The 60,948-nt window shown below is 43.3% G+C and overlaps 1 protein-coding gene and 1 pseudogene across 2 annotated transcripts; one reads left to right on the forward strand and one right to left on the reverse strand.

Annotated features, from left to right (window-relative positions):
- Positions 1-17,863: 17,863 nt before the first annotated feature.
- On the reverse strand, positions 17,864-49,009 carry CHRNA1 (cholinergic receptor nicotinic alpha 1 subunit). Its single transcript, XM_079135031.1, has 11 exons — positions 48,943-49,009; positions 47,614-47,670; positions 36,931-37,055; positions 31,462-31,607; positions 31,304-31,348; positions 29,818-29,927; positions 27,146-27,341; positions 26,422-26,659; positions 20,750-20,973; positions 18,910-19,149; positions 17,864-18,590 (listed from the first exon to the last, which is right to left on the reverse strand). Exons 2-11 carry the CDS (start codon positions 47,646-47,648, stop codon positions 18,459-18,461), a joined length of 1,491 nt encoding a protein of 496 aa, XP_078991157.1. The 5' UTR covers positions 47,649-47,670; positions 48,943-49,009; the 3' UTR covers positions 17,864-18,458.
- On the forward strand, positions 22,476-23,264 carry LOC306658276 (small ubiquitin-related modifier 2-like; annotated as a pseudogene). Its single transcript has one exon. The product of its transcript is annotated as a small ubiquitin-related modifier 2-like (transcript).
- Positions 49,010-60,948: the final 11,939 nt, after the last annotated feature.

Consider the following 60,948-nt stretch of genomic DNA (forward strand, 5'->3'; position numbering starts at 1 on the left):
CACATTAGCTGGGCATGAAGGCATATACCTGTAACTCCACCAACTCAGGAGCTGAGGCCACAGGATCATCAGTTCAAGGCGAGGCTCAGCAACTTAGTGAGACCCCATCTCAAAATAAAATAAAAAGTCTGGGGATGCAGATCAGTAGTAGAGCATCCCTGGATTCAATCCCCAGTACTGGGGGGCTGGGGAGTGGGAGACAAACATATTAAAGATGTTTATTTGCTTTCAACAATTCAAGGACAAAATGTCCCTTGTCATGCTTCTTCCTCCTGTTAATTTCCTTTTCTCATTTTTAAGGGCTTGTTACTTGCTCCACCAGCTGAGGGAGAGCATGAGGAGATAAGTTCTGTACTGTCATTTGAGATGCTCAGTCACGTGTGGTCTGTGGAGAAACAGGAGAAGCTCAGGAAAACAGTTAAGTCTACACACAGTTCCTAGAAACAGGAGGGACTACCCATGCAGCACCAGGGCCACCAGCGTGGATCAAGGGGCACACAGGGCCAGAGCAAGGGGACAGCCTAGGTCAGAGCCTTTATTAGAGATTCTGCAGGAGAGGAAAGGCATGGCAAGGTAGACAGTTATTAGGACTGGCTTGCCTGAATAATTTCAAAGTTCTAAGCTAAGAGGTGGTCTGTTTGCCCTGGGATGACTGAAGCAGAGGGAGCTGCATTCTGAGTGAATGGCCAGATAGAGGGTTAGCTCTAGTTTGGTTAGTTTACACATCAAAGGCCTGGGCTGGGGGCACAATTCAGTGGTACAGCACTTGCCTAGCATGCCCTAGTCCCTGAGTTGGAACCTGCTATCTCTAGGAATTGACTGGCCACAGAGAAGGAGTCTTTCCCCAGCCAGAAAGATGCTAAAACAATAATAATGATGCTAATAAACAAAAAATAAGAAATGTGAACAATGTAGAGATTGAAAGAAGTATGAATAGGAGATTGTCCTCAGAAAGTGACTAAGAAGGAAGGAAGCATGAACTTGGACCTCACACCATCTCCACAATCAAAATGGGGAGGAGAAGAAACATTTGGCTTCCATTGTGTCCCTCCTCTCACCTTCTGGACAAAGAAACTGAGACCCACTCGTGGTGGCTTGCACCTATATTCACAGCTACTCAAGAGACTGAGGTAGGAGGATCACTTGAGTCCAGGAATTTGGGGCCAACCTGGGCAATGCACAACCCCCTCCCTCACCAGAAGAAAAAAAAAAAAAAAAAACTGAGCCACGAAGTTTGTGGACAGCCCATTTAAAACTGGTTTTGTAAAGGGTGGAGTGTATTGTACTGGCTTGTGTAAATGAAGAACCCAGAGGCAAAGGTCAAATGGACTGGATGCACAACCCCTATGACATTAGCAGGATCTGGCTGCCCCACTTTCTGGTGCCATTTTCCCACCCTGCTTTTTCTGAATGGGCTCCACTGTCAGGTAGCGTCTCTCTTTGTGATGACCCCAGCATCTCAGGCTTATATTATCTGGTTAGAAATCTCAAAGGAAAGACCACATGTCCATTCCAGCACCCACCTTGTGCCAGGAGGATGGAGTAAGCCAATTGGCCTGTTCTGAAAACATTCAGCAACGTGGATAGAAGAAGGTGGGGGTAGACAGAGTCCTAAAGGAAACTAGAGATGCTGTTTTCACAAGAAGGCAACGCGTTTGCCTGCCAGCATGTAGATAAGCACTCCCCTGCAACAAGCAAAGCCTGGTGCTTCTCTCACACAGAGCGTCCTCCTGTGGCAGAGCCATGGCAAGGCAGAAAGTCTGAATTTATCCAAGTCACTCAGGCAGGTCACTCATGCCGTGGTCGCCAAAGTGGTCTGCTTCCCAAGGTGATGCTCAAAAGATAAAACATCATTTGCTACAGATGATATTGTTTCTAAGTTTAAAATATAATGAGGCCAGGTGTGATGGTGCTTGCCTGTACTCCCAGGAGGCTGAACTGGGAGGATCACAAGTTCAAGTCCAACCTCTGCAATTTAGCAAGATCCTGCCTCAAAATAAAATATAAAAAGGTTTTGGGATGTAGCTCAGTGATAGAGTGCCCCTGGGTTCAATTCCCAGTACCACAAATAAACAAACTTTGCTAACATTTAACATATTGGCACAGGAGCTCTCCTTATTGAGTTGGCCCAATGCATGCCACATGTGGTACAAGAAATTCCATGGGAGAGGAGGGGGCATGGGAAATATGGAAGCACTGATGTTGTTGCACATGTTTATTCTCTGCTTGCTTTGATATATGACTTGTATATATGATCTTTCAGTCTGTCTTCAATTTTTAATTATTTTTTGAAGATATCTTCAGTAGAATGCTTGCCTAGCTTGGGCAAGGCCCTGTGTTCAATTCCTGGCAAGAGGGAAAGAGGAAGGGGGAGGGAGGGGAGAATGGAGAGGAAGAGAGAAGAGAAAGAGGGGATTTCTTTAAACACTCGAATGAAAGGACCTGTATGAAGATGCTTACTGTAACATTATTTGTGTGGTCCCCACCCTTGGGAGAGTGGAGAGGTAAAGAGTAAGAGAGGCAAATGTGAGTGTGACATGGTGGGAGAAGCAATGGATTCAAAATCCACAGAGCAACTTGGTGAATCTTCAAATCTAAGGCTAATGAAAGAGAGAGAGGCGGGGGGCGGGGGAGAGAGAAACTAATTGTGATACATAATCTAATAGCATTTATACAAAGTAAATCTACTTAATGCAAAATAATAACACTCATTTTGCCAGAACTCATACCAAAAGATTTACCACTAGATAGATCATTCTAGGTAATCACTAGAAAGACTACCTATATTGGAAGGGGGGATAAAAGTCAACAAACACCTGCCTGCTACACACTGCACAGGGTTTATAAAAGAGAGAGACAGGAAGCCATGAAGACAATGTGTTATGGGCCCCAGAGGGTAATGAGCTCAATCCTCTGAAATGAGCTGTTAAAACTTCCATGTTTAACCCTGGGCATGGTGGCACATGACTATAATCCCAGTGTGTTACCTATTCAGTAGTTTAGAAAAGAGTAAGTTCCCTTCATCTGTCCCTTTAATGTACAGTGAGTGATGCCTTAACAATGAAAAAGAAATGACTTTTGAAAATAAATCTGTGCTATGGAGAAGGTATTTAAAAACAAACAGACAAACAGATGTTTAGAAAGGCTTCCATCATCCTGTGGTCTTGTTTCTAAAAAACAAATAGGTTTGCACACCTGTAATACAAGTGGCTCAGGAGACTGAGGCAGGAGGATCGTGAAGTTCAAAGCCAGCCTCAGCAACAGCGTCATGCTAAGCAACTCAGTGAGACCCTGTCTCTAAATAAAATATAAAATAGGGCTGGGGATGTGGCTCAGTGGTTGAGTGCCCCTGAGTTCAATCCCCAGTACACCCTCTTCCACCAAAAACAAACAACGCACACACACACATACACACACGCAAACCCTCAGGAATTTTGGATCTATTTAAAAATCTTCCAAAGTATTTTGGAATAGCAGGAGCATGTCTGAACCGTTTGTTGAGAATATAAAATGCTTAAACGTTGGACGGAATGAAGGGGCGCAACGGACGCCCCTGACCTGCGGTACCCAGCGCAAGCTGGCCGTCCACACCTAGCGACTTGCTTAAGGTAAGCGTGGAGATGAGGGGCTTTGCGCAGCCACCTGCTGGCAGGGGGACTAGAGATCTTGTAGCAGAATTAGAAAAAGGCAAACAAGGAGGAACCCAAGTGGCTTTGTGGCTTCATGTCCAGCACTCTTGCCCTTCACCTGGGCGCCTGGATCCAGCCCCCATGCTCATGTTTCCTCCCGTAGTGCCCACAGGCCCCAGCACCCTTGGCATTGCCCTTGCCCTCAGTCTGCAGCCTGCCCTTTGAGTTTCCTTACCCTCAGGTAGGCTGTCTCCCCCTGGGCAGTTCCTGGGGGTGAGAGGGTTACCCCTTCCCAGCATTTCCTATTCCTGTGGGGCACACCCCAAAGTATTAAGAGTAGCTTTGTAATTTATACATGCGCGCACACACACACACGTATATACACGTGTCTGTGTGTGCTCGTGCGCGTGTGTGTGCATGGTGCAGGCAGGGGTATAGCTTAGTGGTAGAGTGCTTGCCTAGCATGTGAGGCTCTGGGGTCAATCCCCAGCAATTAGATAAATAGATCATAGATATAAATGGGATTGGAAAACAAGAGCAATTTCCTAAGCATGCTCAGTACTGCTCTTCCCAGCTGGAGCTAGGAACCTCTGTGAAGCCTCTTCTACTATGTCAGCTACGTGTTCAAAAACAAATGGTAAACTTAGAATTGGATCTTCAAATCCCTTTACAACAAAGTTTAACCATTGATTTAAAAAATATATTGAAGCGGGAGCTGGGTGTGTAGCTCAGAGGTAAAGTGCTTGCCTTGGTGCCCAGGGCCTTAGGTTCAATCCCCAGCACCAAACAACAAAAAGCAGCCAGTAGCCCCAGCAGCTCAGTGGGAGGCCTCAGCAATTTGGTGAGACCCTGTCTCAAAATGAAAAATAAAAAGAGGCAAAACCAAAAACAACAACAAAAAAGCAGTAAAAAGATCAGTGGTTTAGGACAGTGTGCGAGATAGTATAATGGCTTATGATACTGTAATGGTAAATGTATGTCATTATAAAATTGCCCAAACTCACAGAATGTACAACAATAAAAGTGAACCTTAAACTAGGACTTTAGTTAATAATAACAATAGTAACAATATCAATAGTGGCTCATCAATGGTAACAATGTACCACACTAAAATGAGGTGTTATTAAAGGGGAATCTGGAGTGAGGGTAATGAGGGGGCATGTGGAACTTTGTACTTTCTGTTCAATTTTTCTGTAAACCTACAACTGCCTCCCAAAATAAAGTGTATTTTTTAAAAATGAAGCATATTCAATCATAGTCCTCTTAGGAAAGATATTTTCATTGCATTTTTTAATGTGAGAGCAAATATTTTTGGTACTGTTAATCAATAAAATATTTTTGAAATATTGTTTATCCTTAACTAACTTCTTTGAATTTGTATTTTCATGCATATTTAGCCATGTATAAAATAGATTATTACAGTAACATCAATATAATTTATACATTAATCATTATCAATCTGTAGAGATGCAACCTTAAACATTGTTTATTTGTTTGTTGGGTACCAGGAATTGAACTCAGAGGCACTCGACCACTGAGCTACTTTCCTTTTTTTGTGTGTGTGTGTGATGCTGGGGATTGAACCCAGGACCTTGTGCTTTGGAGGCAAGCACTCTACCAACTGAACTATATCCCCAGCCCCAGTCCTATTTTGTGTTTTATTTAGAGACAGGGTCTCAATGAGTTGCTTAGCGCCTCGCTATTGCTGAGGCTGGCTTTGAACTTCACAATCCTCCTGCCTTAGCCTCTGGGATTCCAGGTGTGTGCCCAGCTAAACATTGTTATTCGTACCATGCACAAATTGTTTGGCACTCTTTGGACTGACAGTTGCCTAGGGAGAAAGTAGACTTGATTGATACAGTGATTGCATGCAGTGGAGGTAGCGCTGAGCTCTGTGCCTGGTGGCACTGGAGATGGATCCCAGAGGTTGCCCTCCTGGGACGCTGGTCAGGTGGCATCCAGTGAAGGAGTCCAGTGGAGCAGCAGTCATGATTGTGGGCTGAGGAGCTTGTTTTCTGCAGAGAGCATATAAAACAGGACATTTCGTGACCTGATTAAGTGACAGGCAGGCCAGGGAAGCAAGTGGGGAGTTGCTGGACCATTCAGATCCTCTTGCTGGAGGAGAAAGAGAGACTGGCAAAGTCACCTTAGATGACTAAGAGATAAGCTCTTAGAGAGTGGGGTAAGGAAGGAAGGCACTGAAGAGATAAAACAACTGGCTTTGTGGATTTGGGTTGAGTCCCTGAGAGTTCAAGACAGGCCTTAGACTAGATGCACCTGACAGCACTGTGGCCGGTTATCAGAAACTGGGAGATGCACTCTGGGCTCAGGCCTCCAGGGATTCTAACCACCACAATGGACTTTGCAAAGGGAGATAGCTGAGCTCGGAGTCAGTTCAAGTCCCTGCGGATGATGATGGGTTGGTTAAGGACTCCCTTGTCTCTGTCTGAACAACCAGCTTGGGAAGAAGTCTCTTGCTGGAATCACTTGCCCATGTTTAGGGAGGGGAGGTCGGACAGGTTTTTGTAGGATGAACACCAGATGGATTCTAGGTCTTGCTTTACCCTGTTGAAAATTCTCTCCCCCTTGGGACCCATGTACAAAATGAACTGGCCAAGCCCCCTTCCTGCTTTTCAGGCATGTGGTAAATGCAGCCAGCACTGCCACTTGCTGGCTTTGTAACATTGAACTAGTTCTTTAGAGTCTCTGATCCTCAGTTTCCTCACGTGTAAAATGGGGGCAATAATTGTATCCTACCTCATTGAGTTGATAATGTCAATAATTGTATCCTATCTCATTTAGTATCAACTAAATGTCAATTTATTTAATTTACAGATTATCCATGTGATGCTCTCAATACAGGGCTTGATTTACAGTTAGTACTCAATAAATACTTGCTAAAATTATTGCTGCTAAGATGCTGAACCATTTGGGAAAGCTTAATTGAGGACAATTAGGAGGCAATACTGTATAAAGCCTGCTACTCAAGAGGTGGCCCCAACCAGCAGCATTGGCACCATGTGGGACCTTGTTAGAAAAGCAGACCTTAACCCTAACCAGGACCCACTGAGCCTGTACCTATAGTTTAACAGCATTCCCCAGGTGACTGTATGCACATTAAAGTTCAAAAAACACTGACACTACATCATGGTGACTACAGTTAATAATATGTTGTAGACAGTAGTGAAAGTTGCTAACAGAATATATATTGAGCATTCTCAACACACACACACAAACATGCACACATACACACAGATAAAAACACATGGTAACATTAAATAGTTGGATTTAGCCATTCCACAATATACACATCATGTTACAAACATACATATAAATCTATCTGATTTTTTTTACTTGTCAATTAAACATAAATGTTTTTAAAAACTGATAAATAAGTACTGACAAATCTAATATTTATTAATTGTGTCACTTTGGGCAAGTTACTTGCCATGTTGGCTTATTTTGCCACTGTAACAGCTTACCCAGAGGCTGTGGTCACAGTGGTTAAATGACTTAATAATGCAAAATGCAGCTTGACTTGGTGGCTCATGCTTATAATCTAAGTGACTTGGGAGGCTGAGGCAGGAGGATCTCAAGTTCAAAGCCAGCCTCAGCACCTTAGTGAGGCCCTAAGCAACTTAGTGAGATCCTATCTCGAATAAAAATGAAAAGGACTGGGGATGTGGCTCAGTGGCTAAGCACCCCTGGGTTCAATTCCTAGTACCAGGGGAAAAAAAAACAGTGCCTAAAATGGTAAGTGCTCTTCAGTGTTGGCTGCCCGGGCCCTCCAGCCCCATTCTTGGAGTAGCGAGGGTCCCTCCCAGAACCTTGCACCCTGGGCATGGCTCAACACCTGGAGCATGGGGCACTGGTGCAACCGGACAGTTGCCTGACTGTTCCAAGTCCCAGTTTCCCTCTGGTTCCATTGGAACAATGCCTGGCTCCTGGGGATGCTGGAGCGCCGAGAGGTGTGCAGCGAGGGCCTTGCTGAGTTGGTGCTCCAAAGCACACTTCAACTTTATCCGTGGGCGTAGGTTGACTAGCAGCTACGCTGTGAGCTTGAGTGTGTCCCTGTGACACAGGGGCCTCACACCTCTTGCTGTTTGACCAACAGACACAGGAATTCCCTGGGGCTAGAACTTGGGTACTAGAGAGGACAGGACCCAAACCCCTTATTGGCAAAGGAAGAAGAGATGGGCTGGTCCTGGTCCCAGGATTGCACCTAGATTCCCCACAAGACCCTAAGCCCCATGAGGTCAGGGCCTCTCTAGCTCGCCACAAGTTTATGTTGAGTCTAGCATTTCGCCTGGCACAGGACGGCTGTATATTCTAGGTGCACCGTGTGAAGAAGTAGAGACGACTGTTATGGGGCGCAACTTAAGAATGGACTGATCACCATTGAGAAGTCCAAATTTGAGAGTCTTTATTAAGCCGGCTGGCTGACTGTCTCATACAATGCCCCAAAAAATGGCTATTGGGAGAATAGCCCCGATCATAGGGTTGTAGGGGTTCTTATACCAAAAATCACATTAATCATAAGTGTCTGTTGCTATGATTCAAAATTACAAACTAACATCATGAGATCATCAACAGAGGGAGAAGTGGGTCAAAATGACCCTTACCTAGGTACAAACTAAACAGTGGTTACTAACATTCACACAATTACTGTTTACATGGTACATTGGTTAAGAGCAATAGAGATCAAAAGAGAGCAATTTTTCATTACATAAGAATTGTCATTTTGTATTACTAAACATGTCGCTAAGTAACTGAGGATGGGCACAGAGGCGGGGTGTTCCCATAAGAGAAGCTTATTTCCTACATAACATGGAGTCTCAGAACAAAATGGAGCCTGTTTAGTCATTTCCCTCATAGTCTGGCCTTTAACATTCTCATGGAGCCAGATCTGTCAGCCCATCACAAGACTGTAGCTACTAACCTGATTCCCAAAGGGAACCTGATTCCCTCTCCAGCCTTTGTTCCCTGGCCTCTCCTTCTCCTTCTCTGCTTCCCTGTAGGCTCCCCTCCACACCTTCCTCCCCAGGGTGCTGGAAATGGAACTCAGGCTCTCACATGTGCTTGATAAGTGCTCTCTCACTCATCCGCACCCCAGCCCTTCCCTGGACTTTATACCTCTAAACTGTGCTGTTAGGATTAAAGGAAAGACAACTACGCTACTTCTGTCTTACCGTTGCCACCTAACACCTATTGTCATGGCTCCTCCTGGTGCCCCTGGTGTCACCACGGGAAGCCCATATAAAGCATGAACAGTCTCCCCAAATTCCAGTCTCGCCAGAACCCAGGTAGACTATCCATGAGGCTAGCAGAGAACCTCCCCTCTATTTCAGCTAAGTTGGTGTGCATGGAGAGAGGCATCCCATTGCTTGGAGAAGAATCTTGTGCATTGAATCTTGTGCCACGGCAGAAGTTGGCTGTCAGCTCTGCTGCCTCGCTCCTCACGATGGCAGTGGCTTCAGCAAGAAGGGCCTGGAGTGGGGCAGACCTAGGTCTGAACACTGTACTCTCTTGCTTCCCTTTTAACATTAGCCTAACTATTTCTTTCTCCTAAACACTGATTTCCTTGTTTACAAAATGAGGATAATAGAAACTTCTTTGTGTAGGGTTGTCATGGGAATTGAAATGAAGCATGTTTCAGAGGTGTCCAAGTGAGACACTTGAGAGAGTGAACAAGGGTGTTATGAGTAATGCCACAAGGACCACAGGTGTGACCGCTTTTGGCCCTGCAGACTGGTACCCTAATTAAAGGGCCTGTGCTGTTTACTCAGTGACTCCTTGTACTATTTTGACATTTGCTTAAGACTGTGATTTAGCAAATAAAGATGGTTTGAAATATCACATGCAATGTACTTATATTAAAAAATTATTCAGTTTATCTGAAAATCAAATTTTACTGGATATACTGTACACTGGCAACACTCTTTCCTCTGAAAGACCCAAAAAGCTAGGTTACAAAGGTAAAATCCTTTTACAACTAATATCACCAAAGGGATTGTCAAGAAACAAAGTGTTTATTTTTAGTCCCCAGTAGTCATTAAGGTTGTTTTCAAACTGGAAGTAGGAGAAGGAGAGGAAGAAGATCCCATGAGGTGAATGTTATGCTTTAGTTGCAGCGTCCCCCAAAAACTCACATGTGAGACGATGCAAGAAGGTTTGGAGGAGAAATGATTGGGCTATAGCCTTAACCTGATCAGTGAATTGATCCCTGATGAGATTGACTGAGTGGAAACTGGAGGCAGGTGGGGTGTGGCTGGAGGAAGTGATTCAGTGAGGGTGTGGCTATGGGTACATATTTTGTATCTGGAGAATGGAGTCTCTGCTTCCAAATCATCATGTGAGCTCCTTCCCTCTACCACACTCTTCCGCCATGATGTTCTGTCTCACCTGATCCCCAAGGAATGGAGCTGGCCTTCTATGGACTAAGACCTCTAAAACCATGAGCCCTCAAACTTTTCCTTGTTTACAGTTGTTCTGGTTGGGTCTTTAAGTCACAACAGTGAAAAAGCTGACTAAAACAGTGAGGAAAGCTGGGGGGAAGACCTGCCCCTGGGGACCAAGAGATCTGCTGAGAACAAAGACACCATAGACCCTGCAGGGCTGGAGGTTTACCTGAGGTTAAGGACAGTGATGCCTTTTGGGGAACGATGGCATGGGAAGCTGGGAGGCAGTCAATGAGTTACATGTTTAATTCCTTGAGAGTGGAGGAGTTACTGGTCACTGATGTTAAGGAACAGGTGCCATCTCCCTTAAACCTGACATTGGCAATGAGTTATTCACCTGCCAGGTTCAGAGACTGGCTGGGCAGAAGCCTTAGCAGAAGAGACAGCCTAGCAGGCCTTGTTCTCCACCTGCTCCTTTTTACAGTTCAAAGGTGATTTATGCTTTCTCTTTCCTGTTGGCATGACAAAAGATTGTAGGAGGAAGCTGAAGCTTGGCCATCTACACTCAGGTCTTCAAGAACATCCCAAGTGTGTGCAGGCAGGAGTATGAATAGGGAGGCCCCATGAGCTGGCTCCAAGGGTCAGAGGATGCTGCTGTGGGGCCAGGGGCTCGGTGGAGCTTCTCTTTGGAAGGAAGTAGTGTTTTCAAGGCATTTTAAGGTGTGAAGTGAGGGATGCAAGCAATTTGGGGTCCTTTGGCTCTTCTCAATGGATCTGTCCCCCCTTATTACCCACAGACAATTGGGGGTCCTTGAGCTCCTATAAATACAGCCCCCATGTCCAGCATCCTTTCCCTTTGGAAGCCCTGGAGTGGGAGGGAAGGAATTCAACCTGAGCACTATCCTGAAATCAGATGGTCAGGTAGAACAGGCAATTTGAAAGCCTTTGAAAAAGTTAGGCAGGAGACAACCTCAAACTCTTGTTCACCTGGGCTGAGGACAGGAGAAGCAGTGGAATGGAGTCCCTGGGTCTCTCTTTCCTCTTCCTCTTTCTAAAACAGTCAGGGTCATCACAACATACTCCCCTGATGCTCACCCACCAAACCCCACATCCAGATCCAGAAACTGGAGGAAGAAGGTGAAGGGCAGACTCAAGGGCAGAGTCCTGTCTTCGGCCCATCCTTTCCCTCCTTTGGAGGCAAGCATTTCTTCTCATTTGATAATTCTCTCACTCAGGTTTGGGCACCAGCTGGTTTCCACTCTAACCCTTGTCCCTGGAGATCTGTTTTCTTGATCATTCTCACATCCTACAAGGCAATGAAGAGATGACCTATTCTGAGGCATTCTCAGTGCTTTGGACAGTCAATTCTTTGTTGTAGACCTGTCCTGTGCATCGTAGGACATTTCACAGCACCTCTGACCTCTACCCACTAGAGGTTAATAGCACCCCACTCCGCCGGAGTAACAACCAAGTTATCCCCAATGGAATCTTTCTAGTCTAGGTCATAGAAAGGATTTGGAGCTCAGCAATGACTCCTGGAGGCTCCAACATCTCCCCATCAATCTCTAAGCAGTTCTATTTCCTAATGTTTGCTCATTCCCCTAAACAAAGTCTGCATTTTGAAAACCTGTCAGCTTTGTAGAGCGAGGATCAATACAGAATCGTCCTGCAAATATAAGGCTTTCCTTCAGAGAGACAGGTAAGGCCAGCTACTATTCCTTCCTCCTAAGGGGAGAAGGTATGCTCTGTGTGTTCAGGTTTACAAGGAAACCCTCATGTTCCCAAACTTGATGAGGCCCAAGGGAGGGGAGAGGCAGGAAAGGTGGTCAAGTGCATTTGCTGAAGCCCTGGATTCTAGGTCAGCTCTTCCCCTGCTGGCTGTCAGAGTGATTCAGGACAAGACTCTTATCTCAGAGATAAGTAGCTAGCTCTGGTTCACACATTTCAGCCCCAATCTCTTGTTTGTAAGACTAAAGTTCTGAACTGGAAAAATCTGAGATGCTATTAGTGATCTAGACCAGAGAGTGGACCACTGGTGGTTGGTGAACTAGATTTGATTGTATTCAGTTGGAAAAAAATTATTGATTCTGAGAGTATGACCTTCCTACTTTTTTTGTTTCATTCTTAGAATAAGATATTGGCAACTTCATATGAGTCCCTGAAAAAATTATTTGAGCTATTTTACATAAACTCTACAGTTGGGGAATTACTAACTAGAATCTTGGCCATCCCATGTGATGATGGGCAGATAGGTTTCGGGGCTGGAGCAGACATTCCCATTCAGATGCGTAACCAGGAGCCCACAGCAAGCGCCTTTCATGACAGGCGGGATTTCTCTGATACCATGGATTCTAGCATAAATCTTATCTTCCATTCGTAGCCTTATTATCCACAGAAACTGAAGACAACAATTTAACATGCATTTTGGCAGTAGCAAAAAATATCTATGTACTCCGTTTTTGACAAGCAGCTGAAAAATTATTCTCCATTAGAACGTGTTTTTTAATTAGCTGTGAAGCTCTGTTGCTTTTTGATTTGACTGAATTAATTTAAAGTGAATGACAATGCATTTGAACATACTGGACCAATGAAGCCTGAGAGACTATGGGAAAGCTATGTGAGTCAGATATGACTACTGCCTTCGAAGGGGTTCACTCCATGAGACAAGAAAAACACTATGGTTATGGGAAGATAGAGCAAAGGCATGAGATGACCTGTCTCAATGTGTGGAGGCAGATGTCACTGTTTACAGGAGACCAGCATTATGAGCAAAAGCAACATCAAATGAACCAGACCCCATGTGCAATCTGGGAGCAGCAACTGTGTGATCACACTAGTATACTTGATTCCTGGCACTGAGTAAATGCCCAATCAATGTTGGAAATTTCGATTAAAGATTAGTGTAAGTGGATGTTCTGGCTAAAATAAGAGTTACTAAGCACTATGCTTTTCTTGGACTTAAAACTATTTAAGAAAAGCTTTCTGTTTAAACAAGTTTTATTGCATTAAGGGATACTTTTCTGAATTTGAATTCACTAGTTGTAGTACTTATTGTTCAGCACAAGAGGGAGCTGCTGCCCATTTTATTTAAAACAATAGTTCTCTAGGTTTGCCTATTCTTCTCAATGGTATAGTGCCATTTAACCATTGTTCCAAAAAATAGCCCACCAAAAAATTCTATCATAATTCAATACAATTTTTATCCAAGGAGCATTAATTTCTGAAATAAATTTCTCCTGAATTACATGACTCAGAGAAAAAAAAATGACATTTTAACTTTTTTATAAATGGATACCCTAGGTGAGGCTGGAGGATGTTTCAGATTCTTAACCCAGGTTTTCTCAGTAATGGAAGCTATGTTTATCAAAATACCACAGGGCTGCATACGAGGGCAGCAATACTGAGATAACAGCCATTACTAAGTGCCCAGCTCTTCAGACAGGTCAAAGTTTCTGTGAAATATTGGCAGAATTCAGGTTTCAAACTCAGGATGTACAATTTTCTTTGCAAAGAGCTTCCAAGTATAGACAATGAAGTAACCCAGATCCAGGTGAACTGGAATCAAGATCATCCAATATACACAATAACTCAAACTTGGGAGGTGATTAGTAAATACATATATCATTTCAAAGGATTTCTTGCTTTGCTGAAGGATTCTCTACAGAACTTTTTGTTTGTTTTTGTGGTACTGAGGATTGAACCCAGTCGCACACCAGGTTCTCTGTCATGAAGCTATACCCCCAGATTGGGTTAAGCTTTGATATTCTGGTCAAGAGGGAGCAGAGAATGATGAGGAGCATAGACATCTGAGGGACAGACCCCAGCTGTGGTTTTAGCTCTATAGTCTGGCAAGATGCTTGTCATATAGATGACTCAGTTTGTTTATCATAACATGGGAATGATGTGAACCACAGAGGGTTTTTTATTTGGTTGGCTTTTTTTTCAATACTAGGTCTCATTATGTTTCCCAGACTGGCCTCAAACTCAGGCTCAAGCAATTCTCCTACCTCAGCCTCCTGAGTAGCTGGGACTACAGGTGCACAATACTGCTCCTGGCTACCACAGAGGGTTTGTAACATATAAAGTACTCAGAACAGTGCCTGACGCAGTAAGTGTTGTTAGTGTCTTTATAGCAGAATAATTACATTCAGTGAGATGTAGTCAAAGTACACTTTGAATCATTAAAAGCCAAATAAAGGTTTAAAAAGTGCAATGAGATGGGGTGATGAAAATATTCTGGAATCATATGGTGGTGACCGTTGCACAGCCTGTGAGTATACTAAAAACCACTGGAATGTACACTTTCAAATGGTGACTTTTATGGTGTGTGAGTTTTATCTCAATAAAAATGTACTGGAAAAAAATTTCACTTCAGCAAATATTTGTGGACACACCAAATCCTCCTGGATTTGGTGGGGGATATGAAAGAAATTTAGGAAGTAATCCTTGCCCTGGAGGATATGATTTAGGGAGTGCCTGTAGAGGAAGGCGTCAGCCACCTTTCCCTGCTCACAGAGGAGGAAGTTGCTATCCACATTTGTTACCCCCAGACTCAGATGCACTAAGTAACTTCCCAAGATCCCACAGGAAGTGGAAGTATGGGTAGCAGGAACCAGCACTAGTCCCACTGCCTTCTTCAGGTAGAGACAGTGTTGTTGAGGACAGAGGATTCAAATACATAAAGCAATTCACAAAGTGGATGTGTCAGGAGACCACTGGGCACAGTACCTGTGGTAAGAAAGATCCAGAGGAACTCAGGCCAGAGTAGCTGGTGGCCAAGAAGGTTTTCTGCAGGCAAAGGCCTTTGGGGATGGCCTTTTGCCTCCATAGGGTGAGGTTGACATTTTCCCTCTGTAGGGTGGACACAGTGAGAGCCGATGTGCTTGGGGATGTGTAAGAAGTGCTCACGGAACTAGAATGGTATGTATTCTCAGGTGGAGAAGTGACACAGTAACAAACAGGAACATGTAGGGCTTCCAAGTTAATGTCAGCATTCACCTCAAAACCGCTGAAACCATAGGCAAGTGTTGTAAAGGTAGAATGTTCATGAGAGAGTGAGAGAACTCTGATGATAATTTGGTTGCTTAGTTATTCATTCACTTATTATTATTGAACAAATGATTTTAGCACCTTCCTGACTAGTACCTGAGAATATTAATATGATATACTGTAATATAATGTAATATAACATAATATATTGTGCTTTAGGAAGATTTTAAGCTAGGACCTGAAATGAAACACAAGAAAATACTACAAAGTGATTAGTGGCCTATAAGGAAGGGCTACAGGAGAATGGAAACGGGCTGAAATACAGACCGTTCAAGAGCTTAATTTTTCTGGCCAAACGGCAGTACTCTTACCTTAGATTCACTTATCCAGGCCTTCACTGGTGGATAGAAAGGGAAGCAAGATTTGGTGAAGAGATGAGGTTCCCTCCTCATTCTGCTTCCCACTGTCCCTTTGGTTCAGGTCCCTGAATGCTGGGTGACCCACTTGTCTAATCCTGGGTTTAAATTTGAATGAATTTCTGTTGCCTTAAGGCACCTCTGGTACCAGGAAACTCAGACATACAGTATCCCTCACTTTCCCAAAGGCCCTGTTCCTCACCGAGGTCAGCAATCCAAAGACTTAGGGATTTGAGTTCTGAAAACTCCCCGCTCCACTTGCACTCTGTCCACCCCTCCATCACACGTCCCTGCCTCATGTTGGGGTTCCTCTGCAGGATCCTTTTTTCCTAAGAAGCCATCCTGCCATCTGGACAGACTCCCCAGCGGAGCCACACAGGGGCAACCAGGGCTGGCCCTCAGCAAACACCTCTCAGAGGGGGATGGGTCCCAGCACCCCTGCCTCCCCTCCTTTTCATCAGTCGCCTTCTGGAAACAGGGCCTTCCCTACGGGACAAGATGCAGAGCACTAAAATCTTTGGCTTGGCAGCAGATTGATGGCACTGATGTTTGGCTGTCGCAGTACACTGTGGCATTGCTGTGCCAAGCCTGCTGGCTCCCAGGACCAGGGGGTGAGCGGGGAACATGGGTAGGGCATCACTTTTGGGGGAAAGGCGGATCATTTGATGTAAGGGAAACAGAATGGGAGCAGGAGTTAGCAGATCTGGCTTGTCACTCCCCAGCTCTGTGACTTGAGGGAGGCCACTTCTCTGGGTCCTAGCTTCCTTGACTATGAAGTGAGGGTAGGGAATGAAGTGGTTTTTTTTTTTTTTTTTTTTTTTTTCTTCTTTTTTAGTTTCTTCTCTGAATCTATAGTCAGTGTTCAGGTACTGAAGCCTCGGGTTTGCTCTTTTCTTAATAATCATGATAAAATACACAGAACATAAAATTTACCATTTTAACCATTGTAAGTGTGTAGCTCGGTGGCATTAAATACATGCACAATTTCGTGCCATCATCACACTATCCATCTCCAGAACTTTTTCATCTTCCCAAAGTAAAACTCTGGATACATTAAATACTACCTCCCTACTCCCCTCTCCCCCAAGTTTCTGATAACCTCTATTTTGTTTCTATCTCTTTAAATTTCAAGGTATCTCCTATAAGTGAAATCATAGAATATTTGTCCTTTCTTCAGGCTTATTTCACTTATCCTAATGTTTTTGAGGTTTCTCCACCTTGTAGCATGGATCAGAATTCCATTCTTTTTGAAGGCTGAATATTACTCCGTTGTACATACACCACATTTTGTTTATCCATTCACCCTCAGTGGACACATGGATTGTTTCTTTCTTTTGACTCTTTGCTTCTTTGAACATTGGCATACAGGTGTCTGTTCAAGTGTCCACTTTTGATTCCTTTGGGTGAATACCTGGGAATGGAATTGCTGCATCATATGGTAACTCTGTGTGTAACTTTTTGAGGAACTGCTAAACTGTTTTACCTTTAAAATGGGGAAACTGTTTTATCCTTCAGTGAAGACACCTTGCCCTTCTACAGGTGTGTGATGAGGCGTCCCTTGGAGGATGAAAGCCACCTGGGCTCAGACAGTCTCCCCTGACTATATAATTCAACATTCTCCCTGGAGCTGGCATGGGTCAGGTGTGTTTTGAAGACTGGTTTCTCATTCTAGGGTAAACTATATTGAAACTTAAAGTTCACTTCAGAAAGAAAATTCATTTTCTCTCTTGCTTCTTCCAAATTTTAGAAATGGTGATTCCCTGTGCACACATTTCTGGTTTCATTTGTGGTAAGTGAGTCCCAAAAATGATTGGTGAAAGGACTGAGGGGAAAAAATGCAGGAAGTGTAATTGGGAAGGTGGAAAGATAATTGACCGCCAAGACTGAAGTGCTCAAGAACACTGAGCAGAGTTACAGAATGGCGGTTAAGCAGGGGGTGACCAGGAGAGCAATTGAACAGATGCCTGACCCCGCCTTTGGAATCTCAAGGTCTGGGTTCAAATCTCAGTTCTTCTACTAATAGTCAAACTTAACCTTCTTGAAATTCTGTTTTCTCCTTTGTAAAATAGGGACATTACAGGGGTGGTATGAAAATTGTTAGAATGAAATAGAACCATATAGGCAAGATGATTCCCATGGTGCCTGCTACTCACGTTCAATAATGTTACACCTGTTTTCCTTGAAACTTTAGACTCAAACCCAGGTGCCCTGTTAAATTGGGACACCTGGGGCTCAGGTGTAGTGGTAGAGGGCATATGCAGCATGAACAAGGCCCTAGTTTCAATCCCCAGCACCTCCCCACCCCCCCAAATAAAACTCAACTGAGAGCCACCCCCCCCCCGTTCCTAGAAATCTATTTTATTTATGTTTATGGTTTTGTTGTTGTTGTTTGCAGTGCTAAGGATTGAACCCAGGGCCTTGTGCTTGTGAGGCCCACACTCTACCAACTGAGCCATATCCCCAGCCCTAGAAATCTATTTTAAAACAGAGTTTTGATGCAATTTGGTGATCATTCTGGAAATTACTTTATTTCCTTTCTACTGTTTCCTCTCTGAAAATCAAGTGGTTAATCTTTTTGGGTCGGGTAGATGAGGATTTCCTGGTAGGTACAAAACTGATTCTTAAGCAAAGGACTCTACTTCTTAAACAAGAAAGAAGAAAGAAACGAAGAGAAGAGAAGAGAAAAGAAAGACAGCAATTAGTGATAACACCACAAAAAAATATTGGCTATCCGGCAAAACTCTTCCAGATACTGTTTGGAAATGAACACTTCTCTAAAGGGTCCAGTTGCATTTACTGAGAAGGACTCACTCTCCAGAGAGACTTAGCAGGAGTGCTGAGAGAAGCAAAGGGGAGTCACTCAGAGGCCATGTCCTCATGTAGACATACATCATTATCATTAATAATAAGTGCAGAACATTGCATGCTTGATAAGTGAGAGTATATCTAAGTAGACAAATCCTTCTTTTTCTCCATTTTCTCTGCTCTGGTGGGTCTTGGGGCAGAACTTGGCTCAACACAACTTCTCATCCTTGCTGATTTAATTCGATAAGCCGACCCGCAAACACCGCCAGAGTTCCGATGAGACAAACGAGCATGAAGACTCCGAGGAGAATGTGGTCCATCACCATCGCGACGTATTTCCACTCCTCCGACGCCTGGGAGAGACGAGAGTGTCAGAATTCTGCTGAGGTGATTATTAGACTTACAGTGTCCATGCTACATATAATCAATGGCTCCTTTAATCTGTAGGTCTCAAAACCCTCAACATCCTTTGGCTGGCACGATCTTTAGCTTTTGAATAATAATTCACACCATGATGAGTTAATAAGGTGACCTAGTGGTCCCCAAGGTACATGTTAGTTTGATGGCTGCATCCTGAATGCCAGCTTAACTGTCAAACCAAACCCATTTGTCTGCACTCATGCATTTGATCACTTAAATCCCGAGGTACCGATTTCAAGCTACAGAGCTTACGTTATTGGACTCCTGGTCTGACTTCATAGTCTCTGCAATGTACTTGACGCCCTCAATGGCACTTTTCACCTCGGGGTGTTTGATCAGGGGAGAGTGGAAGCCCATAGGCGGAGGCCCTGGCTTCCCAGAAATGTCAGAAATATCGATATCTTCTGTAAAAATCTTTTTGTCCTGCTTGTCTCTCGATGGTCTTTTCATTGTGGAGAAAAACATGACATTTGGGATAGTGTCAATAAAAACCTAATAAAAAAGAAATCCATATATGAGAATTATGGTCAACACAGGCAAACATCAAACTCTGAATTAGCAACGTAATCTTGGGTAAGTGAGCAATGTAATCTTGGTCAAATCATTCAACGTATCTCAGCCTCAACCTTGATAGTCTCCTTGTCTTTAAAACTAAAAAACCATGCTAGATGTTCTCAAAGACTCCTTCATATCCATTCGTGACATGTCAAATTACACTGGTCGTGATGACGCTGTAATATGAGCAGCTTGCCACCAGAGGGAGCCTGTGAGCAGCCGGCTACCTCTTAGGACACCAGCGGGGCTTTCACTTCAGAACCCCCTGTAGGCAACAGAAAGGTCCTAGCTACTAGTTATGTAGTTAAAGATACTCACATATAAGTTTCCAACCCACAAAATATGTAGACTGTTTTCTTCTCTTTCTTTATAAAGAAACTGCAACATGGTATTGCCAGGAGTCAAGCAAGACTGCTAACAGCCTCCGAAGAGTACATGGTAATCAATAGTTTCTCTGGCAATTCGTGAATTGCCAGAAGATCCTAGGTTTTTGTGTCTCTGTGAAGTTTTATCCAAAAGTGCGTATATTTGGACTGTGAGTGTAGATCAGTAGTGGAGTGTTTGCCTAGCGTGTGTGAGGCTCTGGCTTAATCCCAGCACCAAAGTAGGTAGGGGAGAGACATATTTGAAATGTCAGCACATTTTAAAATTCAGCAATGTAAACATTTGAGACAAAATTCCTCACTTTTGGGTTGTTTCCTCAAACCCCTTGTTTTAGTCAGCATTTTTGCCACTGTGACCACAAACCTGACAAGAACAATTTGAGAAGAAAAGTTTATGTGACATTCAAGGTTTCAGAGGTCTTAGTGTCCATAGATGGCCTACTTCATTGCTCTGGGCCCAAGGTGAGGCACAGCATCATGTTGTGGGGGAAAGCAGCTCAGGACATGGCAACAAGGAAGCAGAGAGAGCTCTGCTCACCAGGAACAAAATATAAAACCCAAATGCACAACCCCAGTGACCTGCCTCCTCCAGCCACACCTCACCTGCCTAGAGTTACTACCCAATTACTCCCTATCAGTGGATTCAGCTACTGATTAGGTGCAAGCTCTCCTTACTCAGTCATTTCATCTCTGAAAAGTCTTGCATTGTCTTAACACATGAACTTTTGGGGGACACCTCACATCTAAACCCTAACACCCCTCTTCCATCTAAATCTTATTCTATTCTCAGCTGATTATTTTACCAGCAAAAATAAGCAAGTTTAGTCACAAATTGAAAGGCATGCAAACAGAAATCTTTAGAATGTCTCAGCATAAAAAGACAGGGATTTATTCATCTCTATTCAAAGAGAGTTTTTAAGTTTGAGTTTAGAGTGGGCTTTATAAATTGTCTTTTTTTGTTTGTTTGTTTCTCTCTCTCTGGGAAGGTCACATGAGTTGTCCCTAGAAAGAAGACAAGGAAAGTTCCTCATCCAAGTCCTCTAAAGTCCAGGAAGGACATCAGTTCCTAAACATGAACAACTGTTGGCTAGAACATCACTGGCTGTTGAATGGGGGACCTGGAGGTGTCCTCCCTGGGTGCTGCCCACACTCACCTTCCGAACCCACTCAGGCATCACGTGGGTGCTGGGAGAGCGGTGGTGCGTGTTGATGACAATGACAGTGATGATGATGGATGCAATGACGAAGACCATGGTGAATAACATGTATTTTCCAATCAAGGGCACGGCACTGGAGGTGGAAGGGATCAGCTCCACAATGACCAGAAGGAACACGGTCAAGGACAGTAAGACAGAGATGCTCAGCGTCATTTTCTCCCCTAGGAAGACAAAAAGAAGAAACCCACCCGTGATGGACTGAATTGCCCATCTCCCATTTATATATTGAAATTCTAAACCTCAGGACCTCAGAATCTGACTGTATTTGGAAGATAGGGCCTTTAAAAAGGTAATTAAATGAAGTTATGTTGGGGCCCTAATCCAGTATGATTGGTGTCCTTCTGTTATGGTTTGGACCTGAGGTGTACCCCAAAAGCTCACGTGTGACAGTGCAAGAAGGTTCAGAGGAGAAATGATTGGGTTGTAAGAGTCTTGACCCAAACAGTGATTTAATCCCCTGATAGGGATTAACTGAGTGGTAACTGAAGTTGTAGGCTGTGGTTGGAGGAGGTGGGAATTGGGGCGTGGCTTTGGGGATATATTTGTGTATGGCCAGTGGACTCTCTGCTTCCTAATCACCAGGATGTAAGCTGCTTCCCTTCACCCTCCTCTCCTGCCATGATGTTCTGCCTCACCTCAAGCCCTGAGGAATGGAGCCAGCCTTCCCTTCTATGGACTAAGATTTCTGAAACTGTGAGCCCTCAAATAAACTTTTCCTCCTCTACCATTGTGCTGGTTGGGTCATTTAGTTACAGCAGCAGAAAAACTTTTAAGAGAGAATGTGGACACAAGGCATGTGAGGACACAGGGAGAAGGCAGTCATCCGCAGGCCAAGGAGAGAGGCCTCAGAAGAAACCAACCCTGCTAAAACCTTGATCTCAACTTTTAGCTTCCAGAATGGTGAGAAATGAATTTCTGTTGTTTCAACCACACAGTCTGTGGTACTTTGTCACGGCAGCCCTTGCAAACTCATTTACCACCGAAATCCAAGGGTGAAGGAATGTGACCTGTGTTCATGAAACATCATCATTTGGAATTTTTTTTCTGCAGAATTTCCTGCATGACCTTGACAGTACCCACGATGACAAGTGACATGATTTTCCATGAGAGGCTGCCAAGAAACAAATGTCTGCTTCATCTCATGCCCCAGGATTTTGTTTCTTGGTGGAACCTTGGGAGCTGAGCGGGATTATGGATTGGCAAGCAGACCCAGGGTGGCCGTCTTTCCTTCTGCAGCAGAATGTGTTAAACTCCTAAAATGGAACCACATGAATAGCCACTGCAATCCTGAGCAAAAAGAACAATATCTGATTTCAAAATACATTACAGAGTCATGGTAACAAAAAAAAAAAAAAAAAAAAAAAAAAAAAAAAAGCATGGCTCTGGCAAAAAACAGACATGTAGACCTACAGAAGAGAATAGAGAACACACACAACCCAGCTACGGCCATGTGATCCTTGACAAAGGTGCCAAAAAGCATACAATAAAGGGACTTTAATGTTTGAGGAAAACTGGATATCCATCTGTAGAAGACTGGAACTAGCTCTCCCTTGCCCACTGCTGTTGCCTCCTTCTTCAGCCTCCTGGAGCTGCTTGTGTGCTGGTTCGGTGCAGCCCTGGTACCTCTTGTGAAGCAGCAGCTGAGGAGACTCCAGTGCTCACCATGGCTGACCAAAAGCCCAAGGAAGGAGTCGAGACCGAGAACAACGATCGTATTAACTTGCAGTTGGCGGGCAGGATGGTTCTGTGGTGCAGTTTAAGATGAAGAGGCAGACACCACTTAGTAAACTAATGAAAGCCTGTTGTGAATGACAGGTTTGTCGATGAGACAGATCAGATTCTGATTTGATGGGCAGCCAATTAATGAAACAGACATACCTGCACAGTTGGAAATGGAGGATGAAGATACAATGGATATGTTCCAGCAGCAGACAGGAGGTGTCTACTAAAAAGGGAACCTGCTACTTTACTTTAGAACTCTGTTCCTACAGACCAAGAATACATTCTTAATTAGAAATCTGCAATTTGGTTCCACCACATCCTGACCACTACAGTATAGTTTTCTCTGTTCTTTCATTTTCCCCTTCCCCGTTCCTTTATTGTACATAAAGTAACTGGTGTATGTGCACAAGCATATTGCATTTTTTTTAACTAAATGGCCAATGATATGTTTTGATTGACATCAAATGGATATGGGATGGGGGAAAATACTGGTTCTGTGAAATTATCCCTTTTCTCCATTAGTGGCATGCTCATTCAGCTCTTATCTTTATATTCCAGTAAGTTATTTTGCTTTCTCTGTTTTAAAAAAACAAAAACAAAAACAAAAACAAAAAAACCTGAACAACAAAAATCCTTGCATACCTTGTTCGATTGGAGGATTTTAATGTTTTTCATTTATCATTGGAAAACCAAGGACAATTTGATAACTTTTTTGTACGTAGCTGTTACATGTAGGGCAATCTGTCTTTAAGTCGGGGTGAATCACTCTTAAAAAAAAAAAAAAAAAGATTCCTAGATAGTTTTCCCTTCTAGTCAAGCGTCTTGTTATTTAAATAAACTTCTTGTCGAAATGAAAAAAAAAAAAAAAAAGAAAGATTGGAATTAGATCCTAATCTTTTACCCTGTACAAAGATCATTAAAAATGTATCAAAGGCTTCAGTATAAGACTTGAAACACTGACACTACTAGAAGAAAACACTTTGGATATGAGGCACAGGCAACAACTTCCTGTTTAGAATTCCTAAAGCTCAGAAAACAATAGCAAGATTTGACAAATGCAATGACATCAAATTTTAGAAGCTTCTGCACAGCAAAGGAAACAGCAAAGAGAGTGAAGGGACAGTCTACTGAATGGGAGAAAAATCTTTGCCAGTTACTCTTCTGAAGAGTAATACAAAAAATACCAAATACAAAAAATAAAAACCAAAAAACATAATACCAAAAAAACCCACCAAATAACCCAGTCAATGAGTGGGAAAATGAACTGAACAGATACTTCTCAAAAGAAGTACCAATGGCCAATAATTACATGAAAAAATGTTCAGCATCTTTAGCCATGAGGGAAATAAATGAAGATCAAAACTATACTGAGTTTCAGTCTCATCCCAGTCAGAATAACAATCATCAAAAATATAAATAAGAATGAATGCTGGTGAGACTATGGGGATAAAGAAACCCTCGCACACTGTTGGTGGGAATGTAAACTGGGACAGCCACTGTGGAAATCAGTATGGAAGTCCCTCCAAAAATAAAAATAAAAATAGAACCACCCAATGAGCCAGTCAAAGCTCTTCTTGGTGTATACCCGAAGAAATTAATGTCAGCATACTATAGAGATACCTGCATACTCCTGTTTCTCGCAGCACAATTCATAATAGCCAAGTTATAGTGTCTGTCAACAGATGAACAGATAAAGAAAATGTGGTATATATACACAATGGAGTTTTATTCAACCACAAAGAATGAATTTGCAGGAAAATGGGTGGAACGGGAGAGCAATATGTTAAGTGAAATAAATCAGGTTCCAAGTGCTGTATGTTTTCTCTCATATGTAGAAACTAGGGAGAAAAAAGAAAGAAAAAAAAAAAAAAAAAAAAAAAAAGCCTGATGGGGGAATCTCATGAAAATAGAAGGGAGACCACCAGGGGAGAGAAAAAGGGGTGGGGAAGGAGGAGGGGTGGCGGGGAATGAAATTGATCAATTTTGTTATATGCATGTATGACTATGCCTCAGTGAAACCCACTATTCTGTATAATTAATATGCACCAATAAAAAACATTGAAAAGTAGAGCAGATGGGAGGACTGCATAAGTTAAATGCAAATACTACCCCATTTTATACATGGGAATTGAGCATCCACGGATTTTTGTATCCTGGGGGTCCTAGAACCAATCCCCTGTAGATACTGAGGGACAACCATAAACACTGGATGCAGAGATTGTCCATTCTACCTGGTGAGTAGGAAGGCTTTTGAAAGTGAAAAAAAGTCACAACAACAAACATTTATCAAATTACATACAATTTCTTGACTAATAATAATAATAAATAATAGCTAACATTTATCAAGCATAATATAGTCATTGTCCTAAATGCTTTTCAAGCATATTTATAGGTACTAATTAGTTTCCATATAGCCCTCACACTGTTTTCTTTATTCACCTTAAGCAGCTTCATTTGGGGCTGGGGCTCAGTGGTATAGTGCTGGCCTCGCATGTGTGAGGCACTGGTTTGATTCTTAGCACCACATTAAATAAATAAATAAATAAAGGTATTGTGTGTCCATCTACAACTTTAAAAATATTTTAAAAAGAAGAAGAAGCTTTATTTGGCTTGGTGCAGTGGCACACACCTGTAATCCCAGCAATTTGAGAGGCTGAGGCAGAAACATGGCAAGTTCAGTCAGTTCAGCAACTTAGCAAGGCCCTAAGCAACTCAGTGAGACCCTGTTTCTAAATAAAATATTTAAAAATATATGGTTCAGTGGTAAAGTGCCCCTGGGTTCAATCCTTTGTCATCATTTGTTTAAAAACTAGTACAATCACTGAGCACAGTGGTGCATGCCATAATCCCAGCTACCCAGGAGGCTGAGGCAGGAGGATTCCAAGTTCAGGAGAGCCTGTGCCACCTAGCAAAATCTTGTCTCAAAATAAAAAATAAAAAGGGCTGGGATGTAGCTCAATGGTAGAGTGGTGCTTTCCTAGCATGTGCAAGGCCCTGGGTTTAATCTCCAGTACTGAAAAAAAAACTGTCATAAGAACGTACATACATTCAGGGGGGCGAGTCCCTTTCTGCCTTATAATCCACTGTATCTCTGCTGTGTACGAGTTGCTCAAGAAGTCTTTGCTGAATTAGTGAATAATCTTTTCCCCTTTCTGAAAAGTTGGATTTAAACTTTCATGGGTTAAAAAAAAAATCATTTGGGTAAAATTGCTACCTGTCATAAGTTTGAGGGGCGTCTGCACCATCTTTTTCTCTTGCTTGTGTGCCATCAATTGTTTATGAGTAGCGACTCACTGGCAGACATATGGGTACCCGTCCCCTGTTCAGTAGATTGTTGGTGTTTGATGAAATTATATCACAGATGTGATTACTCAGTAGGAGGTAAGTAAGTTGTCCAGGCTGATATGTGGGAAAGAATTGCCATTTGGGAAGGACGGTCTCTTGTGTAAAGGTATTGCCATCTGGAAACAGATATGCAAAAGCTACAGTCTAGTGGCAAACTGAGTAAGGGAGCAATACCCAGAATAGTCTGTCTAAGGAAAGCGACTCTGTAGGGGAAGTGGCATAAAGAGGTCTGTGAGCACACACCTTACTCCACACATTTTTCAGCACACAGATGGTATTGGGCAAATAGGTATTGGTGACTAATTCACTTTCACTGAACTGAGCTAGGGATGTGCATCTTTAGGGTCACATTCAACTCTGCTTCTCTGGACATCTGCCCAGCTGCAGGCTTTACCCACAACCACTTTCCCCTACACATGGCCACCCAGTAAGTGCATCCTCCCAGTGATGAGATCTGGTTCTGTGTGCCTCTGTTCAGCACAAGATTATTTCCAGCTCCTCTAAAAGAGCAGCACGACACCAGTCACGGCAACAGCACCCACCTGAGTCTGTGGGCAGGTAGAACACCAGGCTGGTTAAGAAGGAGAAGAGCAGGCAGGGGATGATGACGTTGACGATGAAGTAGAGGGGCAGGCGCTGCATGACGAAGTGGTAGGTGATGTCCAGGTAAGGGGTGCTGGGGCAGCAGGTGTAGAATACCCAGTGCTTCCAGCCCCGGGCCTCCTTGATCACCCATTCCCCACTCTCCATGAAGTTGCTCAGGTCTGGCTGGTCACTTTCCTGAGAAAGGAGATGAGGTTTGGAAACCCCAGCCAAGTCACGGTGGGGGACGGGGTGTGACGGCAGTGCCAGGGTTTTGTAATCAGTAGTGATAAGGCAATAATCCCCAGTTTTGTGGGTCACATATCCAGGAGAGACCAGGGGCCACCTCTGGCTATGGGGTCTTGGATTCCTTTCCCATAACATAAGGGGTTTAGATTATTGGGATTCTTCATTCGGGCTCCATATTCGAGTACCTGGGAGACTTTCAACATTGGCAACTTACCCCATTACAGATGGATTGAATTGAAATTCTTAAGACTGTGCTGGGCATAAGGAGTTTCTTTAAGTTCCAAGAACCTTCCTAACCAGTTGAGAACCATCAGACTAGCACCTCCCAAGTCCTAATGGGTACTGAGAGCCTGTGGTTATCCAGGGGCAGAGTCAGAGCCCTGAATCACACTTCTCCTGAAACCAGCTGGTGCATCACACGGAGTCCCCACCTACCGGGTTGATTGCCACCACGGAGCCATCGTAGGTCCAGGTGCCCAGCTTCATGCTGCAGTTCTGCTCATCAAAGGGAAAGTGAGTGACAATGATCTCACAGTAGCTTTTGAAGATGGCTGGTGGTGTCCATGTGATGTGGCCCGTGTATTCCAGGAGCACTTTGGTGAACTTGACAATGGCAAAGTCGCCATCTGCACTGCAATTGGGATAAGGGAGGAAATGGGTTCCAAGTGACAGATGAGCCTTCCGTTCTGCTTGGAGATATTAACAGGAGACAGCTGCTAATTATTCTAGGACTAATTATAGAAGCTTTCTTTCTGGCTGTGTTGCTTTTTAAATCTATGGCAGTGTTTCCCAAATTTGCCTGATAATAAGAGTCACTGGGGTGCTTGTTACAGATGCAGATTCCCGAACACCATTTAAGTAAGTTCTGAGGCAGAATATCTGGGGAGGAAAGTGGGAATCTCTGGATTTCAAGAAATAGCAAGTAACATGGGTACACTGCGTCTCAGATACTCTTTCTCTGTCCTCAGTGCTATTTGTAATGTTCATATCCATCTATCTCCTCTGGATGTACTTTGAGAGTTAGCTGGGAAAGTACAGGAATTTAAAATAAAATGTACCTCCAGTAGCTCCTTACTATGGCAAGGGGTCTGCTACATTGAGAACTATTTAGGGCTGAGAGTGTGGTCCAGTGGTGGAGTGCTTGCCTGGCATATATGAGGTCCCAGGTTCAATCCCCCGTGCCGGGTGAGGTGATCTACCCAGTGGGGTGGGATCATGAACTCAGATTAAGGGCCAGGCAGGTAAGAAATGAGTGCTGGTGAACAGAGACCCCCCCTTTCAGGAAGGAGCCCCCACACAGTGCTGTCTACATCCACGTGGGAGTAGATGCCCATTGTTGCCAGATACTTGGCTTTTTTTCTTAATCAGAAAGTAAAAACCGATATCTTTTGAGTCAAATATGTCCTTCTTTCTTTTTTCCTCCAGGGCTGGAGATGGAACACAGGGTCTCATGCATGTTAGGCAAGTGCTATAACGTTGAGTCACTCCCCTGCCCCAAATTTTTCACAATTTTTAATGTTAGATTTTTCTAGAGAGGCTAAAAAATCTTAATTTTAATATGATATTTCCTGATTTTCCAACAGTGGCATTAATATTTTTTATCAGGGAGCTGGGCACAGTGTGCATGCCTGTAATCTCTGCTATTTGAGAGGCTGAGGCAGGAAGATCAGAAGTTTAAGCCTAACTTGGATGATTCATCAAGACCCTGTCTCAAAATAAAGGGACTGGGGATGTGCTCAGTAGTACAGCATTTGCCTAGCATGCTTGAAGCCCTGGGTTCAATTTCAAGTACTACAAAAAACAAATAAGTAAATAAAAAACCATGGTGTGTACTAAAAGTAGCAATCAGCCACTTCTATAGGCCTTATTCAGTGGGCAATCTTCCATAAACAGCCTGTGTTCAAGGGACTTTGCAAAAAGAGTGGCAATTAGATAGGTATTGAGGGCTGGGGGTATAGCCCAGTGGTCAAGCCTTGCATGACTAGGACCCTGGGCACCAGAAGTAAATATTAGAATAGGAGTTGAATCAGTCAGGTAGTTTGCCTCCAAGGGATTTCAGGGACTTAATAGCACATATTGGTCTCTCCTGTTGTAAATCAAGAGATTTTTCTTCCCCTGACTTTTCCTAGGGACTGAAGTAGAATTCTTAATTCAGAGAACCGCCTGAAGAGCAGAGGGTCACAGGATTGTCTTAGTCTCTCCCAATAAGCAGGTAAACTGGGGTTCTCTCTCCACCAGGGTGTTCCTGAGTAAGCAAGTCAGAAGGACCAGAGGTCTTCAACTCTTCTCCCAAGTTCTGCCTGAAAGAGAAACTGAACGTAGAGATTCTGCTATATCAGCATATTTGTCCAAAAAGGTTTTATTGCTGATTGGGTAATTTGGTTCAAAGTTGAATGCAGGTATAACTAGACAATATGTACTAGGAAATCAAAGCTGAGTGGCTGCCATAAAGTGCATCATTTTTATCCACTGGCCCTTGCCCCCCCATACATCTGCTGGAATGCACAGCTTGCTCCCCAGACCCACGTGGAGTGATGTCAGACTGCAAATCCTCTAGGCCAACGACAAATGTTCCTGCCTGGGGAGGATGCTCTTTGAAATGAACATTCCCTGACAAATGAAGGGCGTATGATAATGAATGTGTCATTAAACCAGAGTGTCTTGAATCACATTATAGTTTCACAACAGGCCGTCTGTCATGGGACCCAGTGAATGGGCAATGCAGGCATTCCGGGCCATCGGTGTGGGGGTGACGTTCAGGACGTGATGAATATCAACCCTGGGAGTACAGACCTACTAGGTAGGGAGGACAGTTGATTCCAAGGAACTCAGGGATAAGAAGTTTGGGTACCTTGGATGGTTGCCACATACCCCTCAGGAGCTCTCAGGGATTAAATGCCCCCCGCCCACAGTCTTGATCCAATTTGGCTTTGATAATTGTTTCTATTTGTAACATGAGACACCATATGTGGCACCGCCTGGCCTGTCAACGTGGCTCTGGTTTTTAAGGGTTATTTAATGTTAACCGTGGTGAGAAGCAGGCCTTCTATGAGGACACGGGTTCTGCTGCCCCAGGAACCCCCCTCCCTCCTGTCCACTTGGCTTACTTGTTATAGAGAACTAGGTCCGGCCGCCAGATCTTTTCAGAGGGAATGTGAACTTTTTTCACGCCGCCATAGTCGTCTGGATTCCATTTTAGGTTGTAATCCACCCATTGCTGGAAACGAAGACATGAAGGCAATGAAAAAGTCAAAAACATTTTATAAATTGTTTGAGTGATAAAGAGCCTTTATGGGCTTGGTAATTCAGAAATTGTGTTTTGGTAAGTAAAGTCTGATTCAGAATTCATCTTTTACTTTAGCCAACAGTAATAGCATACACAAAGCAGTGACTGTGTGTGCGCAGGTACTCAGCACTTGACTCAGTCCTTGTAACAGTCCTGTAGAGTGATTATTGACTCCGATTTACAGAAAAGGAAGCAAAGAGATTCCAAGTCACATAACTGAGTGTGACAGATCCACTGGGCCAGACTGTCCATCCTCAGGAAAGGAGATTGGCCCTAATGTGAATATTTACTGCAAGCAAGCAAAATCATTTCTAAAAAGCATTATACTTTCTTACATTATAAAAATAATATACACCCAATGTAGATTTGCTTTTTTGTTTTTCGTTTTTATTGTTGTTGTTGTTGTTTTGATACTGGGGATTGAGCCCAGGGCCACTCCTCTACCACTGAGATACATCCCAGTCCTTTTTATTTTTTTTATTTTGAGACAGGGTCTTGCTCAGTTGCTGTCCTTGAACTTGGAATCCTCCATCTCAGCCCCCGGTGATAGGCGGATACCACTGTACCTGGCTCTGTGTGGTAAATTGGAATAACACCATGCTGTGGGCTGAACTGTGTTCCTCTGGAATTCATATGTTGAAGTCCTAGCTCCCAATACTTCAGAATGTGACTTTATTTGGAAAAAGGGTCTTTAGAGAAGAAATTAAGTGAAAATGAGGCTGTTAAGGTAGGCATTACTTCAATATAACTGCTGTCCTTATAAAAATAAAAGGGAGGGCTGGGGAGATAGCTCAGTCGGTAGAGTGCCTGGGTTCGATCCCCAGTACCGCAAAAAAAAAAAAAAAAAAAGGGAAATTTAAAGACATATATGTCTCTTTCATGCATATCCAGGGAGAAAGCCATGTGAACCTGAAGATGATCAACTACAAGCCAAAAAAGGAAAAAAGTTCTGGAGTGGACCCTTCTCTCACAGCCCTCAGAAGGAACCAACTCTGCTGGCACTTTGACCTTGAACTCCAAAATGATAAGATGATAATTTTCTATTGTTTAAGCCACCCAGTCTGTGGTACTTTGTTATGGTAGCCCTAACAAACTACTAACACAGAAAAAGCCCAGGGTAAAAAACAAACAAACAAACAAACAAACAAACAAAAAACAAAACCAGGGTCTATACTCCCATCATTCCACCATACTTACTGTCGATATTTTAGTGTATGTCCCTGTTACCCAAATTGATTTCCTCTGGGCCCAGGTTTAATTTCAAGGTGAATAAAAGCAACATAAGTGCAATTATCTTGCTGAATTACCTGTTTCAGACGAACATTTGTTGTCACAATCTGATTTACTTCATCCTGAAAAAAGAAAAGGTCCCCTCTTTAGGGGGTGGAGAGGAGACCGGAAGGGAGCGTGCCCCAGGTGTGAGGGGTGGGTGCCATGGCCCCCATACCCACGGCGCCTGTCTCACCACATTGATGAGCTGTATCAGCTGCAGGCCCACGGTGACCTCCACTGCCTGGCGGTGGTCCTCCACTGGCCGGACCACTTTGCTGTAGTCTTCAAATAGCTTCGCCAGCAGACGGGTCTCATGTTCGGAGCCCAGGACAAGACCAGCTGGGAAGCAAATGACACACACCCTGTCAGACCCCACCCCACCCTTTACTCACTAACGCCAGGAAATCAAGGCAAAACCAGACCACAAAGGCACACGGGGCCTCTGTCAAAGGGCTTCGGAGCTTTTGTTGCCTTAAGCTTCTTTCCAAGCTCAGCTGTTGGTGTGTTCCTGCCTAGGCAGCAGCAGGGCGTCGCATGGTGGATTATCACAGCACTTGGGCTTTGGACAGGTGACATTCCTTAATAGAGTCCCTGGCTGAATCGAGTTTGCCAAAAGCATGCACACACAAGAAAGGTCCACAGGAAAGGCAATGTCAGTATTTCAGAGTCTGGTCATGGAGTAATAAAACCCTGGACAAGTTGGCCTCAGATCTTACGATGCTACGAACAGTCAAAAATGGATGCTTAATCGCAGACCCTGGGAGGGACATGGTCAACAAAACAGAAAGTAACAAGTGCCAGCAAGGCTGTGGAGAAATGGAAACCTCATATGTTGCTGTGGGAATATAAAGTAGCAGGTTCTCAGCAAATCTGAGTTATCATATGACCCCGCAGTTCCACCCCAAGACCATACCCAAAAGAGTAGCACTATATGCAACAGCCAAAAGGTGGAAACAGCTCAAGTGTCTATCAATAGATAAATGAATGAGCTGGGTGAGGTGGCACACACCTGTAATACCAGCTACCAGGAGGCTGAGGCAAGAGGATTGCAAGTTTAAGGCCAGCCTAGGCAGTTTAGCAGACCCTATCTCAAAATAGAAATTAAAAAAAAAAAAAAAAAAGAACTGGGGCTGTAGTTCAGTGCTGTAGCACCCCTGGATTCAATCCCCAGTACTGGAGTGAGAGTGTGTAGATAAATGGATGAACAAATTGAAGTAGATGCAAACAATGGAATATTATTCAGCCACAAAAGGGAATAAAGTACTGATCCATGCTACAGCACATTATGCTGAGTGAAAGAAACCAAATATAAAGGGGCATGTGTTGTAAGTGTCCATTTGTAGAAATGTCCAGAATACGTAAAGCCACAGAAATGGAAAGATCAGTGTTTTGTGGACACTGGGGTCTGAGGAGTGACTGCTTAATGGGTCTAGCTTTTCCTTTTGGGATGATGAAAAAGTTCCGGAACTAGTTAATAATGATATCATTAACAATGTAAATGTGCGTAGTGCTGCCAAATTGTACACCTTAAAATGTTAAAATGATAAATTAATACAATGTGTATTTCACCACAATTTTAAGCAATCGCTGCTGGTGGATACATGTCCCAGTTAAGTTGTTAAAAGGTAAAATCCCTCTACTTTGTGGACTGGGGTTTAGGGCTCCTGTTGGGAACACGAATGACCCCAGGCAATCTTCCCTACATTTTCCTTCAGGATAGAGTGCAGTGCCACCAAATACAGCCCTTTTTTGTCCAGCATATTCTGTGATCCTCAGCAGCCTCAGGTGAGGCAGGAAGACAGTCTCACCTGACATTCAGAGAAGCCCCCTCGTCGGGCCCACTTGTCCAAGGTCGTGCGGACAGAGGGCAGAGCTCTGAGTAGAAGCCTGTCATTCTGTGCATGTTCCTGCACCAACTCTTGATCTTACGGCGTGAACCTCACAGCCACATGCACCTTTATTCCTGGGAGAAAATGTGTTCCAAATTCCAGCAAGTGTCTTATGAGAGAGCTTTGTAACTCAAGCCCCGTGGGGACTGAGGACTGTCTGCTCAGGGTAGTAGACACACGATTAGAGGAAGGAGACACATGATCCGCTTACCCGGGTTCATGTAACCAGATCTCCTCTTTCCGCAGGTTATTGCTGAGGCCACCAGAACATCTCCATAGGCCAAGAAAATTTTAGATGTTGAATAAGTGACATGCTTTCCCTTTTTGCCCAGAGGTATTAATTTTTAGCTTCTGAGACAAGTTATTTTTTATTTCTTGGTTCCAGGGATGAAACCCAGAGGTACTTAACCATTGAGTCACATCTCTAGGCTTTTTTGTATTTTATTTAGAGACAAGGTCTCAGTGAGTTGCTTAGGGCCTTGCTAAGTTGCTGAGGCTGGTTTTGAACTCATGATCCTCCTGCCTCAGTCTCCTGAGCCACTGGGATTAAGGTGTGTGCCACCACACCTAGTAGGTTATTGTTTTTCACTTTTTGCTTTCTTCTGAGGTGCTGGGGATTCGAACCCGGGCCCGTGCACATGCTGGGCAAGCACTCTACAGAGTGAGCTACTCACCTGCTTATTATTTTTCTATGCTATTTTTCTCATTTGGGTCTACATTTGTAAGAGTTTATAAAAAATTATTAAGTAAAAAGTAATTTTATTTTTTCTTTTTATTAGTCAATGAAAATAATAACTAACAACTTGTTAGATGCCACCTAGTCTTATATATATAAGCATATGTATATGTATGCTTAATACATACTAGCTCAATTCTCACACTAGGTGCTATTCTTGTCCCCACTTTACAGATGAAGAAATTGAGGCACAGAGACTCATCCAAATTCCATAAGTGGTAGATTCAAGAATTCAAACCCAGAGCTCGGGCTGTCAACCATGATTTCTTACCCAGAGCTTTGGATCTGCTTGGAATAATTGTAATGCAATAAACTGATACATTTTCACCCCCCTGCCAAGTATGTGTTTTAATGATCCCATAGAATCTTATTCAAGCCCCTGTTCGCTATTATCTTCTTGAATCCTTATAATGATCTTTTCAGATAACTTTTGCCCCTACTTTACAGATGAGAAAACTAAGGTTCAGAGTTGAGCAATCCATTCCTGGTTCCCCTTCTAGTTAGAGGTGAGATTACAGCACAGGCTCCCTATAGGTAAATGTATCATGTCCATATAAATTACTGAAGCTTTCAGTGTAGTTTAAATATCTTCATTGTTTCCTTCAAGGACTCTAGGTCGGGAACCCTTGACCTAGCCTACCTCTTCATTTCTAGTTTCCCCCAAATTCCCAGGGATATCAAAGCAAAACTTCCAAGGATACCAAGGGGCTTAACTCCACAGAGCTTCCACATGGCACCCCCCCCACCCAAACCACCCGCATTTGGCAACTCTTCAAGGGAGTGTGTAGTTCAAAGATGCAGTTTTTGCAATTGTTCCACTGTGCCCTTGGGTGGTGACAGTCCTCCCATCCACCATGCCTGGTCCCTCCCTGACCCCACCCATCCCAAGATGGAGTGGATGACCTTTGCTATCATTTTGGCACTGTCCTGGCTGCTTAATTTTAAATGACTGTTTATTCTAGTTTGACAGAAAGAGCATACCACTTCTTAGATTGGTTTTATTGGTGCAGGGTAAAGGGATGAATATTTATAACATTCGAAGGCAGAATTCTATGAATCCCTTTCCAACTCCAACATGGTTTGAAGAGTTAGACCAGTTCTTCATGGATTCAGTGAATCACAGTAAAAAAAAACTTTTATGAAAAGTCAGTGTATAAATAAACAGACAAATCATGTTGGAGTCTCCCCTTTTGGCAAGATTGTATTGGTAGTCTTGATTCTCATGGTGGTAACATTATGCATTCATCGGAGATTTGTTAGGCATGGATGTGTAAAAGCGTTGTTTGAGGAGTTTTGAGATATGCAAAGGCGAATCTGGCACAAATCCTGTCTTTCTGTCCTTATGAAGATTGGCAGGTGTCATTAACATAAATAACTGAATGAACTGGAAAAATTAAATGTCATGAGAAAAGTGACAGTGAAGTACTTGGGATTCCAGAGAGGGAAGAGGTTGAAATGAAAGGTGCTAAGTGACTAGAACAGCAAGGGTTATATGTTCAACTCTCAGAGGAAAAAGTGTTCTGATATGAATCAGCATTTTGCCCAGGGAGGACTGATTAAGCCATAATTTCCAAGTTTTATCATATTGTCCTACTTGTATCTCTAGGTGGGGAAAAGCCTCCTGGGTTGGGCAAAAGGAATTTTGAACTCTTACTAGCCACCTTGGGTAGTTTTAATCTCTAATGCTGTGTCTGTTGATACCTTGGCAATTTCAGGCTATTTTCTGACTATGCATCTAACAAGCAAAGTCTCCGACCGATCACATTCCAAAATTTATAAATTAAGTGACCTTGGGCAGGTCAGTTCTTATCTTTCAGCCTCGGATTTTTTACAATAAAAAATTGAAAGTGTTGGAATGCCTTATCTAGCTCTAAATTTCCATGAACCACCCATGAGAATCAATACTAGCAAACTTTAAGTTTGATCAAGCTACATATCACAAACTTCTTTTAATAGCTAAACACACATTTTTAGAGGTCTTTGGTATCCTTAGAGATCTCTTAAATATTCTTATAGAAGCATATCGCTCAGGAATTTTCATTGAGTGTGTCATTTGAGCATGCACACACATACACACATGCACTCACACACACCAGGCCAGCTTTGTTTGGATCAAATCCAAATCCCACAGGATATAATTTAGCTGAGTTTAAACTATTTCCCTCAACTCTGCTATTGAAAAAATTAATAATATAGCTCTTTACCTCTCATCCAGAGGCCTGAGTTTATCAGAGCAATATTAGAGAAATTGCAGAATGTAAGTTACCTTATTTCTCAGTTGGGATGATATCACCAACTTTTACATGAAGCAATCAGCAAACATCTCCTATTTCCTTGTACCGGAAGTTTGGGATTCAGGATAGTGTTTCAGCTGCTGTGTTGTGACACATTCCAGAGCAGAGTCAGGTTAAGGGCTGTGCAAAGTTTTATAGCTTCAATTCAAATCCACACCTACATATAGTAACATCCTTTTTTTTTTTTTTTTTTTTTTAAAGAATAGACAGGAATGCCTTCATATGGACGTTTTTCACTTCAGAAGTTAAAAAGAATCACAAAACAGTGCATCTCTATGGAGAGTTTAGTTACAATTATTAGCAGGCTTCTAACACATGTATCTGTCAATCAATCCTCTTCATTATCAGAATTCTCCTAAAGCCACTAAAGGCTTTGTTAACTCTATTACTTGTGATGATAAGTTGCCACACTAGGTCCCCATTGTTCAAATTTGTTCAAATTTGAAGGGAGCCCCAGGTTGCTATTGTGGTCTACCAGTGTTCCAGATTCTATGAGGCAGTTCATGTGGCCGAGTGGGATACCAGGCACTGATAGAGACCTGGATGTCTTTGACCAGGCAGCTCCTATTTTATCTGGATAACACAAACTAAAAACCCAAACAAACAACATCAGGAAGAAACTGAAAAGTAACCTCTGACTGGTGAGGTCCTATGGTTCTGTGTTCCTATTGAAAAAGCATGGCATTGGTTTGAGGGTCTCTAGTTCTTCAACCTCAAAGAAACCCCCCACCTTCAGCACTTACCTGAGCAGAGGCCAAGGAACAGGAGGAGAGGCTGGGGCTCCATGGGCTGTGGGTGCTGCTGTGGACTGGGAGCAGCGTGGTGGTCTGGGCTACTCCCTGGCACTCTCTGGCTGGACACTTGGCTGCTAGAGGGTTTGGAAAGTGAGTGGACTCTGTGGAGCTATTATCTTACACCACCTGTTTGTGGCTGTGACAGCTGGTCTGTCCTCAGCCCTGGAACCTAGAGCTGCTTGGGCCCTTCCAGTTACAGGTGTGACTCTTTACACAATTGCTATATTTTTAACAAGATGAGTGTGAGTTATATTATATATATTACATATATATAATATTGTATATATATATATGTGTGTGTGTATATATATATATATGTACATATTATATTTCTCACATGTATATATATTTTTTTCCTGCCAGCACTGGGAATTGAACCCAGGGGTGCTCTACCAAGGAGCTTCATCCCCAGTCATTTTTATTTTATATTTTGAGACAGGATCTTACTAAGTTACCCAGACTGGCCTTGAACATGTGATACTTCTGGCTTAGCCTCCTGAGTCACTGGGATTATAGCTGTGCATCACAAAGCCCAGCTAAGCTGTGTTATATTTTAAATACTGTCATGAATATTGTCTTGTTTTGTTATTGTGGTACTGGGGATCAAACCCAGGACTTTGAATATGCTAATATGCACTTTACCACTGAGCTACACCTCCAACCCCATGAATCAGTTCTTAATGGAAAAACTTGCAGGAATTATTTTAAATGGTGAGCAACCCCCTCCCTTTGGTGTAAACTAGAATGCCATCTATGTGCATGGATTCAGTTAGGGTCACTGGGTATGCATAAATGTCAGCTGTTAGTGTAATCCTCCTTAGTCACACACATCTACATTCTCTGAACATGAAATTGCACTTCCTGTTTCAGGGTTAGGCAGAGCACGCCTGGAGCCTTTGTGACACAGTGTGTGGTTGGTATTGAATCTGCCACTGGAGAGATCCATATTTGATTGGGCTTGGCTTTTAACAAAAACAGCATCTTTAATAAAACTGGTTTCTCAGGCTCCTGGAGTGGCTGTTCCAGCCCCTGTCTCTGTATCAGGCAGGACCTATTCCCTGTCAGCCATCAGCTGCAGCAAACTGCCCACCTCCCACGTACTGTGTTATTCAACTGCAGAGAGATTACTGGGAAGAAGTGCCCACTGCATCAGCGGTTGCTCCCGATTCCTGCTTCCTTCCACCCATTTGCTGCCTACTCTCGCTCAGGGAAGCGAAGAACAGAGTGGTTTGGCTTTTCAATTTCTTTCTTTAAAAAATTCCTAAGAACTGGCAGTTAGTGATTCCTTGGTCCAAGAAATAGTTTTACCAAACTGAGCTGCTTTGCAAGATTGAGATGAAAGAAAGCAGTTCTTTAAAGATACCCAGCCTGCTCCTGTGACTCCTTCCTAAACTGAATCAGGTGAGGAAAGTCTCTCACCTGGTGCCCAAGGACAGCATCTTGACAAATCACCCTCCCCAGTGGGGCCGAACAAATAATTAGAGCAGGGGCTTGGGGGATGAAGGAGAAAGCTGCATGCTCACATTACTTATATATTTCCATGTAAATTGCAGAAGACCAGCTAACTGTCTGCTAAAATAATTGGTTCTCTCCCTTCCATAGCAGAGCCCTGTGACTGCTTCCCCAGGAAACACCCACCCGGCAAGCTCCTCTCATCTGTGTGGGGCCACGTGACCGAGTTCTGGTTAGATAAATGTGAGGAGAAATTTTCTTAGACTCATAAACCTACCAGAGCTCATCCATGCCCTTCTAGCCTTGTGACTGGCTGGAATGAATGCAGCCTCAGGACAACTTGGAAACCACATATTGAAGTGGATCCATGAGTGACCACATGGAGGAGGGTACTCCATTGCCCTGGTCTCCACATAGCACTATTTTATGAATGAAATAAAACATTTATTGTAGACAGCTATTTAAATTTTGGGGCTTAGGTGTATAGCAGCTAGTATTATCATGATTAATACAAAATTTTGTCCCTTGTACAGGGGTCCTGCGGCTAAAAATAAACTCTAAAATATATAGTGCTTTAGAGAAAGGCAAGAAAATCTACTTGTGAGGCTGAAAAGATGATGACCTGGGTTATATAGGAGCAAATTATTTAATAAAATTGTTGTCCTTAATTATTTTGTAAGCAAAGTGTTCACTTAGCCTGCGATCCTAGAAGAAGAGATTGGTAGTCACAAAATTAGTGCCTATTGACTCTTACTGACTTTGTTTAGCAAGTCAATATGAGGAAGAGTTATTTAGGCAAGAACTGGCTAGTTCAGAAGAACAGAAATGAAAAGGAATTGAATTAATCTGGAAATATGAAGTCCTAGGCTTTGAACCTCAAAGAGTAAGTGATAACATACAAGGACTTTAAGCAACAAAAGGCCATTGAGACATCTCATTAAATAATGTTGTGGTTTAGATCTGGAATGTTCCCCAAAGGCTCGAGTGTGGAAAGCTTAGTCCTCAATGCATCAGTCAGTGTTCAGAGGTGGGGCCTTCAGGAAGGTGATTGGATCATGGCCTCTAACCTCATCACCATTGATTGATTCATAATTTGATAGAATTATTGGGAGGTAGTGGAGACTGTAGGAGGTAGGGTCTAGATGGAGGAAGTAGGTCACTGAGAGCAGAGGGCTCTGGAAGGGTATATCTTGTTCTTGTTCTCTTTGTCCCTCTCCTTCTGCCTGTCCCTCTCTCCTCCCTGGTTGTCATGAGGGGGGCAGCTTCATCTGCCACATGCTTCCACCATGATGCTTCTGCCTTGAAACCAGCTGGAACTGAAACATGTGAAACTGTCAGCCAAAATAAATCTTTTCCTCCTTTAAGTTGATTTTCTCAGGATTTTTTGTCACAGTGACAGAAAGCTGACTCACACAGATATTTCACCACGCCCAGCCAAGATGAGGTTAAGGGTACTTTCTTCACACTTGGGCCTGTTTTTCTTCAGAAGACTTCAAGATGGCTGCCATTTTGTTGAAGGAGAGAGGCATAGAGCTCAGGATGCAGAGATATCTGGCTTGAACAGTCCATCTAGTAAAGAATGCTGTGTGTGCATACTGGCACTTGGAAATGACTAGAAACAAATGTTTGAATTAAGTATTTGAAGAAATTGTATTGCCAACAAGTTCACAAACCCAGACTACAAAAGCTTTGGTTGTTTAAGGCTTTAAATAGTCCTTTGGTGCCCAAACGTGTACTTACAGGAAAGTAGACCACAAAAAACTGCAGTCTCCCAAGGAGGTAATGTCCCCATTGTCTATTCCAGATGTGCATGGAGGAACAACTCCGTGGGTATAGCTAGAATCACAAGAGCAAGGGGCAGGAAATTCCCCCCAGAACACAAACTTCTGAATCAAGCAATCTGTTGCAGTTGTCCTGGTGCCTGCCAGCTTCCCTTGGCCTTCACTTCTACTCTGAGAACACTGCTAACTGCCAAGCCCTGCCACCCTCTGCCTTAGAGAAGTTCTTTTTTTCTTGTAAGAATGTATGGACACAACAGACACCACTGAGATACATAACATAATGAGAAGCTACTTTGAAAATCTGTATTCTGACAAAATAGAAACTATCGAAGATATTGACAAATTTCTAGAGACAAACCGAACCAGGAGGACAAACACAATTTAAACATATCAATATCAAGCAATGAAATAGAAGAAGCCATTAAAAACCTACCATCCAAGAAAAGCCCAGGACCAGATGGATTCTCAGCCGAGTTCTACAAGACCTTCAAAGAACTCATTCCAATACTTCTCAAAGTATTCCAGGAAATAGAAAAGGAGGGTACCCTACCAAACTCATTCTATGAAGCTAATATCACCCTCATACCCAAACCAGGAAGAGACACATCAAGGAAAGAAAATTTTAGACCAATATCCTTGATGAACATAGATGTAAAGATCCTTAACAAAATGTTGGCAAACCGTATCCAAAAACATATTAAGAAAATCGTGCACCATGATCAAGTGGGGTTCATCCCTGGAATGCAAGGATGGTTTAACATCCATAAATCAATAAACATAATCCATCATGTCAATAGACTTAAGGATAAGAATCATATGGTTATTTCCATTGATGCAGAAAAAGCGTTTGACAAAATACAACACCCCTTCATGCTCAAAACACTACAAAAAATAGGGATAGTAGGAACATACCTAAACATTGTAAAGGCTATTTATGCTAAGCCCATGGCCAACATCATTCTAAATGGAGAAAAACTGAAACCATTCCCTTTCAAAATGGGAACAAGACAGGGATGTCCTCTTTCACCACTTCTATTCAACATTGTCCTCGAAACTCTAGCCAGAGCAATTAGGCAGACTAAAGGGATACAAATAGGAAAAGAGGAACTTAAGCTGTCACTATTTGCTGATGACATGATTCTATATTTAGAGGATCCAAAAATCTCCTCCAGAAAATTTCTAGACCTCATCAACGAATTCAGCAAAATAGCAGGCTATAAAATCAACACGCATAAATCTAAAGCATTTTTATACGCAAGCAATGAAACATCTGAAAGGGAAATAAGGAAAACAACTCCATTTGCAATAGCCTCAAAAAAAAAATAAAATAAAATAAAATACTTGGGAATCAATCTAACCAAAGAGGTAAAAGATCTCTACAATGAAAACTACAAAACATTGAAGAAAGAAATGGAGGAAGACCTTAGAAGATGGAAAGATCTCCCATGTTCTTGGATAGGCAGAATTAATATTGTCAGAATGGCCATACTACCAAAAGTGCTATACAGATTCAATGCAATTCCAATTAAAATCCCAATGATGTACCTTACAGAAATAGAGCAAGCAATCATGAAATTCATCTGGAAGAATAAGAAACCCAGAATAGCTAAAGCAATTCTTAGCAGGAAGAATGAAGCAGGGGTATCGCAATACTAGAACTTCAACTATACTACAAAGCAATAGTAAAAAAAACAGCATGGTATTGGCACCAAAATAGACAGGTAGATCAATGGTACAGAATAGAGGACATGGACACAAACCCAAATAAATACAATTTTCTAATGCTAGACAAAGGTGCCAAAAATATGCAATGGAGAAAAGATAGCCTCTTCAACAAATGGTGCTGGGAAAACTGGAAATCCATATGCAACAGAATGAAACTAAACCCCTATCTCTCACCCTGCACAAAAATCAACTCACAATGGATCAAGGACCTTGAAATCAGACCAGAGACCCTGCATCTTATAGAAGAAAAAGTAGGTCCAAATCTTCAACTTGTTGGCTTAGGATCAGACTTCCTTAACAGGACTCCCATAGCACAAGAAATAAAAGCAAGAATCAATAACTGGGATAGATTCAAACTAAATAGCTTTCTCTCAGCAAAGGAAACTATCAGCAATGCGAAGCGGGAGTCTACAGAGTGGGAGAAAAATCTTTGCCACTCATACTTCAGATAGAGCACTAATTTCCAGAATATATAAAGAGCTCAAAAAACTCTACATGAAGAATACAAATAACCCAATCAACAAATGGGCTAAGGATATGAACAGACACTTCACAGAAGAAGATCTACAAGCAATCAACAAACATATGAAAAAATGTTCACCATCTTTAGTAATAAGAGAAATGCAAATCAAAACTACACTAAGATTCCATCTCATCCCAAGTAGAATGGCAATTATCAAGAATACAAGCAACAATAGGTGTTGGAGAGGATGTGAGGAAAAAGGTACACTCATACATTGCTGGTGGGGCTGCAAATTAGTGCAGCCACTCTGGAAAGCAGTGCGGAGATACCTTAGAAAACTTGGAATGGACCCACCATTTGACCCAGCTATCCCACTCCTTGGCCTATACCCAAAGGACTTAAAATCAGCATACTACAGAGATGCAGCCACATCAATGTTCATAGCTGCTCAATTCACAATAGCCAGATTGTGGAACCAACCTAGATGTCCTTCATTGACGAATGGATAAAGAAACTGTGGTATATATAGACAATGGAATATTATTCAGCTATAAAGAATAATAAAATTATGGCATTTGCAGGCAAATGGATGAAATTGGAGAATATCATGCTAAGTGAGATAAGCCAATCTCAAAAAACCAAAGGACGAATGATCTCGCTGATAAGCGGAGGATGACACATAATGGGGGGTGGGAGGGGGGCAAGAATGGAGGAAGGAGGGACTGTATTGAGGGAAAAGAGGGGTGGGAGGGGTGGGGGGGAAGGGAAAAATAACAAAATGAATCAAACATCATTACCCCATGTAAATGTATGATTATGGAAATGGTATGCTGTTACTCCACGTACAAACAGAAACAACATGTATCCCATTTGTTTACAATTAAAAAAAAAAAAAACTTTATCTACAAAAAAAAAAAAAAAAAAAAGAATGTATGGAACAAACCAGAAATGCACTGCCTTCCGAAACAGCCCTCTACCAATGTTCGAGGATGAATGTGGGGTCCAGCCCTAGCAGCAGTCCGGGTGGATGAGAGGCGCAGGTGCGGTGGAGCAACAGCACACAGAGACACCAGCTGTTCTGAGGCTGAGTCTGAATCTTCATTGTTCACAGAGTCTTTTTTGTATGTTTTTCCTTTGGTATTGATTACATCATTTCATGGTTAATACAAGGAAATGTGAAGTAAAAAATCTTCAAGAGTATAATTAGTGATCTTATTCAATAACATGTTTTCACTGTATGAAGCTTAAAAAGAAAAACAGTTCCCAGCAAGGCAGAGGGCACTGTGCTCTGTTTAGTTTTGATTTCCCTGAAAGAATTTGACATTTAAGTTTCTGTAGAAGTTACCCCTTCCAAGAACTCTAATGTTAGTTATTAACAGTGGAATGCTTTTTATTACTAACAGAGGATCGAGGAATCAGCTTATAGTTAATATTTATTCTATTTCATGTACTCAATGATGGACTAAAACTCTAACTAGACATAGGAAGAATACAAATTGTACCTATGATTAACCTATTTATTTATTAAGTGGGAAAAATATCCTTAAACTCAATCATAAACACTAAGAAAGCAATGAAGACCAAACACCACATCAAAGCTCAGAGGAATACTCTCACATACTTATATATAACTTTTAGAGAATTTGTATACTAAAGGAAATCACAGGCTCCCTACAAATTTGAGTAAATCATAATTGCTTATTTATAATTTCATCTAAGTATTAATATTAAACTTTATTGTATGTTATTTTGTGTCCCAGCACCATGAAATCTCCCCAGTATTCTCTATGATCTGAATCTAAGGATATACTAATTATTAGTATTAAAAGCAACTGCACATGGAGACATGCCACGCCTATGGCCCCCAAGAGGGAGGATGATCTTTCAACAGAACCGTGTCAAGTGTTGGAGTGGTAGGAAATAGATGTGGCAGATGAATACCCCAACTTCCTCATCCTGAGGAGGAGCCAGTCCCAGGAATGCTCTACACAGTCTCTCAGAAAGGGCTTGAGCCCTGTTGCCCACAGTGGACATGGTCTGGTAACCCTCCCTTTACTGATGTCCTTCTTGGTCTGTCCCATTTCTTGACTTGGCCATCTCTCAAATTTCTTCCAGGGTCAGCTTCTAGGACTTCTCAACTCAAGACAGACTTTCTCTCACTGCCTGGGCAGTAGGTCTTCACTTCATGTTACTGGGTGATTTTTTTTTTTTTTTTTTTACACATGTCCACCCTCTTACTTCATCTCATCTATAGGTGAACAATTGAAATTGTAGACTTAAAATAATAATACTAATTGGTATTATCCTCAATCTATTTTTTATTAAAAAGTTTTATTATTTAGAAAAACTATAAAACAGATGAATGAAATGGACAAATGTTTACCCATCGCGTATCTTTACCTAGAAATATCCATGGTTAATAGTTAAGTGTATGTCCATTCAGATCCCTTCAATGCATTTGTTTGATTTTTTTCCATTGGGGTTTTCTATGTGCCAAGCACTGTTTCGAGTATTCAAGATACATCAATAAATGAAAAAGGTGAAGATTTCTGTTCCTCAGAAAAAATGCTTTCTAATTGGAGTAGATGGACAATAAAACACATTTTATTTAATATATATAATAAGTAAAGTACTTAATATCTTATCAGTGAAAAATCCTGTGGGGATAAAAAAGGCAAAGTCAACAGGGTAAAGGGGATCAGGACAGCTAGGGGATTGCAATTTGAAACACAGTGAGGACTAGAGCATGCTCAGTGGTTAGTGCTTGTCTAGCATGCCTGAAACCCTGGATTTGACCCCTGATTACACACACACACAAAAGAGTAAACAAGTGGGGGAAGGTGTGCTTTGTCAGGGATGTGACATTTGACCGAAGACTTGAAGGAGGAGCATTACAGGCAGACTGAACTCCATACAACATTCCTAAGGGGGTTGATGGCTTGGAGCGGAGGTCAGAGAGTAGCTCAGGAAGGTGGTGCGACCACTCTTAATCTGTGAGATAAGGAGCCTGGGCAGGATTTCCAGCCCAGGAATGATGTCATTTAACATATCCTGTCAAAGGACAATTGACTGCTGGGAAGACAAATTAGGAGCTACTGTAGTAATTCAGGGGGTGGATGGTGATGGATTAGCCCACAGTGTTTGCAGTAAGGAAGTGAGAAGTCATCAGATTTGGGGGAGAGTATATATATTCTCCATGGGGAAATGCTGTCTTGATTTGAGGGGTCCTAGAAGCTGACCTTGGAAGCTCCCTGCTTGGAACTTATTTGAGGGCTGTTCCTGTAGGCAGTATGGTGTGTGATACTAGGGATTGAACCTGGAGGTGTTCCACCAGTGAGCTACACCCCAGGACTCCCCAGTTTTTTAAAAGAATTGAGGCAGTGTTTCAGTAAGTTGCAAAGGCTGGCCTAGATCTTGTGATCCTCCTGTCTCAGCCTCCCAAATTGCTGGGATTACAGGTGTTCATCAGAGCACCCAGCTGGGAAATATATTTTGACACTAGGGTTAACAGGAAATCCTGAAGGATGGATCTGGGATGCAATAAAAAGAGAGGTATTTGAGTCAGGCATGTAGCACATGCCTGTAATCCCAGAAACTCAGAGGCTGAGGCAGGAGGGCCACAAATTCCAGGCCAGCCTGGGCACTTTAGCCAGACCCTTTCTCAAAACTTTTTTTTTAAAGGGGGGATGATGGGTAGGCTGGGCTGGGGATATAGCTCAGTTTTAGAGCACCTGGTTCAATCTCCAATACTGGTCTGGGAAGGGAAAGAGGGAGGGAGGGAGCGAGAGAGGTAGGAGAGAGGGGAGAGAGAAGAAAAAGAGATTTAAGAATTTGAAATGATATGCAAGATTTTGGCTTGAGCATTAGGAGAGTTTTAGGTACCAACAAGTAAGAAAGATTGAAGGGAGCAGGTCGAAGGGGAAAATCAGGAGTCGTGCCAGGGACATGATGAGTTTAAGGTGTCTATTAGAATCTGAGTAGGGAATTGGGTTTATAAGCCAGGAGTTTAGGAGATCTAGACTGGATGAGAGGTCATTTAAAGCTATGGATGGACATGGTCAAAGAAATGAATGTAGGTAGGAAAAAGAAAAGATCTAACCTTAAAAAGTTTGGAAGAGTAGGAGGATGCGGCAAAGAAGACTGGAAAGGAGAAGAAGCAACTAAGCAGGAAAAAGTTCAAGAGAGGGGCAGCTCTGGAAGCCCAGTGAGGGACCAGAACAAGAGAAGGGAGGGGTATACACTGTGCTAAATGCTGCCGATGGGGCCCAGGAGGAGAGGACAAAAGTGATTATGGAGATTAGCAACATGGAGGCCCCTGGTGACCTTGACATGTACAAAACTGGCGAGTGTAGGTTCTAAGAGGGATGAAATTAGAGGGGCTTCACTGCAGAGGGTGACAAAGAAATGAGGTGGTTGCGGAGGGGAGTAGAATCTAAAGAGTCGGGGCGGGGGGGTAGGGTGTGGCCTAGTGGTAGAGCACTTGCCTGGCATGCACAAAGCTTTGGGTTTGACCCCCAGCACCCACAGAATAAATAAATAATGAATAAAAGAAGATTTTTGTTTTGTGCCTTTTTCGAATGAGATAACACATTTTTGTGATGATCATAATAATTCAACATAATGATTATTTAAAAAGTTAATTATCTAGTAAGAAGCAGGAAGAAAACACCCATGAAAATATTTTCAAAAATGAGATTTACTACATATACACTTCTAAAACTTGCAAAATATATAATAAAATATGTTCCTAGTCAATATTGTAGCACTACATTTTTATTTTTAATAGCTGCAGAATGTTCTGTTTTTTGAATGTACTGTAATTTGCTTAACCAAACCCTTATCTTGATCCCTTGAATGCTTGCGTTTGTTAATTTTTATTTTCTGGTTTTTATAAATAATCATACAGTGGGCATCCTTATACATATCAGTCAGCTCACTTTCCAGATGGTTGCCTTAGGATTTGCTGCTAAAAGTCAAAGTACTGGGTCAATAAAGTGAAAATACTTAAACAACTTTGGTGCATATCAAATAAACTAAATCTCCATTTGGAAGCCACCAAAGTCACCTAGTCCTGCTCTGATCACAGCTATGTCTCTGTTACACATATCACCATTGCATACTGTTACATTTATCTGTCTGCTTCTCTGATCAACACCCATCTCTCTAGATTGCAGACTCAGATGTGTACTGACAGAGATTGGTTTTGCTCACCTCTGTATCCTCAACTTTGGCCAACAGCTTATCATGTAGTCGGCATTCAGTAAATCACTGTTGATGAGGAATGAATGGAGTTAAACTTCATTCAAGAGCAGGGTAGAGGACTGGGGTTGTGACTCAGAGGTAGAGTGCTTGCCTAGTACATGTGAGGCACTGGGTTTGATCCTCAGCACCATATAAAAAATAAAATAAAGGTTTTATGTCTATTTGCAACTAAAAAAGTTTTTAAAAAAGACTAGAGTAGAGCTGGGTATGGTGTCATGTGCCTGTAATCTAGCAACTTGAAAGTTTGAGGCAGGAGGATCACAAATTTAAGACCAGACTGGACAAATTAGCGAGACTCTGTCTCAAAATAATAATAAATAAATAAAAAGGGGGAATAGCACAGTGTTAAAGCGCCCTGGGCTCAATTCCCAGTAACACACACACACACACACATACATACACACAAAGCATAGGGTAGACCACACCAAATAATAGTATTACTCCAAGGATTTAAATTGGATAACTAAATAATGCATAAAATGTGTCACTTTATCCAAGTCCACCTTCTTGTGTGGTTTGATGAATGGAATAACCGTGGCTTCTTCCAAGGTACTTTTAGAGAGAACCCTCAGGCTGTATACAGGGCCCAGGAGCCAGGTCATCCCTTAGCCCAAGGCCCCAGGTTGCAGAGTTGAGTGCTGCCGTGTGGCAGCCAGCAGGTGGCGACAAACTGTTATTAAAGTGGCGGCGGAGCATCTGCGCCCTCTGGACCGAGGTGGGTCTTGCGGCAGGAGATACAGCCGGCTGTGCCCTAGGCTCTGTTTCCTGGAAATCTAGAGAACCAGCCCGCCCTCCGGGCTCTTTCCTGGAAGGAGATTACTCAGGTGCATTCCCAGGGACCCCCAGAGCAGTGGCCTCCCCTTGCCTAGCAGGCGCCAGGCCCTGGGTTTGATGTCCAGCACTGGGCGGGGTTGGGGAGGAGTATGTGTGGTGGGGATATGGGTGCGGTCGGCTCTTAGCCCCAGAGAGCCCAGCCCTTCTTCTCCCGGCTACGGTTCGTGGTTCTGAGGAATCCATACTGGAGCTCAAGAGCCAGGTGTAATTCACTTGAAAATCTGGATGAGTCGGAGAAACTCCATCCGGTGCACACCAACTGACCCGCCTCTGTCTGAAATGCTCGGGTTCTTTTTATTCTAGTTCCCCCACCCCGCACCCCACCCGAGCCAAGGTCAGTGCCATGCTGTCCAGGCCCATAGTTTCATGGTTAATTTTTAGATCAGGCATCATCGGATCACGAGGCGCTTCCTATTACATACAAAACCAGCTCTGCCTACTCACCCGGGGGTCCACCCCAACAGGGTGTTGTGTTTTGCGTTGCCAAGAATGGTCTGTCCACCGTTCCCTCTCCTTCCTAGAATGTTCCTAGAACCCAAGCGAGGAAATCACCGCTTGTGGAGAATCCTGTTATCTCCCATTTCATTCCCACAACAATCTAGCCAGGCAGATGTCACCGGTGTACAAGCTCCATTAGGTCTTAAGGAGCAGAGCTGACCAGATGGGAATCTGCTGTTTCAGATTCCAAATATGGTGCTCTGTCCATGGCACTCATGATTCAAATTGTGCTTCAAGCAGCCCCTTCACTGGGGTCCATAAGAGCTTGGAAAGAGGAGAGAAGTTGGAAGAGGATGAGTTGTCCCAAATGGTGGTGCTTCTTGCTTCCTATACAACAGCTATGCTTTGATTTTAGAAATACATATGCACATAAAATTTTATATATGTGCTTGTGTGTGTGTTTTATGTATAATTTTCACTTTCACTTTCATGTCAATTTTTATATTGAAAGGCTAAAATAAGTAAGATGATGTCTGTCTGGTTCTCCGGGGCATGTTCTGCCCCCAGGTGAGTTGTGGTAGCCTTGTGCCTTGTGGCTATAAGACAACACAAAGCAGGATCTGAAGCTAGGCCTTGGCCACTGTTGCTCCTGGTCTAACCCCTTGATTAATGCCGGGAATGCTTTGATAGCAAAATTCTTTTATGGCTGCCTCCTCATATTCTCTGGGGCAGACATAAACGAAGAAAAATGAATTTGATGTAAAATCAAAGGTGTCCTACTCCTCCCAGCTGCCATCAACAACCAATCTATTTTGAACTTTTATTCGATATGTGGAGTCTGGGTAACTGCAGTCTGAAGGAAAACTGAAAAACAGAAGAAGTTGGGAGGTCAGAGGAGGCCAAGTTGAAGGACAAATGAAGAAGCCAGGCTAAGGGGAAAGAGACCCAGTGAGAAAAGCCCCAGGCTGGGTAACTGAAAGGCCTAGGAGGATAAAGAGGAGGAGAATTGGTCAGAGAAACTGAGAGTGAGAGAGAAGTCCAAACGTTATTTTTAAAGAAGCTTTCTTGAATATTTAAAATGTACTCCTACCTTTAGCATTTTTTTCAAGAGAAAAGATTTATATTCGATTCTATTTTTCTTCGGGACTGGACCAGTGCCAAGACTGGACCATGTAGGATCCTGGATTTGAATCAGTTACATAAGTAAACTTCAGTCTTTGCTGTGATCTGGAGGAGTCAAAGCCATGAATGTTTTTCAACTTCCATTCTGTCAGCTGCCTGAGTTTCTATTCTGAGAGGTGCTAACTGTTAAACATTGTTATTCACTTTTGTTCCCTGAATAACTTTTAATTAGTTTTAATTTGGACTAAAAATGTCTTCTGTTGACACTATGACAGGAATTATCAAAAATAAAATTAATGAAGGATTCACTTTTGGAAAAAACTTACCTTACACTAACCTTACAGTCTTATAATATCTATCTCAGCAGACACAGATCATTTTAAATTTTTAATTTTGTTTTTTAAAGACTTTTCTCAAAGCAATAATCACATTGGTAAAGACATCACTTAAACATTTTTCACCTTTTATGCATTTTTCACAGTGGGATTTTCCTGTTCACTTCCAGCGGAATTGATTGCTCTGGTACAGGAAGCACCATCAAATTGGTGACTATACTTAGAAGGATGATTACTATGTTCATTGTACATTAGAAAATGATGAGCAATACCCTTTCACCTAAAATATTGCTAAAGATAAAAGTTTGTCAGGGCTCTTGGAATATCATAAAGCAGATTATTCAAGAAAATGAAAAATACTGTTATAATTTTTAATGGAATCTCCCATCTCTCTTCCTGTCCTTTAAGATAATGGTGCTAGTTGTCCATTAACTATCAGAGCATGTTTCTAACAAAGATTTGCACATCCCTTTAGCTCAAAAGTGGCCAAATATCAAAGAGTTAGTAATCTAGGGGCTAGCCCAAGGCAGGATTTCCTTTGAGTAAAAATTGGGTAAAAATCAAAGAGGATTCATTAAGGGTTTCTGAATGCCAGGTGCAGTATCCCTCATGCTGTAATCCCAGCTACTCAGTAGCCTGAGGCAGAAGCCAGCCTGGGCAACTTAGGCAGACTGTCTCAAAAACACAATAAAATTCAAAAGGACTTGGAATGTAGCTCAGTGGTAAGGCACCTGCCTAACATTTGTGAGCCCTGGGTTCAATTCCCAGTACTGCAAAAAAAAAAAAAAAAAAAAAAAAAAAAAAAAGATGGGGAGTGGAGGTGTTGATACACAGTGAAACATGCTTGTGAGGTCTCTGCACATGACGGTGATCAAAGCGTGCTCTCATTTAGTCCCCAGACCTGCAGAATAATAAATGCACAAGCAGCTTTCTTTAGAGAAAGCCTGCAATATGCATGATAAATTTGACAAGTACAGTGATCAGCTGTGAGATTGTTTATGTTCTCATTTTCATACATTTCTTAAATCCTATGTAATTTGGACTTGGAACTGCTTAGCTAATTAGGGATGAGGAGGAAGGGCCTTACACGAAGCCATACAACTGATGGGATTATTTCGTGTTCTGCAGCTCCGTGGAACAGAGTGTAGAGGTGCTTAAATATTTATGACATTGTACCATCTCTTTTTCTTATAGAAGCCTTACAATGAATTAGAACATGGTGGCAGCTCCAAAATTATCTACCTAGACTCTTCAAGACTGGCTAGCCAAGATGAATTTTATTCCAGCACTATTTCATTTTTTATGTTAATTTTAAGTACACTAGCCTCGTAAGCCTAGTATATGACCATGATCAGTAACTATTTAAATTGTCAACCTTTATGAGTCCCTTCTGTACTCTCTGACTCAATGCCTTAGAAACACTAGCTTAGTTGTTTGTTTGTTTGTTTGTTTTTTTCATAATTCAGGGCACATGGCAATCCCTAGGTGGTGTGGGATGGGGTATCTGGAGCTCCTGGGTACAGTTGGTGCATCTGCTTGGACCTTTGATTAGAGTGAAGACTTGGGGAAAAAAATTAATCAATTTAACCTTTTGTTTAATGTGCTGCCAATTATTTAACTTTCTGTGAAGTAAATAAAATTATGCATTATCTCTGTTATGACTAAAATCCAAATGTTGATTAATACTTACAATGATAGAATAACAACTTGTAAACTAAGAAGTATGTCTGCTTAACTGTCAGACTTGCAGTCAGAAACCTACTGGTGACACAGGAAAAAAAAAAGATATGACACTCTTCAGGTGAGGCAGCCTGTGACCCGCTCCTATCTCTTGTCAAAATCTTCTGTCATTGACCAGGAACTCTAAGGACTCCAGGAACTCTAAAGGAACGGAAGTCTCTGACCCAAGGAGAGGGGACCCATCCTGACAAATGAGATCCCCAGAAACATGAATGAGCTGAGCATGGGCAGAGCCAATGAGGAAGTTGTCTCCTACCTCAGCTAAGCCTGCATTAGGCAAGAGGGCCTCACGGCATGAGAGAGCTGTCTCTAAGAGCCGTCCCTTGACTCTGCAGATCTGGCATAGCACCTCCCAAGTCCTGGTGCTTATGTCCCTACCTAGACTAGGATCAACATTTACCATCCACCCCTGCCATCCCCAGCCTCCCCACTTTGGTGCACAATCTTGTGCAGGTCCAGTCTTTGCCCTGAGAGACAGTTTCAGCCCTTGACTTTGGTCAGGCCTTCCAGTTCTTGTCTTTATGTGGTCTACCAGCAGGGCTACAACTGGTTTCAACCAATGAACAAAATAAAGTCTGATTTTTCTGAAAAAATAAATACAAATGCAATATTCACATGAATGTTTACAGCACAAGAACTCAAAGAAGAAGGGGACTGTTTGTGGCCTGCAGTCTTTGGGGGCTTTAGGGATTTGTTCCTTTTTCCTCTGCTAGTAGAGCGCCACCTGAAGGCAGGTTTGAGAAGTGACACTCCGAGAACCTCTGCAAGGGGAAGGATTCAAACCACACAGATGTCCTGTGTGGAGACTTTGCTCTTCCGAGGGTTCATGTCCTGCTGGAATCTGGGGAAATTCCACAGTTGCAGATAGCTGGCCTCCTAACCGAACTCGATGCAATGCCTTATCCCCTCTCCACCCCCAATCTGTGCTTGTCCAAGGAATAATGATTGCACCAATTTTGTGCAGAGCTTTTCTGTTTTTCTGTGAAATTGCTTTCAGAAGTATTCAATGTTGTTTCAGTGAAATTTAACTTTATATTGCTTGCTTTTCATTTCAAGAAAGATAAGAGCAGCTTTGACTTGGGAACCCTGAGCTCAGAAAGCACACAGCAGTAATCCAGGGGACTGTTCAGTTTCACCCCAAGGACTCCAAACAGCAAACATGGCCTTGACCTCCGGGTCTTCTTTTTCCCTGCCCCTCCTCTTTCTTAAAAACGCAGGGAGTCCAGGCAGACATGAGCAACCGATCTGAATGTGAGACTGTCCCTGGATTCAGGGGCCTGAGGATGACCTGGCTCCCATGTCCTGGATGAACAACTGCTGTCTCATTACATGACCTGTTTTTCCTTTCCCTATCCCATTGGCTTTCAGGAGACAGTTGGGTAGAAATGCACCACAACGGTCACTAATTTGAGATTTGGTGTGATAGTCTTTGGTTCCAGTCAGGCTGGTTCCAGGCCTAATATAATTAAATCTGTATTAAACTTGACAGTGCCCTTCAGGCTCTGCCCCTTTTGTACTTAACCAGAGATTGGTCTTTGGCTATGTTTCCTAGAGAAAAATATTGGCAAATTTGGAGGATTGCACTTCTGAAGGGTCATTGGCATGTGGTTAAGGGGGATCTTGTTATTTATTAGAACAGTCACCCAAGGACACATACCCAGTGCCCAGCTCTGTGTACAACCCTGCCAGTTGTGCCTTGCCTGCATATCCCTTTTTGGCCTACACCAGAGCTCTCTCTTGACTGATAGTTTGCAGATGGAAGTTCCTCCCTGAGAGAGAGACAGATCATCTGCCCCTGCCCTTATGGCATAGGAAGGACAAAGAAAGAGTCAGAACAACTAAGCTAAGAAAGTAAGAACAAGGGCAGGGGGTTGGGTACTCAAAGGGAGCACTGGGAAGCAGGTTTTGGGAATGAGAGAGGTTGTTGCCAAACACAAGGTGCTTCCTAGGAGTCCATGGGGGCTGAGTCATCGTCCTAGCCTGGTGTTGGGAGAGGGTGTGACACCATCGAGACCAGAGGCTGAAGGACAAACCTGGCTGTTGACAAGGAATGGGGACCTGGGGTGGGAAAACAAAACTGGAATTAAGGAGAAAATTCAGCAAGACAGGCAATGCTGGGCCCCATGAAGACTTATGAGTACCTCCATATGTAGTGTTCTGAATTTCTCACACTTTAATAAAGGAATTCTCCCCCCCTGAATCAGAATGAAATAAATGTAGGCTCTTTTCTCTGTCCCTGTCACCCCTAAGGAGATGACACAGGGACACCTGATTTGGGGGCATAAATTCTGACATGATTGATTTTTTTTTTTTTCAAAAGCAATTTCATTACCCAAAAGTTCTGCTTGTTGTGTTCATGGTCTGCATTTTTGATCTCTGAATTTGCCTTTTCAATGCCAGATTCATCTCCGAAAATCCACTCTGGCAGAAGATCAAGGGTGGGCTTTGCATTCTAGTTATGATGAAATTCCACAGTGAAGCTTTCCCAGCATCAGCCAGGAAATACCCAGAATTAGCAATCTGGCTCTGACAATCACAGTGAATGTCCCCACACAAACTGTGGACCTTATCAGGCTACATCCCTGTCCCCAGTCTGCAGAAGTCATCTGGTCTGCTGTGGGTGGATAGTGCCTGGGCTCTTCTCTATCACCCTTTTCTACCATCTGCTTGCACAGCCTCTTGGAGCCCTCTCTGCAACCCCCAGAGCCCAGCCCTGCCCCTTGCTCCAGTAGTGGTGCCGCGGTTTACTTGTTTTGACATTTTCATTCCCAACACTGCCAAAGATGAAAGGCAGGAAATGTGCAGTTCCAGTTCCCATGGCGGGAGTGGCCAGACCACATTGCGTCACGTTTACAGGGAGGCCATGGGATCCTGAGGGCAAACAGAGTCGGCTGACCTCAGGCCCAGGCACTGGGCCGGCATGGCACACATTGGGCGGTGCCTGCCCCGAATGGAATTCCTCCTCACCACAGACTGACCACAACCCAGCTTTCTCTCGATGTTTTCTGTGACTACAGAAGCCACCTTCTCAGATGGTCACTCCCACTGTGGCTCCCCACTGCCTAGAGGTCCCTGCCCCAGAGAGAGCCACTTCCTCCCAGGCCACTCCCAGGCCCTGGTGGCTTGACTGTTGCTGAGTGATGAAGATGGAACTCTCCCTGCCTTCCCATTTTCCCTGCGTGCAGGAAATACCTCCAGGTCCTTGGGGCAGAGATTTGGAAACCCCCAGAAACTGACGCATCAAGACCCAAAGCAAAAAGGAGAGAAAAAAGAACCCAAGGCTTCTCTGTTTCCCCTAAGTGACTGCCCACCCCCAGTCACCCAGCTAGCTAGATGATTCTTCTATAAACACACCATCTTTTCCACAAGACAGAACCAAGTAGCACTTCCGCCCACACTCAGGATGTTAAAACATTTGACGAATGATTTGTTCTGGACCAGAATAAAAAGCCTTGCGGGAAGCGTTCCACTCCTCTTCCTCCAGGTGTGTGCCATGTGGCTGGGTTATGGAGGCAGTGGGGCTGTAACAGGCTTTGTAAGTGGCCATTTCCTGGCTTCAGTGTAGTTAAACCAAGTGCTGGGTCATTAGACTGCAGGAATCGCATTTGTGCATTTCATTTCCTTGGGGATGATTTTTTAAAGTGGCTTTAACGCACCTGATCACATTCAGATGTGCTCCCTGGGAAGCAGGCCATCTGAGAGCACAGGAAAGCCAACTCAGGGGTGCCCGGATCAAGCCAACGTCTTGTTCAACAGAAGCCACTAAAGACAGGTACTCAGGGATGATAATGTCCTTTTGTGCCTTTGTCTGGGGCAGCTCATTAAAGTAGAGATTGCCTCAGCATTGACAGGACAACCCCTTCCTGTGTGTTCCAGGAGAACATAATTGACTACAAAACCTTTTTTTGATGTCACCACTGCCAGATACAAACCCAATTAGCAGCAGAGTTAACTCAGATGCATCCTGGGAACATGGAAATACCACGTTCTACAGCTAATCAGACTCATGGAAAGATGACACATCTGGATGTCATCAGGAAGGTGGATTCTGGGGACTACGGGGGGCTGTGTGTTCTCAGGTCCCTCGTGTTCTGCTGACTTCAGAGCCCCCCTTGGTGGATGAATTACAGGGACTTAGAGGGTTAGAAATCAGACCAGTTTTTTTCTGCTCAAGGTTTCTGGTTTAGGAGCAGCACTGTTCCATTCTGAGATAGCAATATTCAAAATAAGTCACTCAAGCTTAAATTCCAGTTTAACCTTATGGTCCCTCCTCAGCTCCCTCCCACAGATCTATGGAGTTAAAAAACAAAACAAAAAATACACAAAAAACTTGCTCCTTATTATGTGACTGCTCTCTGAGGAGTCCTATATTCTGACCCTTGACAGCAGAAGCAAACAGTAATTTTACGGGCCAGAGGAATGTTCTGGTCCACCCACATCAGTTTAAATAATTAACATTGCCAGGTAGGCACTTAAAGAGTGGACAATGCAAAAGGAAAAATGCCAATGCAAAAGGGCAAATGCAGAAGGTTTTGCCTGGTTTTTGACTTGTTATTACAAAGGGATTGTGGTAATTTTCGCTCGTCCTGATGTGGATGGTAAGGTGGGAAGAGGCACTCCAGGCTCTGGGTACCTTGCTTTCGGTAACAAAAGTGCCGTTTAGAAATAACCTCCAACTAGAACACTTGAGCTTGAATCAGATCGGTCAGAAACCAAACAGAGGTCAGAAACCCTCTACTGGGGTTCTCATGATATTAAGCTTTACCCTGATCCATAGCCTTGATGGATCAGATGTCTTCAACTGCCTTATATGACATGCCAGTCCTGAATCTTCTCACTTGGTTGGTGGGAGAAAACCCCACTGATAAAGGTAGGGTGGTGGGACCCATGCAAAATTGGTATGATTATATATATATATATATATATATATATATATATATACACACACACATTTTTTTTGTAGTATTGGGATCAAGCCTGGGGGCTTATGTGTTATATCCTTTTATTTTTTTTTTTTTGGTGCTGGGGATCGAACCCAGGGCCTTGTGCACGCAAGGCAAGCACTCTACCGACTGAGCTATCTCCCCAGCCTGCTGTATCCTTTTAATTTGATGGGTGATGTGCTCAGTTAGCCTGGGTACAGTGGGCCTACTCTGGCCTTGGGCTGGCAGAAAGCATGTGGAAAGTAGGGTAGAAGTCTCTGGAAGCAGAGCCCAGAGGCCTGGGAAATCAGTTGGAGCTCTCAGTCATAAGCAGCAGCAAAGAAGTTGGACTGATTGAAGCAGAAAAGGAGCGTGTTGAGTGGCTGTGTCATGGCTCAGAGACGTAGGGAGGACTCGGGGCAAGCTTGGGAAAACAGAGCCTGCAGGTTCTGCCACAGCCAGGCCCATCCCAAAGCACCTCAGAAGCCCAGTTTCGTGAGGCTCCACTGTGCCTCAGTGGACTGCTGGGCTTCACAGTCCCATAGCAGTGATGCTGGTGCAGACACAGGGCCCCACCTGCACCCTCTATTTCCAGTGGTCCCTATTTCCAGCCCTGCCAAGGCTGTGGCTCCTCACTTAAGTCCAGGGACCCTGAGTGGCCAAGCCCAACCACTTGCTTGTGCCCCAGGGCGAGGGGATAAACATTCACCCGGCCTGAGTCCTGGTGCTACTTCAACCACTTTCCAGAAGAAAATATTTCAACCTCAATAAGCTGTAATGAAGACTAAACAAGGCCCTCCGAGGTTTCCCTCACCTGCCCCTACAGCCTGTCTCTTGGTTCTAAGCTTGATGGTTCTGCTTGGTGGACATCTGTGCCCTTCATTCCTTTCTCCCTCAGGCCATTGCCATCTCCTTTGGGAGTGAGGACAGGATGAGGCAAAATCAGCATACCATTCCCCTGGGGAGGAGGCGTGGAGCTGGTGGCTGACAACAGAGGCCAACTAGTGGGCGAAGCAAAGGTGAGAACGGTTGGAAAATGCCAAGCACCTGTCAAAGTTCTTAGTCCCAACACGTGACTCAAATCTACGCCAGGTCTGAGCTGCTGGGGAGCAGGAAGCAGCCTCTCAGATGCAGTTCACAGCGTCAGAAGCCAGGCAGAGTTCCTCCCCCTGCAAGGTAGAGAGAAAACTGTGGGCTGAGAAACACCGGGAGATTTTTGAAAAATTCTAACAAGATTCTTTGTTTATCTTCTCCCTGGCTTCCGCAGCCGCTCTGCATGCAGTTGGGATAAATTCAGCCCAGGAGGAAAAGGCAGCATTTCCTCCCCCTCTCTCCTCCCATTTTAGGTGAGAGGAGGAGGTGGCATGGGGGCTAGAGAAAGATCTGGAGTGCTCACCAGCTGGTGCTGGGACTGGGCTGAGTGGAGCCGGCTTGCTGCGCGCCCCCACACAGGGGGCCCAGAGCAGGAGTACAAAGCACCCTCTCTCCTTGGTCCCCCTTCCCTAGCTCTGTGGAACCCAGGCATAGAGGGAGTAAGAAGCCCCTTATGTGTCAGGGCTCCCTGTGGCCTGCATGCCAGAGCAGAGCCCCACCCATCAGGCTCTGGACATGCAACTCCCGGTGGGAGCCTGTTTTGAGAGTATGACATTGCTTTAGAGGGACCCTGCTGAAGGGCAATCCTACTGGCTGGGAATGGTAAACAGCTCCAGACGCTCATACAGAGTAGGCCATTAATTACTGAGCAATGGCTTGTGGGGCAGTTGGAAGGATGGAAGTTGGAGATATTTTGATGCCAGTGAGGGGGACTGGCAAGGACATGCAATGGTGGGTGCCCTGGGTGTAGGGGTCGTACAAGGGTCTTGGGTAAGAAGGGATATCAGGAAGGTTGGGATGAAGGAAGAGTGAGGGCTAAGAACCTGTGGATAATGAATATAAGGCCTTGCGTCTTTACCTACCCACAGCCTCGCCTCTCTATAGCACGGCGGGCAGGCAGGGGGAGGTAGAAAGCTTTGACTCCAGCTTTCCAAAGCTTTTTAAAGGCCATTCACTGGGGCCTGGCTCTGGACAACATGCCTGCTCTCCTCCTAGGCCCTGGGTTGGTGATAGAGAAAGTGGTATGAACACAGAGGCCAACTGACACAAAGGGGAGAAATGACTCATTGAGCTGAATCGAGGGCAGACTTAAGCAATTTTTCATCCTTTCATTTTTCAGTGCTGTGGGTGGAACCCAGGGCCTGTGCTAAGCAAGGGCTGCACCACTGACATGCACTCCCAACCCCAAGCAGATTTTTATTTATCCTCTTTCCTAAATGATTTAAAAAATATCAATATTGTTACTATTTTGCAATCCTGGGACTTGGAACCCAGGGGTGCTCTACCACTTAACTACATTCCCAGCCCTTTTATTTTTTGTTTTGTGATAGGCTGAAGCTAAGTTGTCCAGATCGACCTGAAACTTGGATCCTTCTGCCTCAGCCTCTGGAGTTGCTGGGATTATAGGTGAGCCCACCACACCTGGCTTGTTTTAAAGTTTGACTCAAAGCCTTATTGCTGTGGAGGTGAGATACTTGGCCTCAACTTTTGGCTCCTTTGTGCCTTTTAGTTAACACACAGAGGCCAGGGACAAAGATTCTCTAATCTTTGAGACATGGGACTGTGCTCTGAGAGATGCCAGGGAGGTAAGCTTTTGAATGCCAGCTGGTGACCATCCTTTAAGGGTGGGTGTCTCAGTTAGGTACCAACAAGCCTTTCCCAATGTCCTGAAGAACTTCCTTTCAGGAACTCCACGCCTCCCTTTTCCTGTGTTCTACTCAGGTCAGATTGGATTGAAAGTGTCCATCTTTAGTCACCCTTCTCATTACCACTAAGCACCATTAAGTCTCTTAGAATCTGTGGGGAACTTGTTCCAGGACCCACCATACCAAGATCTGTGGTTACTCAAATCCGGTACATAAAATGACAGTATTTGTGTATAACTTTGCACACACTTCTGCATTCTTTAAACTTTCTCTAGTTTCCTTATGATACCTAATAAAATGTATGTTCTATGTAAATAATTGTCATATTGTACTGTTATGGACTAATGGCAAAGGGTAAAAAGGTTCGTATGTGTTCATTATAGATGCAGCCACCATAAGCCCAACTACACAGCACACAAACAAGACTCCAGGAGAACAATGCTCCAACAAGTACTGGAGAGACAAGCTGTGCGATGCCAGGAGGCTGCAGCTCACTGTGCACAAAAACACGTCATCCACGTGTCCTTAACATAATGCTTGGGAAATGGCAAATTCAAGTTTTGCTTTTTGGAAACTTTTGGAATTTTTTCCCCTGAACACTTCTGATCCGTAGAAGGATCTTCAGATAGACTCTGCAGATAGGAAAGGCTGACTGTGCATCCAAGAAGTAAGGGCTGTCTGAGAAGGAGGGCAGGTCCATGTAGGCTGGGGCCAGGGCCTGGTGAGAATCCTCATATATTGCCTTGTCACACTTGAATGGCTGTGACCCATCAGTGTGCACTGGGCTGCTGTCGTTATCAGGGAAACCCAGCCTGAGAACTATTGGTACAGTTTATTGCCATAATGAGAAAATTCTAGTTATAGTGTTAGCTACTATTAAAAGAGTGTGGGGCTGGGGTTGTGGCTCAGTGGTAGAGCGCTTGCCTCGCACGATCAATCCTCAGCACCACATAAAATGAATAAAATAAAATGAAGATATTGTGTCCATTTACAACTAAAAAAAAAATCTTTTTTTAAAAAGAGTGTTGCCATTGATCTCTCTGAAGATGCAGATTTATATACCGCTTGTCCCTGTAATAATGGTATGTTTGGACTATTCTGCATCATGTGAATATCTTGGTTTGTGGCCAATCTGAGAAACAAAATCCTACCACT

The sequence above is a fragment of the Sciurus vulgaris genome (assembly GCF_902686455.1).
Source record: "Sciurus vulgaris genome assembly, chromosome: 3".
Taxonomy (NCBI): Eukaryota; Metazoa; Chordata; class Mammalia; order Rodentia; family Sciuridae; genus Sciurus; species Sciurus vulgaris.

What these genes read in the sequence shown, in the direction of transcription:
- CHRNA1 (XM_079135031.1), bottom strand. Translation starts at nt 47,648, where the DNA reads ATGATAAGCTGTTGGCCAAAGTTGAGGATACAGAG. An exon ending in GTTCCTTGGCCTCTGCTCAG is followed by an intron (nt 31,608 to 36,930) that starts GTAAGTGCTGAA and finishes TTTGCTTCCCAG; the next exon opens with CTGGTCTTGTCCTGGGCTCC. An exon ending in CTACCTGCCCACAGACTCAG is followed by an intron (nt 20,974 to 26,421) that starts GTGGGTGCTGTT and finishes TTGTCTTCCTAG; the next exon opens with GGGAGAAAATGACGCTGAGC.